At 38.8% G+C, this 72,089-nt stretch overlaps 1 protein-coding gene across 1 annotated transcript; it reads right to left on the minus strand.

The window, feature by feature from the left end:
- Nucleotides 1–2,499: 2,499 nt before the first annotated feature.
- Nucleotides 2,500–33,978, minus strand: TOMM70 (translocase of outer mitochondrial membrane 70; the record flags this gene model as incomplete). The annotated part of the gene is made up of 12 exons (XM_080696785.1): nucleotides 2,500–2,653; nucleotides 6,020–6,142; nucleotides 6,776–6,873; nucleotides 10,322–10,438; nucleotides 11,256–11,363; nucleotides 13,763–13,897; nucleotides 16,501–16,708; nucleotides 18,028–18,176; nucleotides 18,889–18,998; nucleotides 20,236–20,362; nucleotides 22,285–22,458; nucleotides 33,658–33,978. The coding sequence occupies 12 exons, from the start codon at nucleotides 33,976–33,978 to the stop codon at nucleotides 2,500–2,502; spliced, it is 1,824 nt and encodes a 607-aa protein (XP_080552911.1).
- Between the last annotated feature and the right edge of the window lie 38,111 nt (nucleotides 33,979–72,089).

Genomic DNA, 72,089 nt, shown 5'->3' on the forward strand with positions numbered 1-72,089 from the left:
AGCCGGGCGTGGTGGTACGTGCTTATAATCCCCACGCTTAGGAGGTGGAGACAGGAGGATCACGCAGGCTCGAAGCCACCCGTGCTGGCTTAAGAGACCCTGTTTCCAAATTTAAAAAAGTATAAAAATGGGTCTGGGAGTGTAGCCCGGAGGTAGAACCCCAGTACCACCAAAAAAAAAAAAAAAAAAGAAAAAAGAAAAAGAAAAAAGAACAGTAGAGATTATTTCAGGTATTCTTTCCAAAGGCCACCTGGTTGAACACTATGATCACATTTACTGGTGGGACCAGTTTGAAAACTGATTTAGCTACAAGGCCCAAATCTGACTGGTAAATTTCTAGGCTGTTATGCAAGTATGGGTGAGCTACTGGCAAGGAATGAAGGCTGCTCTCCTCACTCTAAGGAGACTTATTTCAGAGGAAGGATGCATGCTTCCAGGAAACTCCACCATTCACACCAATAAGCTTGTATGTGCCTATTTTCAAAGTTTGAGCCCACAAGAGAATAATTATCCAAAACTATAATAAATGAATAAGCTACCTTTCTATTCAAAGAACAGATAAAAAAGCTTGAATGTAATATTTATTTGGTGAATTTACATGTGAGGTCATTTACAAAAGAAAAAATACAGACAGATGCAGCTTTCAGTGCAGTTTCAAATAGTTTCACAACAGGCAATAGTCTGCGAGAATTTGGAATGATAGTATTGAATGGCACATGCTTCAGTTTCCTTTGTTTTTTCCTGCCCAACCCCAAGGGGTAAGAAGGGAGAAGAGAGAGTAGAAGAAAATGTCAGTGCTAATGTAAACACAGCCATGCAAAACAAAAAACAAACAAACAAAAAAAAACAAAAAAACTTTTTTTTTTTTAAAGCCAGAGGTCATCAGAGATGTAGAATATTCCTGTATTTAGGGGTTATCATACGAGGTACATAATTTAAGAACAAAATGCAGAGCTCTCCAGCTTTCCACATTGTCCCAGTCATCTTAAATTATGTTAATTGCCCTTACTAATGTCAGTCAGAGACTGCCTCAATGTTTTCCAAATCTGACTCTGGAAGGGGAGCCGTTTCTAATAGTTTCTTGAGCATCTGTAGACAAAATCTTTTTGGTTTCTACAGGATAAAGCACCCTTTTAAAGAGGGTAAAATGCTCCTTTACTTCCAACAATGTAAACTATAATTAGATTCATTTGTACAAAAGTTTAACAGAAGGCTTGTGTTTTTATTATATTCAGACTTAAATAAACCTCTCCCTGCCCTGGATATCTTAAAACAAGAGACCCTTTAAGAACACATGGCCCTTTCCCACCAGAAAACTCCAGCATCTAAGCAAAAGGAGAGTCTACCAGTGACAACTGGAAATACACTTTAAAGTGATTAAGAGGAGGAACACTGATAACAGAACAAACAAAAAACCTGTCAGTATCCCTAGTGAAGACCTGAACATGGGCCATTAGTCCTCAGTCAAGGTCAGCTTAATACAAAAAGCATTCGCATGTACTTAATATCTTTGAAAATACTGGCTCCATTCCTTAAGCACATATAGCGAAAGCACTTGCCATTTCAAAAAATACTATGTTCTGAAACAAACAAACAAACAAACAAACTATGTTTTGGCTCAAAGAACATCCATTTTGAACTTTTAGCCACATTTTCTTCCCTAGAAAATTTAGGCTAATTAAACACTCCCAGATCACCTTATTCCATCTTTATTTGGGTTATATACACAACCCATACCTTCTTTAAAAAGCACACTATTGTACAGTAGTACTTACTCCAGAAAATAGCCACAGGCAAATTACGAGCAATTTCTATTTCAGCTTACCTCTCTTTCCAGGTCCATTCCCCCATTACAGTCTTCCAGCACATACATCAATCAGAATATTTGCTTTTGAAAAATTTACTGAATGAAAGCCAGCTGCTGTGGACATTATGTTCCTAAAGTTCTGTAGAATCAGAGGCATTGTGCATGGTGACAATGGCTTAAAAGGTCTCTTAGTTACTTGTAACCCCCATTTAGGTTTGCATCCTTAAAAAAAATCAACTAAAAAGGATTAATTGAATATAAAAATTATTTTATAGCACTTACTGTTAATTTAAAAACCAATATACTGTAAAATACCCACATATTATACATACATATATAGACAAAAATCACCCAGAACATAGTCAATCCCAACCCCCCATCAAAATAAAATCAACAAATCGTTTTTATTTGCATGGCCAATTATCTTTTGTACTCTGCAACTTTATTTTAATATCCCTTTAACAAATTCTAAGTTTTTGTTGCACAGGGAATAAAAGCTGCAAGACTGCAAACATCCTTCAACAGCCACGCCCACAACACCTAAACATGAAACAGATGTAAAGAATGACAATACCACAGAGGGGGAGTACTAAGTTCCACCATTCAACACAGTTCATGACAGTGTCCTTAAGGTTCAATTGAAGAGGGGGTAAACTTCTTTAAAAAGAGGGTCAGTCTCCTTTCCCCTGGTTTTACAATGTTGGTGGTTTTAAGCCATATTTCTTTGCAACTTCTGTCTGGGCATAGGCAGCATCGCAAAGTGAATACAGATGAGCCATTTCCATTTCTGATTTGGCCAGGTTAATAGCTTTGTTGAACATGTCAATGGCTTTCTCCATGTTTCCTCTAAAAGAAAAACATTTTAAAAGTTCTCAGATTAAATAAGCACTTCATAATATCAAAGAATTTTTAAGTGTTGCTATATAGATCACTTTCAACCATGATTCTAATAAAATGCTTCTTTCAGAATAAATAGTTCTAAGTACACTGAAATCATTCAACGAATGTTAACTACTCTTACAAATACTATGTGCTTTACATTATACCTTGTATTCTTTGTCTATAGGAAGAAAAATGAGACCAGCGAATTAAATGGGTTATTAAAAATCATAATTCTTGTCAGGCATGATGATGCGTGCTTGTAATCCCAGCATTTGGGAGGCTGAGACCTCAAGATCGTAGTTCAAGGACAGTCTCAGCTACTTAGTAAGGCCCTTTGCAACTCAGTGAGACCGGGCTTCAAAATTTAGAATAATATAAAAAATAGGGCTGAGGGTGTACTCAGAGGTAGAATGCCCTTGGGTTCCATCCCCAGTACCACAGGGAAAAAAATAAAAAATAAAAAATAGGGCTGGGGGTGGAGCTCAGAGTTAGAATGCCCCTGAGTTCCATCCCCAGTACTTTAGGGGGAAAAAAAAAATCTTAATTTTTCTTGGTTCCTCAAGCTTGCTTGCTTGCTTCTGCTAAAATATGAGCCTCTTGCCGAGCACGGTGGTGCACACTTGTAATCCCAGCACTTAGAGGAGGCTGAGACAGAAGGATTACGCAGGTTCGAAGCCAGCCTCAGCCAATCAGTGAGGCTCTCAGTAACTTAGTGAGACCCTGTTTCCAAATAAAATATAAAATAGGCCTGGGAGTGTAGCCCAGAGGTAGAAAGCCCCTGGGTTCCACCCCAGAACCACCAAAAAAAAAAAAAAAAAAAAAAAAAAAAAGGAGGCTCTTTCAGAAGTCTTGACAGCCCAGCCCTGAATAATACTAATGGTCTTCCTTCCCAGGTTTGTGTAAGCCCACCCTCTTTCCTCCCCATCTTTTACTGCCACTGCCCAACCCTGTGTACTTGTACAGCTGTCAAACAGGAGAATCTCAGTCCCGTGAGTGTGCCACACACTCATAATTGTTTTATTATGTTCAAGTCCTCACTTAAGACCCAGTAAAAATACCATATCCTCATGAAAACCATTTTCCCCTTCACTTCCTGGAGGAATTCGCGGCTTTATCCCCAGTATTCTCATAGTTCTAATTTTATGCATAGTCAGAGGAATATGTATTTGTTTACATCACAATCTTAACTAGCTCCTTGATGAACATCTTTCAATTCTCAGAATATAGTACAACAGCTGACAATTACTTTTGGAGTAAACAGATGAATATGCAAGGGCAAAAACATTTACTCCTACAGTCTAAATGTGACTCAGTTATTGTTACTGAGAACCAACTGTTTTAGGTAACTACTGTTAGCTATGTGTATATGCAGATATGTATGTAATCTTTGCTTTTATTTTTTTGGTGGTACTGGGGATGGAACCCAGAGGGGCATTCTACCTCCGAGCTGCATCCCAGCCCTGTTTCTTTTATGTATTTTGAAACAGGGTCTGAGTTGCAAAGGGCCGTACTAGGTAGCTGAGGCTGGCCGTGAACTGTGATCCTCCTGCCTCAGCCTCCCTAATGCTGGGATTCCAAGCATGCACCACCTTGCCTGGATGTTGTATGTTTGTTTTGGTAATGATGGAAAGTGAACTCAGGGGCATTCTACCTCTGAGCTGGACCTCTGAGCTACAGCCCTAGCCCTATTTTATATTCTTTATTTTGAAACAGGGCCTCACTAAGTAGCTGAGGGTGTTTTCGAGCCACGATCGATCCTCCTGTCTCAGCCTCCTGAATGCTGGGATTACAAGCATGCGCCACCACGCTCCCTAGTCTTTTTTAAATTCTTTTATGGTACTGGGGATTGAACCTGGAGGGGCATTCTACTTTGGAGTTTTATCCCCAGCCCTATTTTTGTTTCTTATTTGGAAACAGGGTCTTGCTAAATTGTTGAAAGCCTCATTAAATTGCTGAGGCCATCTGTCAATCTGGAATCTTCCTGTCTCAGCCTCCTACATACTGAGATTACAGGCATATGCCACCACGCCCAGTTGTATGTAATCTTAAAACAAGTACTTATTACGTCCCTACTATATATATGCCAGTTTATAAGAAGAAAGACACCTTTAGGGTGACTATGTTTACCCTCCTACTAAAATACATCTGATAAGACTTATCTTAAAACTTTTTAAAGCATTTATATTCATATAGTAGGTCAACAGCTAGCAGATGGACTAAATACTAGTCAGGAATTTCATTCATTCACTCACATTAACTTAATTGTTATGTAAGACTTATAGCAGACTTCTTAAAGTACAACTAAAAAACAAAATTCCATCAAAACCTTTGATTCAATCATGGGTCTTTAACCCATGATCTATGAACTCCTTAAATCAAATGCAAAGTGTTTTTCATAAGCGTGCTATTCTAAAAAGAATCCATAGTTTTACTCAAGATTAAGAACCACTACTGTATCCTATTCTAATGCAACTATCATTACAGAATGGTTCAAAAGAACCAAGTTTTCATCGGCCTAAGTATATTATGTCTGCTCTAGAACAGGGAGATGGTCACAGGAAGAGCAGATGATAGGGAATTAAGAGAACTCGTGCTGGTTCCTGACAAGTGATAGTGGCAGGAGCAGTGATTTTGAAATTACTGAAAATCAATTACAAAAAATCATTTTATCCAACCCCAATTTTAAAGAAAACTCAGGGACTCAGAGAAGATATTGCAACTTGCCCAATCACCTGTCTGGCTGCTCCTTTGGCCACCAATCTTTGTTACTTTGAACCGCTTACTAAGTACACTGCAGGTGTTTTTTTCCCTTTCACTAAAAATAATGTAAGTGAACAAGAGAAAGGACCATACAACAGAGATTAGAAAAAGATCTAGTTTCACTGGGCGTCGTGGCGCAGGCTTATAATCCCCGCGCTTGGGAGGTGGAGACGGGAGGATCATGCAGGTTTGAAGCCAGCCACACGCGCTGGCTTAGGAGACCCTGTTTCCGAATTAAAAAAAATGTAAAAACAGGTCTGGGAGTGTAGCCCGGAGGTAGAAGGGCTTCCAGGAACCCCAGTACCACCCCCCCCAAAAAAAAAGAAAGAAAAAGAAAAGAAAAAGATCTAGTTTTAGTTTCACTTTCTAATGCATATAAGCTTAACAATTTTTTACCAGTGTGACATTAAATGTGGAAGAATAATTAAACGAGGCTAACCAAAGATGTATAGTTTTGAAGAGAATTTACATTAAAAGGCATGACAACTGAGACATATGTAATGAGGAGAACAGCAACAACAAATCTGCAGAGTTTCTATACACTTCCTAAGCATAGACTCCAGAAGTTACCTTTGCACTTCAATAGTTCCCATGGTTTCATACGCAAAATCACATTTATTGTCAATTTCAATAGCTTTGCTGATAAGTTCCAAGCCTCTATCCAAATCTTGCTTCCACTGAAGTTGAAGTAAACTGCAAATGAAAAAAGGTAGTCAGCTGTGTGACCATGGCCTAGTAGCAACAGAATATAAATATATTACTCAATTTTTACCCTCAGTAAATTTATAATTTAACTTGCTAGGAAAAACAAAAACTAAAAAAATACATAATTGGCATTGTGCTTTGTTTTTTCTCAACCTCTATTATTTTCATAGTCTTAATTATTATTAAAAGAAATCTGGGCTGGAATGTAGCTCAGGACTAGAGCATGTTTTTATTATGCCAAATACCCTGGGTTCATTGTGGTCTAGGTTGTTATTAATTTATCTTGCATCCCTTTGTATTGAGTTAAATTTCTTATATTCAAGTATACAAGGACAGGAAAAACATTTTATGTACATATTTTCTATTTTGATAAAAGTAACATTTGACAGGATGTTCAAAATTGAAATTAAAACCCTAAGCCTGGAGTGAAAGTAGTATATTTACTAATTTCTAGAAACATAAGAATGAAATAGTACCCACAAGTATTAAGAAACTGGTCAATTAACCAACTGTCTCTTTCTACCATAGTCTTGTTCCTAAAAGGCCAAAAGGAATCCATTCTGTAACTATAAAGGAACTTTAGTATCTTATTGGAACAAACAGAACAACAAAAATACATACCCTTTATGAACATATGTTGTGGCATTATCTGGTTCCAAATCAATACATTTATCATACATTTCATCAGCTTTACCAAACTGTTGTTGATCTGTTAATGCCTATATGAGGGAGATACTTCAATTATGTTAAGGTAACTGATAACCTAAAAAGTTAAAAGTATATGGCTGAGCTGAGCATGATGGCACATACGTAATCCTGGTACTTGTGAGGCTGACAGGAGGACTGCAGGTTCAAGGGCAGTCTCAGCAATGAGACTTTTGGCAACCTAGTGAGACCTTGTTTCAAAATTAACAATTAAATAGGGCTGAAGGTGTTGAGAGGTAGAACACCCCTGGGTTCAGTCCCCCCAAAATACATAAAAAACATATTGTTGATATTTATACTGATTTAAAATTTATAAAATTATTGGGACTTTTTTTTGTGTGTGTGTTACTGGGGTTCCTGGAAACCCTTATACCTCCGGGTTACACTCCCAGACTTATTTCTTTTATTATATACTTTTTATTTGGAAACAGGGCCTCTTAAACCAGCACGGCTGGCTTCGAACCTACGTCATCCTCCTGTCTCTGCCTGCCTCCAAAGCACAGGGATTACAAGCATGCACCACCACGCCTGGCAAATTATTGGGACTTTTAGGTGGCATTGTTATATATATGAATTACATACATATGAAATCTCAACTGTCCTTTTTACAAGTAGTTATAAACAACCAGACAATCTGGTAAACTGTAGAACACAGAAAATCCTGCTCGGACTGAGTTATAATATTATGTTCTCACAAGTATATATGCATGTCATTACTTATAAGATATATATCGCAAGGGAATTTAAGGGCAGGACTCATTTAGAAGGATACTTAAGACAAATGGGCTTACTGTCATCAGAGTAATTAAAAAATGACTGATAAAAAAATAAGGAGCTACGGCTGGGCTTGGTGGCGCACGCTTGTTATCCCTGCACTTGGGAGGCTGAGACAGGAGGATCACGCAGGTTCAAAGCCAGCCTCAGCTGGCTTAAGAGACCCTGTTTCCAAATAAAATATAAAATATGTCTGGGGAGCATAGCCCAGAGGTAGAAGGCCCCTGTGTTCCAACCCCAGTACCACCACCACCAAAAAAAAAAAAAAAAAAAAAAAGCTACAATCAGTTATTTTAAAGATAAATTTCATGGCTGAAACAGAAGGCTTGGTTTTGTGGATACAAGATCACGTTCAAGCTACAATATTGAGAGCTGTTAGCATATAAACCCAAGCTTTAAGAGTTAAAAGAAAAATATATACACATGTATAACATCATATGTGAAAGCTATGGAAAGAACTTAAATTTAAACATATATATGTTATATAGTTATAAATAACTAGAGTAAAGCAAAAATTAGAAATTGTAGTGCAGAGAGACTGTAAAAAATCTAGTGCTGATGGGAAGACAGTTTGTATTAAGTCCATCTAATTTTGAAAGAAGAACAGTGAAAGGAAAATGTGCAATTAAAAAAGCTATTCTTAGTACTGGTTTTCTTTAAAACTGTTCAGTGGACTGGTTGTCGTGGTATATAGTTGTTAATTGCAGTGATTGGGAGGTTGAGATAGGAGGAAAGTAGGTTTGAGGCTAGCCTCAGCAACTTAGCAAAACCCTGCTTCAAAATAAAAACAATATAAAGGGCTGGGGGTGTAGCCCACAGGTAGAGTGCCCCTGGGTCCAATCCCTATTACCAATAAATAAACAAACAAACAAATAAACAAACAAATAGCTATTCAGTGGCCTTTGCTCTCTTAGCTCCTCATGAAAACCTATACCAAAAAAAAGCCCTTCTGAGCTGGACGTATGATATCACTATAATCCCAGTACTTGGGAGGCTGAGTCAAGAAGACTGCAGGTTTGAGGACAGCCTCTCAGCAACCTAGCACATTCTCAGCAACTTAGGAAGACGCTGTTTCCAAACACACAGCAACAACAAAAGGGGGCTGGGGATGTAGCTTGGAGGTAGAATGCCCCTGGGTTCAATCCCCAGTACAAACAAAACAAAAGCAAAAAGCCTTCTGAATTCCATGAGGATAGTAGTGTCACTTTCTTTTTTTTTGGTGGTACTGGGGTTCCTGGAAGCCCTTCTACCTCGGGGCTACACTCCCAGACCTATTTTTACATTTTCATTTTGGAAACAGGGTCTCCTAAGCCAGCGCGCGGCTGGCTTCGAACCTGCGCGATCCTCCTGTCTCCGCCTCCCAAGCGTGGGGATTACAAGCATGCGCCCGCCCGGCAGTAGTGTCACTTTCTGAATTGTTATTTGGGCATAACCTAAAGTGTACCTACCTATTCAATACATATGTCATCCGATGAAACTGTGCATGTAATTAATTTTAAGTTAGACACATTCTTCAAAATTATATGTAATATATAATTGTATACTTAGTGGAAGAGCATTTGGTCAGCAACCAATGATTTATATTTTATTCCAGGAATTGTAAAGAACCAAGAATTGAGGTGAAAAATGTTACATTTCACACCTCAGAATTTCAATCCTAATAACATTGTGATGTGCAGGACCTATTTTAAAGAGTAGATCCACAGCCCGGCGTGGTGGCGCATGCTTGTAATCCCAGCACTTGGGAGGCTGAGACAGGAGGGTCACACAGGTTCAAAGCCAGCCTCAGGTACTTAGTGAGGCTCTCAGCAACTTAGTGAGACCCTGTTTCCAAATAAAGTATAAAATAGATCTGGGAGCTGGGCGTGGTGGCACACGCTTGTAATCCCCGTGCTTGGGAGGTTGAGACAGGAGGATCGTGCAGGTTCGAAGCCAGCCTCAGCTAGTTAGTGAGGCTCTCAGCAACTTAGTGAGACCCTGTTTCAAAAATAAAATAAGGCCTGGGAGTATAGCCCAGAGGTAGAAAGACTCTGGGTTCCACCCCCAGTACCACACACACACACAAAAAAATAGATTATAGCCCAGAGGTAGAAAAGCCCCTGGGTTCCACCCCCAGTACTCCCACACACACACATAAAATAAAAAATAAAGAGTAGATCCAATACAAATCAATCTTTTCACAGTCCCTCCTTCGATAAACCCTCAAAGTCCTTGAATAATTTTTCTTATAATATACCTAAGGATAGCATGAATAAAATTAAATACAACAAGTACAATTAAATATTAAATAGAATGGTTTAGGGAGAAGAGTCTACACCAGGGAGTCATTTTGAAATATTTTCTACTTATGTGATGTTTGTGGGGGGAAAAAACTCCAACACCTCCTGGTGAGTCTAAGTTGAAACAAAGTCACCTGCTTCCCAAGAAGGTTCAACCAAGTTAGCCCTGTTTTCTGATTTCCAAGATGGGATTCAGTGTATGAATACAGCTCTTAAAAAAAATTTTTTTTGGCTGGGTGTGGTAGTGCATGTCTGTAATCTCAGTACTTTTACTTACAAAGAGGCTTACAAAGAAGGATTGATTACAGGTTCAAGGACAGCCTCAGCAAGTAGCGAGGCTCTAAGGTAGAATTCCCCTGGGTTCACTCCCCAGTACTAAATTTAAAAAAAAAAAAAAGATCACATTTACCTGGGCATATAGTGCATATCCTTCAGCACACCTTGGAAATTTTTTTATGACCTCTTCGAAGCCTTTCATAGCTGCCTGGATTTGTGAAGAATTGTTTCCTGTATATGCCTGGCGATACTGTTAAAAAAAAAAAAAATCAAAAGAGGCCTGTCAAATCAAGAACTCAAAAACTTCTGGAATATTAACATAAAACACACAAGATTATATGTAAAGTTTTCTAGAAAAGCAGGTAATTTGCCATCAAAATTTGCTGAATCAAAAGAGTTCTAAGGAAGTATCTGAGCAGCAGGTATCCAAAGACTATGTAAAGTAGGGCTTCATGGTCAGTATACAATTTCAAGATATTCAATAATTCAGAAGAAGGCATACTAATTCTTAAGAAGTTAACCTGACACATAAACAGGAGAATTTTTAATCTAATGAATTTTATCATTCTTTTTAACCCAAGTATATTTATGACTGTGGATGCTATTTCTTTCTTTTAAAGAAAAAATATTTTAGTACTCTGGCTATAGAATAACTAGAACTATTTTTTTTTTTTTTTACTAGAAATGAACTTTTTTCACCTTTGTGTTTCTGAAAGAAACAGCTTTATAAAGGCGAGATGAGAGAGGCTACTCGCTATCATGATTACAAACTATTTCCTCAAAATGCTTTTGTTTTTTGTACTGGTTTGTTGTAGAGAAGCAGAAAGAACAGTTCCACTTAAAGAAGCATAAACTTGGAGACATGTATTTATGAAGATGAATTCAAATAAATGTCCAAAGAAATGCAGAAGCTCTATGTCACTTAACATATATGCTAATATCTTTTCCCCTTATAGTCATCCTTTGGGGGGGAAAAAATGGAAGATTCTGTAAGAGAATGAGATACTCATTTTTGTTGACTTTGGAAATAAATAGGCTTAGGAATTATAAAACAAAGTGATACCTACCAATGCAAAACATTTCTGAGCTTGTGCCAAAGCAGACTCTGGCCTTAATCTAATACATTCATCAAAATCTGCCACTGCTTCTTCAACTTGATCAAGCAATATTTTTAGCTAAGGAAAAAAAAACAAGTAAATGCATTTTACTAGTCAATATGCACTATCTCTTTTCTCTGTTATTCATGTTTAGCATGTAGTAATTATTTACTACAGAATTACTTTGTAGAAACAGGGAACTAAAAAATCTAGTTTTAAAGGACATATTATTTTTTTGATCCTGGGAATTGAACCCAGAGGCCATTCTACTTCCAAACTACACCCCCAGCCGGGCTTGGTGGCGCCCATTTGTAATCCCAGCATTTGGGAGGCTGAAACAGGAGGACTGCGCAGGTTTGAAGCCAACCTCAGATATTTAGTGAGGCCCTCTGCAACTCAGTGAGACCCTGTTTTACAATAAAGAATAAAAACTAGGACTGGGGATGTCGCTCGGAGGTAGAATGCCCTTGGGTTCCACCTCCAGTACTGCAAAAATAAATAAATAATATAAAAAATAAAAACAATAAAATAAAAAAAAAAACCCAACTACACTCCCAGCCTGATTTTACTTATTTGGAAACAGGGTCTCACTAGGTTGCTGAAAGACTCTCTAGGTTGCCAAGGCTGACTTTCAACCTGTGAACCTGTCTCAGCCTCCTAAGGACTTGGATTTTAAGCATGTGTCACCATGTCTGGCTTAAAGGAAATATCCTTAAAATTAGTGTCCAAAAAAAAAATTTTTTTAAACAGAACTAGGGATTGAATCTGGGGGTGGAGCATTTACCTCAGAGCTCTACCTTCAGCCCTATTTTTTATTCTTTCTTTTGAAACAGGGTCTCACTAAGTGGCGGAGGGCCTCACTAAGCCAAAAAAATTTTTTTAAAGGATGATAGGCCGGTTGTGGTGGCACACACCTGTACTTTCTGTACTTGGAAGGCTGAGGCAGGAGGATTGCAGGTTTGAAAGTAGCCTCAGCAACTCAGCAAGACCCTGTTCCCAAACAAAAAAATACAACAGAGTCAAGGATGTAGCTCAGTTAGAAGGCTCCTGGGTTCAATCCCCAGCACCAAAATAAGAAAGAAAGAAAAACAAAAGGGACAATAAACTCACCTTTTTAGCACTGCAATTATGATCAATATTTTTTTTCTTCAGTACACAGGCCCTCGTACTTGATAGGCAAGTGCTCTGCCACTGAACTACATCTCTATCCCTTTTTATTTTGAGACAAGTTGTCAAGGCTGGCCTTGAACTTGTGATCCTTCTGCCTCAGCCCCCTTGAGTAGCTGAGATAATAAGCATGCCCCACCCTGCCCAGCTTTGATCACTGTTAGACAGGAAACACCTTCGTGAAAAAAATGAGATAAAATTAACATCTCTGTACTTCTTACCTTCAAAGCAGGTTAGACCTTACCTTCAAAGCAGGTTAGACATCAGATACTTTTTAGATTAATTTTAAGATATGACCAATAAAGTTTAAAATGTCAAAAACCTTAAGAAATTAAGTTACCCAGGGTCATTCTACCTCTGAGCGACACCCCCAGCCCTTTTATTTATTATTTTGAAACAAAGTCTTATTGAGTTGCAAAGGGCCTCACTAAGTAGTAAGTGAGGCTGTCCCCAAACCTGTTTCCTCCTGTCTCAGCCTCCCAAATGCTGGGATCACAAGCGTTTGCCACCATGCCCAGCAGAAATGAACTCTTAATACCCTTCAGACAGAAACATGAGGTTAAAACGTGTTTCTAGCCATTATCTCAGTTAAGCAGGTTAAGTCATGTCTTTCCTATATGATGCTGTAATTGAGAACTGTTTTTTTCATTGTGTATTTTTACTGAAAAGCTAATATGGCTGTTATAAAACTCTATTCAGGAGATTTTGGGCAGATACTATTTTAAGTCCAGGCTAATATTTCCTTAGAGTTAGAAGTCCACAAACATGATCCCCTTAATTCTAGCATTAACTCAACATGCTTAACTCAGTGTTAATATTTACTCATTGAAAACCTATGAACCAGGAACATCTGTAAAACTAACCGAACCGGCAAACCAACATTTCTTTTCTCTTACACTGGAGATTGGACCCAAGGGTGCTCTCCCTCTGAGCTACACCCCCAACACCATTTTATTTTTGGTTTTGAAACAAGGTCTCGCTAGGTTACTGAGAGTTTCACTGGGTTGCTGAGGCTGTCCTTGAACTTATGATTCTCCTATTCCAGCCCTCCTAAGTACTGCAATTACAGATGTGTACCATCATGCATAGCTAACAAGTAGTTTTTGCCTTCCTTTTCTCAATTTTCATAAGTAAATACCTAAAATTCTGAAGATACATGGCAAACTGGAACTAAATAAAGGCTAATCCAAATCACAAACTATTAGAATACTTTGTTCACAGTGGTCGTAAGGATGTAAGAAAACAACTCAAACATGACTACCAAATGGTTCAATGCACGGGCGGCAGCTCTGGGTGGGAAAGCAGCCCACCTGTCCACGGTGATGGTAGACGTCGGCGTTCTGCGGGTCAATGTCAGCTGCAGTGTTGAAGTCCTGGGTCGACAGTAAAGGCTGCTGCTGCTGCATGTACATGCTGCCTCTTTTGATGAGAGCATTTGCTTGAAGCTGCATATCGAGACATGGTTCGTCAGTACTTGTTTCTCAGTTTATTAAGCTCTCCCTTTAAAATTGTACACACCAACAGTTTTTAGTACATTCACTAAATTGTGCATTTATCACTACCAGCTCCAGGACATTTTCATCACACCAAGATAATTAATACATATTAATTATCACTCTCCATTCTAACTTCCTATCCCCTGGAAACTACCCAATTCCTTTCCTTTTGTATGGATCTGTATATTCTGGATGCTTCGTATATTAATATAAGCCTTTTTGTCTAGCTTTTTCCATTTAGCAAATGCTTTCAAGGTTCATCTATGTTGTAACAATATATTACTTCATTCTTTATGGTAGAATAGTACTCCACTGCACAGATATCCCACATTTTATTTATTCATTTATGGTTACCTGATGGACATTTGGGTTGCTTCTACATTTTGGCTACCATGAATAACACTGTATGTATAGTCATGTGTAAATTTTTGTGTTAAAATAGTTGTCAATTCTCTTGGGTATATAACAAGTAGTGCAATTGTTCAGTTATATGGTAACTATACATTTAACTTTTTGAAGTATGTCAAACTAATTTCCAAAGAGGATTTATTATTTATTTTCTATTCCTACCAGCAATGCAGAAGGGTTCCAATTTCTCCACACCTTATCTTTTTTAATGCATCCTACTGCGTTTTTATTATTATACAGCCATCCAAGTAGGTATAAAGTGATACTTCATTTTGGGTTTTTCTTTGCACATTTGGCACTGGGGATTGAACTCAGAGCCTCACACATACTAGCACATGCTCTACTGATGAGTGACATTCCAAGCCCTTTTTGTATTTTCAGTCAGGGTTTTGCTGAGTTGCCCAAACTGGCCTCAAACTTGTGTGCTTCCTGCCTCGGCCAGAAATTACAGGTGTGTAACACTGTACCCAGCTCTCACTGTGGTTTTGATTAAATTTCCCCAATGGCTTATTATGCTGAACATCTTTTCATGTCATGACTGATCTGTTATCTATTTTGGAGAAATGTCTATGCAGATCTTTTGCCTTTACTCATTTTTAAAATAGGTTGCCTCTTTACTATTGAGTTCTGATAGTCCTTTATAATGGGTTACAAGTCCCTTATCAGATAAATTATTTGTGATTATTCCCCTTATTTTACTTAAATTTTTTTTATTGGTGCATTGTAGTCATACATCTTAATGGAGTACAAGACGGTAGAGGCACACATGCACTCATCACCCAATTAGCATTTACCCAAATCCCGCCCCATCCCATTTAAAAAAATTTTTTTTTTTTTTATTTTGGTGGTACCTGGGGTTCCTGGAAACCTTTCTACCTCCGGGCTACACTCCCAGACCTATTTTTATACGTTTTTATTTGGAAACAGGGTCTCTTAAGCCAGCACAGCAGGCTTCGAACCTGCGCTATCCTCCTGTCTCTGCCTCCCAAGCGCGAGGATTACAAGCATGCGCTACCACGCCTGGCCTATTTTCTTTCTTGATGGTGTCCTTTCAAGGACAAAAGTTTTTTATTTTACCTGATAAAATCCAATCTATCTTGCTAATAAACATTTACTCTTCTGTTTTCATGTAGGAGTTTTATATGTTTAGCTCTTATATTTTTAGGGTTCTAATTCTTTTGGGGTTAATTCTATATGTGGCATCCAGTATAGATCATCACTACCTTGCTGTTACCTAAAAGTTATGACCATGGAAACAGGTTTCATCTTCAAAACTTAGTTCAAAGCAATAATACATACACATGTCAATACTATACAAATATATAAAACAAGAACAGCCCTCACATTATACAAAAACACACGACAATATAAATATTTGTAGTCCCCAGGAAAATCAGCAAGAAAAAAAGATTAAAAGTAATATTATGAGGTTATCTTCAATTTGAGAATCTAATTTTGAAAGAAACTTTTAAGACATATTTAGACCTTAAAAATAACTTTCATATTCCCCCAAACATATGAATAGTTCACTTGAAAGTAAAAAAGCTAAAGAGTTAACTCCACTCAATTAGAATAGGATACAGACTTAGTTATAAATGAACAAGGAATAGAGTTAATTGGTAGCTAAGTTCTGCTTGCTGCACTGAATAGAAGAATCACATAATTTGATAGAAGCCCCCTTAAATCTTAATTATGAAAATTACAAACCAGTATGTAATTAGAGCAACTGGAAAATAAAAAGCTGTTCAAACTACACAACTGCAAAAACTTTCAGTATGTTCATATAATTTTAGAACCTGCCCTTTTCATATAACAAAATCTTCTCAAATATATTAGTAATTTTCTTTTTTAATATGTGGTGCTAGAGATCAAACCCAGGGGTATTCTACCCCTGAGCTAGACCTCTAGCCTTTTTTTATTTCGCCTTTTTATTTCTTATTTGGAAACAAACTGCTAAGTTACTGACAGCCCCACTAAGTTGCTGAGACTGGCTTTGAACCTGCAATTCTCCTGTCTGTCTCCCAAAGCATCAGGATTACAAGTGCACCATTCTCACCTTAAGTGTGTTTATTCTTATTAAATATTTATAAAAGCATCATTTCTATTTACTAAGTTTAAAACATGCACAAAATTTCAAAATGTACCTTCACATTGGCTTCTTTCAAACTGATGACCTTATCTAAATCAGGTTTGGCCGCATTGGCATTGCCAATAAGCAGGTAAAAAGTAGCTCGCAATAATAATGCTTCTGCCATGTATTTGCCTTGAGCATCTATTTCTTTAGAGCATTCACTTATGATTTTATCATAGTTTTCTTCTTCCATGTACTGTTTGGCTTTTAAATACCCAGAACTGAAGATGAAAACAAACATAGGACATTATTTACTAGAAGGACCAAATACTAGAACCTGCCACATTTGTCACACCTGAGTTAAATGATCATCCCATTTTCCCCTTAGCACATTAATCAGCCAACAATGGTATAAAAAGTGGGAGATAGAGCAAAAGCAACCATTTCCAAACCCTCCAATAGGCTTCAGATGCAGAACCCAGCTATTCTTACAACTAGAAGAAACCCAACACACTAAAAAATGTCATGTTGGTAATTATACTGTACTTGCTCTTAGAGAGGAGAGCTAGCTTTGACTGCCAAACACAAGCACTGATAAATATGAATAGTAAGCATACCAGATAGCATATATTAAATTATATGGCTGGATATCCAGCTATAAGAGGAACATCCTGTGTTTTGGTTTCACTGCTCTATAGATCAAACATAAAAAGTCCAAATAAGGCTGGGCATGATGGCACACACTTATAATCCCAGCATTCGGGTGGCTGAGACAAAGGGCCTCATGAAGAGAGGCCCTTTGCAACTCAGTGAGACCCCATTTCAAACAGGGCTGGGGATATAGGTCTGAGGTAGAATGCCCCTGGATTACATCGCCAGTATTGCAAAAAAAAAAAAAAAAAAAAAAAAAGTCCAGAAATGTAGCAAAAAACAACAACAAAAAACAACCTTGATGAAATTTACTTTATAGGCACTCCTAAGCATCTTGCAGCTTAAAAATTTTAAAATTTCCTGCACGAACACTGGGATGTTGAACTAAATAATTTTCAAGTTAGTGCCTCTATTTAAATATAATGAAAAGCTGGGCATGATGGCACATGCCTGTAATTCCAGTACTTGAGAAGCTGAGACAGGAATATTGCAGGTTCAGGACCAGCCTCAACACCTTTCTGAAATGCACAACAATCCAGACCTTATTACAAAATAAAAAATAGAAAAGGGTTGATGGTATAGCTCAGAGGCAGAATAGGCCCCTGGGTTCAATCCCCAGTATTATCAGGAAAAAAATAATTTAAAAAGGTATCAACAATTTGACTCAATGGGAATCCTTTTGAGAATGTAACAAAGGACTCTAAAGGCAGAATAGACTCTTGGCAATAAAAACTTGAGTCATCAGAGAAGTAACAGACACATGCTTTAAAATATTATTATAATAATGCTAACATCATATAATTTGTACTATATTTGTAGATAAACATTTTTCTTCTCTCTCTCTCTCTCTCTTTTTTTTTTTGAAGTGACTTTGCACCCACTTGGGCTCCAGGGAAAATTCATGGTACTATAAACACCATTTAGCAAATAGCATGCTTGACATACTTACTTTTCTTTTACTTCTAAAGCTTCCCCTTCCTTGTCTTTATCTTCATCAGATTTCTCTCCTTTAAGCATGGGCTGAGAAATGATATCATCCGTAAAAGAACTAAAGTAAGATTTGATAAACTGTGGAGATGGCATCAGAGGTTCACGATTCTGAAATTTAACCGTGTTTAAATTTATCAAAATAAGAAAACACTAGTCACAGAAACAGATACATTCTAGAACGGTAAGAATAAACTTGTAAAACTGAATTCCCATTTTCAAATAAGTGAAGAATATTAAGCTCTAAGCCATAGGACAAAAGGCAGTGAACAGGAATGGTAAAGCTGCCAGCCTCAGCTGTTGAAGCAGGTTTTAATTTGTTCAGTTTTGCAGTGCTATGGATAAAACCCAGGGCCTTATGCATGCTCGGCAAGTGCTGTACCACTTACCACTTTCAGATGAAAGCCCATGTGTGAACAGGTAGTAAATGGTAGAGGCTCCGCAGGACATAGTTTCTGTATGCCACACCACCACCTAACTCTGTTGTATAGCTCCAAAGCAGCCAAAACAATATATGAATGGCTGAGTATCATTTACAAAAATGGAAAGCAGACTGGATTTGGCTCATAGGCTATAATGTGGCAACCCCTAACACTGATGAATTCCAGTATTTACTACGTATGGTACCAGACATAGCCTACATTCTTCTTGAAAAAGGATATGCCACAAAGTCCAGGATTACAGGAAAAAGAAGTATAATCCAGTTTTAATTTCAGTTGTTACTACAACCACTATATTTAAGTTCAAATAGAATATATTAGAGATTATCCTCCACAATATATATATTTATGTTCCCTTTGTTACCCAACTCAGATTAATTTACCTTGTATTTTTCTTTGGCTTTCTCTTTTCCAAGAAGTTTAAGAACTTTATCAGCTAATAGCATGCTTTGCTGGTTTTGGAACCCTTCTAATATACACACAGCAGTGACATCTAGAAGTGATGGAAAAATAAGAATAAGTATGAAATTATTCCAATTTAAAAGATCAGTGGTTCCTTAGCCTCTCAACTTTTCATTCAAAGTACTCAAACAATGGCTGTCACCTCTCTCTAGCCTCAGTTCTCTCACAATTCCATATCCTTGCTTCTCCAAACAAGCCAACCTAGTATACTCCCTTGATAACTGTGTGCTAGTGCCAATGTCAAGTCTTTTTCTCATCTTATTTCTTGTATCTAAAACTTCAATCAATTTCCCTCTGCCAATTACTATTTGTTAGTATCTTGAAGGTCTGGTTCAAAATTTAGGATTCCCTTTTCTAAAGCAACATTCCTTCCATCCACTACCAAATCTCACAAAACTTTAAATTTTCTGAAATATTCTCCAAATCATTCTCATTTGATAATCCAGGTTGAAAACAAAACAACAACAAAAACTATAGACATTTTCCTTTTAAAAACGTTTGGGCTAGAGGAGTAGCTTAGTGGTAGAGGGCATGCTTATTATTTGTGAGACCCTGGGTTCAATCCCTAGCACAGGGGGAAAGTTATTTTAAAAGCTATAATTATAGCTAGATCTTATTGACGCTTTAAAAGCAGATTAAATATGCAGTGGAAAGCACTTTTAGACTGTAGAAATCACACTGTGGTTTAGCTTCATGCCACCTAGAAAAATGCACTTTAAAAGGCCAGTGTTCTCTATGCTATTATTTCAGTTTTAGAAGCAGACATAACCAATTCAAGGATGCAAAGCATTCACAGGACTTACTGAGTATAATAAATTCATGTTTTGTACCACTTATATAATTTGCAAGTCAGAGTAAAATATTTGAAAATTTGAAGAGCAAAATGTTTTCTTTAATGATTTACCTCAAGGTTATTTCATATTTTCATAGGACATTAACTAAAATATGTAGACTTTTATGAACATTATCACTTGCTAAAACCTCTTTTCTAATTTCCTTATTCATGGAATTATACTAATACTTAAGCTTAAAATATGTGGTACATAAATCCCAAATGTTATTATCATATAATTCTATAGTTGGGAACAAAGACAATACTTAATTACCAGCAACTTCAATTTAAATAAGAAAACAAAACCTCATTTGTAAAGAGTGGAACTTTTAAAGACACCTGATTTCTGTACTCATAAGGTAGAGTTTCACATAAATTTACCAATGACTACAAAGTCTTTACTAATTTTCATATTCAAATGCAAATATACCCTCACCTTCTAAACATTCCTTCTTATTGTCTAGCTTCTCATGGGCTTTTGCACGTCTAAAGAGAGCTTTCACATATTTGGGGTTAAGTTCAACAGCCTTTGTACAATCTTGTGCCACCTCTTTCCATTTTTGCTGTAATTGAAAGTATTGAAAAAATCATACTGATAAAGCAATATTCAACATATATCAATTTCCCAAACTTAACAGAATATTAGAGTTCCACAACAGGAAATGTATTACCAATATAAAGTTAATATCAATAACATACTACTAAAGTTCATATAATGTCTGTAATAAAAACAAGCAATTTTTAAAACAGGCAAAGGACATACTTGGGCCATCTTTCTATCTCTAAGTCTACAAACCTACCTGTAAGCTTTGTGCTCATACCACTCTCTTCTTGCTCCTGTTAAAACTGAGGAAGCACCCATCTTCATCAAGGGCAAACCCTCCACTGGTGATGTGGATCAAGGACATCACTTTCAGCTATCCCTTCTCTGCAGCAATCTGCTTCTCTTCTCAACCATTCCCATGAATATAAAAACACTTGCTCTAGTATATTTTATCTTTTAAAGCCCTCTTTTGAGTCTATAACTTCCTACAGCTACCACACCAATTCTTGGTTCCTTTTTATTACCAATCCTCCAAAATTGTCACTTAACTAATTTCCACCTACCTTATGGGCTATTCCTTCTCAATTTCCTTTGTTTCCTCTACCTGATCTCTACAAGTTGGAATCCTCAAGGTCTCATCTTTTCTCTCTCCCCAGGTGATTATATCTATATCTGACTATACCACCCAAAAGTAGAAGATTCTCAAATTTATGTCTAGCCCAGACCACTCTCCTAAAACAGCTATTTCTTAATTATCTACTTAGCTGTCTCATTCCTCTCTACCCACTAGTATTAAAAATCTTTGGTTTTCTTCACCTTCATATTCATTGCAATAGCAAGTTCTGTTGGTCTTCAACTCTATTTCATGTCTTACCTAGCTTACTTACTAAAATATCCTGACTTGCTCTCCCTGTCTCCACTCTAATATATTCTCTCTAATATATTCTCAATATATTCTAATAATAATATATTCTCTCTAATATATTCTGCCTCTAATATATTCTCAACAGACTACTGAGACCAATCTTAGATGATGCCCCTGCCCTGCTTACAACCCTTAAATGTTTCCACTGTACTCCAAATCAAAACCAAACTCTTTATTATTATTGCCTATAAGGCTTTTCCTAACCTGATCTCTATCTTTCCAATTTTCTCTATGTATACTGTAGGAACTTTTATACCTCTTTAAGCATAAAATCTCTTGCCTCAGGAATTACATAAACTTGCCTTTTTTAATAAAACCCTCTTCACTGCTTAGTGTATCAATTCACTATATAAACACACAATGATTCTAATACATAGCATTTAAAAAATAATTAAACAGGCCTGGCATAGTGGTGCACCCTTGTAATCCCAGTACTTGGGAGGCTGAGACAGAAGTATCCCAGGTTCAAAGCCAGCCTCAGCAGCTTAGTGAGACCTCATTTCCAAATAAAATATAGAAAATAGGTCTGGAGGTATAGCTTAGAGGTAGAAGGCCCTTGGATTCTATCCCCAGTACCACCAAAAACAAAACAAAACAAAAAAAACCCCACAAAACCCCAAAACAAACAAACAACAAAAACAGACATGCAGATGCTGATAAGCTGTATAAGACACAGAAGCAACTGAAAACATATAACACAAATAGTATGTTTTGGCCCCCCTGAACATAAATATTTCAGCTACAGAAACAAAAATTTAAATAGTGTCAAACTATTGAGATGGACAGCATGTCTAGAAAACGTCAATTTTCTATACTAACATTATAAAATGTGTATGTATAGCCAGCAAAACTAAAGTGTGTTCTTAAAGTTTTAAAATTAAAGAAAATAAAAACAAAACAAAAATCCTGTTTCAAAACTTCAAAAACTGTATTAGCTTTGAGCAGCACTAACTAAAACCTTAAGCAAATAAAGAGAAACAAAAGGAACAGAGAAAACCTCATAGGAGAGTACATACCAATTGTTCAAAGGCAGCAGCTCTGTTTTGATAAAATGTGGAAAGGTCGACATTCTTCTCTGTAGGGCACAAACTAATAGCCTCTGTATAGCACTGAATAGCTTGTTCATATTTTCCTGCTTTAAAATATTTATTGCCTTTGTTCTTGGCTGCTTGGGCTCTGTCAAGAGAATTCTGAAATGAGAAAAAACAATTGCCTCACATTAATCAACATTAGTAAATAGACTTAGACCGTTGATTAGATAACTGATAATGGGAGGAAAGAATAGCTGTTAAGTGCAATTTGCTTTCTACAAATATTTCCATGTAATTGAGTCTTAATAGTGGGGTGTTGAGTCAAAAAATTTATACATTTTTCATATCAAAAGCATTCAGACTTTCTTTCCTGCTTCCCCTTCTTCCTCCATTTATTTTTTGTTTTCCTTCTTCAGTATTAAGTATCTAGATTCAGAGTATTACAGTTTAAGCCAGCTTTTGTCAACAAGAAATGTCTATTTTATTTTTTTGCGGGTCTGGGGATGGAACCCAGAGGCATTTGACCTTCGAGCTACACCCCCTGCCCTATTTTAAATTCTTTATTTTGAAACAGGGTCTCACTGAGTTGCAAAGGGCCTCGCTAAGTAGCTGAGGCTGTCCACGAACCGCAATCCTCCCGCCTCAGCCTCCTAAATGCTGGGATTACAAGCGTGCGCCACCATGCCCGGCCCAAAAAGTCTATTTTAAAACTGAGTTGAGAATGAAAGAAATAAGAAATGCACAAATTAACAGATGAATGTGAAATATTCCATTTATAATACTTAATCATCTTCCAAAGCTTTGGAACGTAAGTTAAATAGCAGTCTTGAAACATATTTCAAAGTTATGTATGCTTTAGGGCTAAGAAAATAAGCTAAAACTGACAGAGAAACACCCACAGTTGAGAATCCCTTATATAGCTATAGGCCTTGGGGGCAAAAATCAGGGTTATTTTATTTGGGTACTAAGGATTGGAGCCAGGGGCATTCTGCCGCTGAGCTAAACTCCCTAGTTCTATTTTATTTTTTATTTTGAAACAGGGTTTCCCTAAATTCTGGGACTATAGGCATATTAACAATCAGAGTTGCTGTGGAAAACACCTTTAAGACTACCTCCATACTCTACTTCTCCATTGGAATAAGGCTGTGTCATCCAGGAATGAGGATCCTCTACCCAAGACTAATGTAACTTTCCTATGTTTCAAGAGACCACACACCATGAATTAGTAACACTCAAGGAAAGTGAACACTTAAAAGCACCCAACTTGAGTAGAAAACTCTTATCTGAGAAAGCAGGATAAATGAAGCAAACCGAAAAAAGAAAAAAAAAAAAAAGGTGGTGGTGGGGGAGTGTTGCTGGGGACTGAACCCAGGACCTTGTGCATGCAAAGCACAAGCTATGCTCCTGTACTACATCCCCAGGCCTGATTAGAAATCTTGAAAAGGAGAAGCCAGGTGTGGTGGCACATGCCTGTAATTGGGAAGCTAAGTCAGGAGGATCACTGGTTTGAGGCTAGCCTCAGCAACTTAGGCCCTGTTTCTATTTCAAAATAAATAAGTATAAAAATTTTAGAAAGGGCTGAGGGTGTCAAAGCTGTGTATAATGCTCCTTGATTCAACCCCTCCGCAAAAAAGAGCTGGCCATGGTTGGCACACACCTATAATTTCTAGCTACTGCGGAGGCTGAGGCAGGAGGATCACAAGTTAAAGACCATCACTGAAAACTTAACAAGACCCTATCTCAAAATAAAAACATTTTAAATTTTAAAATTTAAATTTTAAAAATGGAATGGGGAGGTTGCTCATTGGTAGAGAGATCCTAGGTCCAACTTCCAGTATTGCCAACAAACAAACAAAAATAAGGCCGAAAAAGAATGGCAATTAATCAGGAACAATTCAGAAAAGATACTAAGCACAATACTGGTGTAACAATCAATACCAGCCTCCTACTATGCCAGTTACTAACTAGACCCTATTTTCATAATATCGAAACCCAAATCAGACAGAATTACAATGCACTGAAAGAAAAGGTCTGAATAAAAAATATACCAATACCTATTTTTTCTAATAGAAGAGATCTTAATTCCATACTACAGAAATCCTTTGTATTGCTTTTCAAGTAACTTTTTTCACTATTTTCTCAAGCTACACTAAGAATTTTTAGAATTAAGGCTGACGCTGAAAAATAAAACCAAAGGCAATTTTCAAAATAGATATTTACAAATGAGAAACGAAGACTGAGAGATGCTAAAACATAATAGGCACATTCTGAATCTCTAGGATCTTTTCATGTGGTCTTTTTGCCTATTCAGAAGCTACTAAGAGCTGGGCATGGTGCCACATGCCTGTAATCCCAGTACTTAGGAGGCTGAGACAGGAGGATCACAGGTTTTTGAGGCTAGCCTCAGAAACTTGGCAAAACTCTCAGCAACTTAATGAGACCCAATTTCAAAGTAAAAAAAAAAAAAAAAAAAGATAAAATAGGGCTGATGATATAGCTCTGGGGTAGAATGTCTTTGGGTTCAACCCCCAGTACCAAAAAAATAATAAAAGCTACTAGAAGATTTAAAACACCATAATGCTATTTAATGTTATTGAGGGGAAAAAACCCTTTATTTTGGTAGTCTTTTCAATGTGCTTCATATTTTACACTAAAATTCTGTGAAAATGGATATTTCCTCTGATCTCCTACAAGAAATTAACTTCTAATTGATAGTAAAGATTGTTTTAAGAAGGCTGGATCATGGCATTCTTTCCCTACCTCTTCCAAAACCCTCCAGTAACTTATCACTACATGGTCTACATACAAGACACTAAACTCTACCCCAGTCACCATGGCCTCCTACACTAATTCTGGTGGGTTCAAAGAACATTCATTTTAGCAGGTACAGTGGCAGGAGGACTCCTTGACATCAGGGGTTTGGGGCCATCCTGGACAACACAGTGAGACCTCCTCTCTTGATACTGAAACAATAACAACAACCCTAATCTCTTTGTAAAATAATACAGTTTGAAAAAATTAAGTCCTATGTATTCAATGTCCGGGAAGAAAATAATACATGGGCCTTAGTTAAAGCTCCTGTGAATACTGGTAAAAATATAAGTAAATGATGAAGAAAAAAAATGTTCCCTTCTGCCTACCATGTCACAAAATCAACGTATTACTTAATATAATCTATGAGAAAACTCAGCTTTTTCAATCCAGGATTTGAATAAGTCCCATCTCATAAATTTAACAAATACCTACAGCCAAATATTACAAATAATCCTGAGGTTAATGCATAAAACAAATATCATTAGCTGTCAAAATTCTTCTGAAAAATTCTTTAAAGCACCATACTAATGATAGAAGAGAGATGCCATTTTTATCTTCATGTTACACATAAAGCCCAGATAGACGATGAAATTAGTCGAAGGCAGGATTCAAACTCCAGCAATCTAACCCCAGGTTGACTCAAGTTCACTTTTATATTGCATGGACAACATAGTTGGCTTATATTTTGGTAGTATGTTTTATGAAGAATATGAATATCATCAGAAGAATGTTCAAACCTTCATTCTGGTATAACAAGAGAACCAGATTCAGGTACCATTCACCTGCTTATACTGAGAAGGCATAATGTCATCAGGTAAAAAAGTACACTCATCAGCACAATTAGAATCCTTCTTTCTTTCCACCAAGCAAGTATAACTGAATTCATTCTTGTTGATGGGACTTCACTATACAGTTGGCCCACTGCATTCATGGGCCAACTGTATATTGGTAATATAAAACAGTATACTGGTAATATAAAAAAGTTGCTGAAATATACTGTATAATTAGGGCTAAGTTGCTTATTAAATCTACTATACATGTACTACTATACATGTACAGACTTTACTCCCTTGTCATATATTATAGTACCAACATTATTCACTTAGCCTTTATAACTATACAACAACCAACAAGATACTTTCTATCCTGAAGGACCAGACTAGAGGCCAGTGCAGAAAACAAACAAGTGGCAGCCTCTCAAATGAATTACCACTGAGCAAAACAATGAAATTCCAATCTACAAAGTAGGAGATTAGTAAATTATATCTCTGAAGAGTAGAAAAGGATCCGAAGAATAGCAATTGCACATACAAAAAATTCAAAATTATCTGAGTAAAACACAAGACCAAAAACATATAACTCATGCAATACATTTAAGAAACAATGGAAAACATTAAATATGTTGTGTATCTCTTTAACAAGTGCTTATGTGTGCTGAAACCTGTCAAACAAAGGTAATCTCTTAAAGATGCAAATTTACTCTGGAAAACAAGTTACATTTTGAAATGAAAGTTACAGGAATTAAGGTACAACTTGGGTAAATTTAGTGGAATACAAAGTAAGAACAAAGATTGCTAAATATAGCAAAAGTCACAAGAATCTGCTTTGAAATAAAAATGAAGAGCCAGGAAAGTACTCCAGGATAAAACATTCTAAAATTACTAGAACACATATGAAAGTTCAAGAGATCAGAAAAAGACCAGCCTCTAAAAGACCAAGTCCCCATAACATGACCATGGTACAAAAAACCTTCAATAATATACATTTGGCAATAAGAAACTGATTTAAATTCTTATCAAGTCTTCACAAAACCTACAGTTACTGTGAAAGAAAATGAGCTAGAATTAGGTACACTCATCCATGCATGAGAAAATATAATGGGTATTAACTTGTTACTATAATACATTTTTATCTAATTAAAGTATATATAATGTGGTTTGACAATGTTGCTCTTATTCAATGATGTTGCTCTTAAGTGGTTTTGTTCTATAAATTTACTATATTCATAAAGCATATTATATCTGAATTCCAGCTTTAAAGAAGTAGCAGTCAGTCAATGCTGGGTGTGGTGGTACAACACTTGTAATCCCAGCATTTGGGAGGCTGAAACTGTAGGATCATGGTGCGAGGACAGCCTCAGCTACTTAGTGAGACCCTATTTCAAAATGAATAAAAAAAAGGGCAGGGGGTGTAGCTCAGAGGTCGGATGCCCCTAGGTTCCATCTCCAGACCCACCAAAAAAAAAAAAAAAAAAAAAAAAAAAAAAGGTAGCAGTCAACTCTGGAACACTTACTACGTGAGAAGAATCTTTCTGTACCTACAGACCACTTGTTACTTTTATAGGATCCAAACTTGGTTAATAACATTTAAGGGCATAAGGAATCAAACCTAAGATAGTAAGAAAGTCCTTTTCCATACCATGTTTGGAAGTTTTAAAAATCTACAACCAAGTCTACCTACCATCATAACACAGCACTCTTTACCTGTGAAGAACCTACTTACGAATGCCCACACCTGTAATCCCAGTACTTGGGAGGCGGAGACTACATGATTATAAAATTTTATAAATTCAAGGCCAGCCCCAGCAATTTAGTAAGACTCAGCAACCTAGGTATCTTGGAGGTAAAATGCCTCTGGGTTCAATCCACATTACCCCTTCCCCAAACACATACTTCATATTCTGCAGGATTACAATTTTAAGTTATACAAAAATCAAGTAATTTAGAAAAAGAATTTCTATATGAAGTTTAAGACTGCTGAACTGAATCCAGGATCAACTGGTGAAATGAGAATCAAAAGTTGAAAAATTTGAAAAAATACAGGAAACTTGTTGAAACACAAACAGACCCCCACATAGATGCTTTATTATGATAAAGTTATGTCCCAACAAACCCCTAGTAAATTGAAAATATTGTTAAGTAGAAAATGCATTTATAAGCCAGGCATGGTGGCACACACTTGTAATCCCACTACTTGGGATGCTGAGACAGGAGGATCACAGGTGTGAGGTCAGCCTTGGCAACTTAACAAAACCTTGTTACAAAATAAGAAATAAGCTGGTGTGGTGGCACACGCTTGTAATCCCTGCACCTGGGAGGTGGAGACAGGAAGATCGCAGGTTCGAAGCCAGCCTGTTTCCAAATAAAAATATAAAATAGGTCTGGGAGTGTAGCCCGGAGGTAGAAGAGTTTCCAGGAACCCCAGTACCACCAAAAAAATAAATAAATAAATAAATAAAAAAAAGAAAGAAAAAAAAGAAAGAAAGAAAATAAATAAAATTTGGTTATGGGTGTAAGCTGGAGGTAGAATGCCTCTGGGCTCCATCCTCAGTAACACACACACACACACACACACACACACACACACACACACATTTATATACCTAGGTTATTCACTGTTGATCCATATCATTATTATTATTATTACTTTTTTTTTGGTGTGGTACTGGAGGTAGAACCCAGAGGTTTGGGCTATACTCCCAGACCTATTTTATATTTTATATGGAAAAAGGGTCTCACTAAGTTGCTGAGAGCCTCACTAAGTAGCTGAGACTAGCTTCGAACCTGTGCGATCCTCCTGTCTCAGCCTCCCAAGCACGGGGATTACAAGCATGCGCCACCACACCCGGCTCATATTATTATTTTTTAAAAAATGATAAAACATCATTTGGGGAACAAGAACAATTTCATTTCAAGGAAGATGACTGACAACTGCAAATGACTGTTTTTTGATTCCTTTCCTACTCTAGAGTGCTGGCATAGATTTAGTTTTTTTTTTTTTTTTTTTTTTTGCGGGTCTGGGGATGGAACCCAGGGGCATTTGACCTCTGAGCCACACACCCCGCCCTATTTATTTTATTCTTTATTTTGAAACTGGGTCTCACTAAGTTGCGGAGGGCATAAGTAGCTGAGGCTGTCCACGAACCGCGATGCTCTGGTCTCAGCCTCCCGAATGCTGGGATTATGCACAAGCGTGTGCCACCATGCCCGGCTTGATTAGTGGTTCTTAAGGATTTTATCTAAGATAACATCTATGTAATGGCAAAAACCTAGGACATTAAAATGACTATTTTTAATCATCAGACTAAATAGTAATTGAATAAAAAGTTACCATCAAGCTAACAATGCACTTTAATGAGTCTTTTTTTGGGCAGGTCTGGGGATGGAACCCAGGGGAATTTGACCTCCAAGCTACACCCCCTGCCCTATTTTTATTCTTTATTTTGAAACCGGGTCTCACTGAGTTGCAGAGGGCCTCACTAAGTAGCTGAGGCTGTCCGCGAACCGTGATCCTCTGGTCTCAGCCTCCCGAATGCTGGGATTACAAACGTGCACCACCACGCCCGGCCAATAAGTCTATTTTTAAAATCACAAGTTTGTTGGGGAATAAAGTAATATTTAAGACATCTGTTCATCATGTTTGGTGTACATTTGGTAGTGCCTTGTGATGACTCAAATCGAACTGATAAGATGATCTTAACTCTTCCCATTATGAAAATCTGTAATTCAAGTTTTAAAAAAATTACTGAAGCAAAATAGCACATCATGGCAGATTTCACAATGGTTTAAAATGGAATTATTTAAAACTTTTAAGTACCTCAATCTCGGACACCATCAACTGTGATTACATGCTTTCCTTTAAATGATATCCTAAAATTCCCATTAAATTCAAACAAATATGAAGCCAGGCGTGGTGGTGCACGCTTTTAATCCCCTGCTTGGGAGGCGGAGACAGGAGGATCTCGCAGGTTCGAAGCCAGCTGCACTGGCTTAAGAGACCCTGTTTCCAAATAAAAAGTATAAAATAGGTCTGGGAGTGTAGCCCCGAGGTAGAAGGGCTTCCAGGAACCCCAGTACCACCAAAAAAAAAAAAAAAAAAAATCAAACAAATATGAAGAATCACTCTATTTGCTTTTACAGGTTTTGCTATCTCAGAAAAAGATAATTATGTTGTCTACCCTGCACATGAAACTCTCATATCCAATAAACAAAAGCCCAGAAACTTCATTACTTCATTTTACATTAAGGCAAACATAAGCCATCAGAAAAAACGCAGAGACTTTCTACTCTATTTGCTAATATAAAATACTTAACAATTTCTGTCCTTTTTTCTTTCCCTAAAAATTATAGCTATTGCTCAGGTGGAGAACACATAAGTTTTTATATTACTTAAAACAAATGCTTCTCGCCTTACAAAACCCACAGAGGCTGTCAATTTAAAGGAGATATTCAGGCTGGGTGTGGTGGCACATGCTTGTATTCCCAGCACTTGGGAGATCAAGACAGGAGGAGTATCCAGGTTTTAGGCCAGCTTCATCTACTTAGTGAAGCTTTCTCCAACTTAATGAAACCCTGTTTCAAAATAAAAAATAGGGCTGTGGGTGTAGCTCAGAGGTAGAATATCCCTGGGTTCAATCCCCAGTTCTATTAAGTAAGAAAGTAAGAAAGTAAATAAATGTGCTATTCAAATATCTAGCAATTTCTCCAACCATAGATAATAAAAATTACAATTAGTGGTTAGTTACCTTAAGATAGTATAATAATAACTCTAAAGACTAGACATATTTAATTGTGGTGCTGGAGATTGAACCTAGGGGCATTCTACCTCCAAGCTACAATCCCACCCTGATTATTTATTTGTTTATTTATTTTTGCAGTACTGGAGAATTGAACCCAGGGGCATTCTACCTGCACCACACCCCCAGCCCCATTTTATTCTTTATTTAAACACTGTCACACTAAGTTAAGGAGGGCCTCACTAAGTAGCCGAGGCTAGTGGCAAACCTAGATCTTCCTGTCTCAGCCTCCCAAGTACGGAGACTACAAGCCTGCGCCACCACCCGGTTCAGGCCTAGACTCTTTTTAAAATGATAAGAATAGAGCTGGGCGTGGTGGCTCATGCTTGTAATCCCAGCATTCTGGAGGCTGAGACTGGAGGATCGCGGTTCGTGGACAGCCTTGGCTACTTAGTGAGGCCCTCTGCAACTCCGTGAGACCCGGTTTCAAAATAAAGAATAAAAAATAGGGCAGGGAGTGTAGCTCAGAGGTCAAATGCCCCTGGGTTCCATCCATCCCCAGACCTGCAAATAAATAAGTGAATAAATAAATAAAAATTAAAAATAATGAAATAAGAATAGTCTTACAATACTTATTGGTTACCAATAGTTAAGGTATCCATTTCCATAAAATAAAAAATACATTTTTATTGTTGCATTACAAAAGGGTAATCTAGTCAAAGCAAGATTTCATGTACATACCCACAAATTCCACAAGGTGAACAATAATATATTCAAGTATTTTGCTTAGTTTTATTTGGGGTCAAAATAATTTTAAAGCAGATAAAGTTACAAAGAATTCAATTAAAAAGTCCAAACTTCAAAAGCTATCAGATGAATAAAAACTTTGTAAAAAAAAAAAAAACTTAAAAAATTTAAAAATCAGCCATGCATGCCCATAATTCCAGTAATTGGGAGGCTGAGACAGGAAGATTACAGGTTCCAGGCCATCCTCAGCAACTTAGTGAGATCCAGTTCTAAAATAAAAAAAGGGCTGGAGGTATACCTCAGAGGTAGAGTGCCCCTGGGTTCAATCCCAGTACAACACCAAAAAAAAAAAAAAAAAAAAAGAAAGAAAGAAAGAAAGAAAAAAGAAATAGAGAGAAAAGGAAGGAAGGAAGGAAGGAAGGAAGGAAGGAAGAAGGTAGGTCAGTGCTGACGCAGACAATGCTGAAAAACTGAAAAGGGAGTTTAAAGAAATCTAAATGCTGAAAGGGAATTTGCTAAATTCTATCAAATACCAACAGTGGAGAATCCTTGGGATGACAAAAGGTGGTTGAAACTACAAGGAGATGGGAAAACAGTTTTATGCATAGAACTATATTTTTAATGATTATTATAGTACTGAGAACTTTATTAACTATCATTCATCTACAATGCTTGTTTTTGGGTTTTTTTTTGGTGGGTCTGGGGATAGAACCCAGGGGCATTTGACCTCTGACTTACACCCTCTGCCCTATTTTTTATTCTTTATTTTGAAACAGGGTCTCACTGAGTTGTGGAGGGCCTCACTAAGTAGCTGAGGCTGTCCATGAACTATGATCCTCCGGTCTCAGCCTCCCAAATGCTGGGATTACAAGCCTGAGCCACTGTGCCCGGCTACAATATTTGTATGATTAAAATGAAACAGGAAATAACCAGCAAACTTCATAATATGAAAATGACATGACAAATGATAATTCAAAGAATTCTCACTAGCTGCAATCAGGATCCTCAATTTTTTAGTGCTGGATGAAATATAAGAGATCTAATATTTTAATCCTCTTATTTTACAGGAATGACAGTAAGGTCAGGGAGATAAGATGACTTCCCCAAGTAATAATGCTGGGCAGCTCAATACAAGGTGACATCTGCCCAGTTCTCACAGTCCACAGATTTTTCCCCCTATACTGTAATTCAACTTTTCTAGTTAAAAATAGATCATATTTTACTCTCCTAAAGAAAATATGGTTTTATCATGGCTAGCATAATGCCTCACTCACTGACCTACAGAAGTTCGTTCCTGCATTAAATCTTCCTTTAAACCTGATTTGACCACTTAGCCAAAATATGTCCTCAATCTAAATAGATAACTCCGGTGTGCAACTTGTATAGACTTGCTTATGCGTTAAAAAAAAAACCTTTACATATGTAAATAACTAAGAATTACTTCACCCTAAGTATCTCTGAACTCTGATTAACTCGGGTAATATCATGGTACAACTCCAGACTCATATAAAATCCTCCACCTCATCGAATTCCAGTACTGTTAAGCAGCCAGACTAATTCTCCTCATAGCTGTAGGATACCAAAAGGATTTCATAGTTCAACAAAATAAAAGTTCACTACAAACGCCAATGTTTGGCCTAACATCAGAGAATATTTATCACTTGTGTTAGGCTCAGTCCAGTACATTTACAGGTGGAGTATAAAAACGTAAGATGCTTCAGACAAAAACTTTAAGACCTTACTCCCATAGATTAAAAATATAAATGCTCGCACTATTTTACTCTTTGGCATTTGTTTTCTCCTAAGCAGTTTGTTGTTCAGCTTTTGTCAATGTAGTTGCCCAACTCCTTCACGTGCTTCCTCTAAAACCCATTTCAAAAAAGAGTGATTCGTTATTAAAAGGTTTTTACCGACTAAGTTCTAGGCCTTGAAAGTCACAAAAACAATTCATATCACAATGTACCAATACTTAATGAAACCTGGCTTCCTAGTTAATTAAAGTCACTACATTTGCAAATTGTTCCCTGTACCTACAACACTAGAGATAAATGCTGTGTCACTGGTAAGAAAAGCAAAACACTCTTCTGAAGCCCAAAGGAAACTGTCAAATACCTGTGCCCTCGGGGTTACACCATCCCCTACAAACTCAGCCAGAAACGAGCCTCCCTACACTCCTGTGCTTCGGCTTGAAGCCGCGGGAGGGAAGCCCCTCGGCCGCACGACCCGGCAAGGAAAAGCTGCCTCCCTCGCTCCCACCTCTGAGCCCCGGAGCGGCTTCTCACCATTTCCAGAGGGGAGCCCTCGGGATGCCCGCTGCCCAGCGCCGGGCTAGCCCTGCCCTCCGGCGTCTTCCGTTCGCTGTTGCGCTTCAGGCCGCTGGCGTCGCCCCGGCCTCCTGCCTCCCGGCGCCGCCGCTGCCGGCTCCAGAGGTACATGGCACCCGCGCCCAGCAGTAGAGGCGCCCCTACTGCCAGCGCCAGCTGCCATCGAGGTAAACCACCGGCGCCCGGGCCCGAAGTCCCGCCGCCACCGCCCGCTCCACTCCCGGAGCCCGACGCAGCCGCTGCGACCAATGCCGCCTCCACGGGCTTAGAGGCGGCCATGACGACTGTCCTTTGCCGCCGCCTCCTCGACGGCCGCGGGCGCCACAGTCACTGGACAGCGTGGGAAGGAGGACCCGAGGCAGGACAGGAAAGCACTGAGCCAGCGAGCACGCTAGGCAGCGGGAGCGGACGGCTGAAAAGGGCCAGAGGTCACCGGAAGCGCAGGGCATGCCGGGCCAGACCTAGCGGCCGGTCTCCTCTCCTCCCAACCACGGAGGAGGGGGAGAATCACTTCCGGGTCAGGGGGCGGGGCGGGCGGCGGGCGTTCCTGGGAAGCCCTTTCTCTTTCCTCTCGCGTGGCGTGGCTGCTGTTCGGAAAGATCACTTCTGGGGTCTGGGGTCTCAGGTGGTAGCCGAGGTCGTCCCCTCCGCCTTCGGGATGGATTGGCAGATGTCCTGGAAAAGGGAGCGTACTCTGCGGGTGCAGGCGATCTGGGTAGAGAGGGCTCCGCTAGACAGCGTGAATGGGCGTGAGAGGCAGAAGAATTGTGAAAGTTATTGGTTGGCAGAGCTGGTGGGCGGGGCGTTTAGCCGAGCTCCTCAGCTGATTGGTAGTTTTGGGATTGGGTTCCCAGTTAAGGACACGCCACGTTGGCCCCTCTCGGACCTGGGAGGTAGCTGGGCTTGCAGTTCGCGGGTTAGAGAAACAAACTGGAAGAGCTTTAAAGATGAGTGAGAAAGAGCTGAAAATAGCCTTCTGTATCGCCCATCTTCTTATCTCGACCTTAACCAGCTTTTAGTTTGAAGGATTTTGAAGTTAGAAGGCAGAAAGACTGGGTGGAAACGGGAAGGTCGAGGTGATTCCAGTGGAAATGGGTTGAGCGTGGTTCCTGCGGCTCTCAATCTGCACCAATTACGAGAGCGATGACGTCTGCATTTTTAAGAGATTTTGGAATTGAGTAGGTAGAAATGTGAGACCCAGGGTACCCACCTGCTTCCAGGCTTCCTTTATGTATTTATCTTGAGCTGGATTCCACCTGACACCCCAGCCCACACCACGCTCCTTTAAGTCATGCGCCTGCCCCAGTGCTCAGGTCCTCCCGCCTCATGCTTGTTTTCAGTAGCTATCTTCAGCCCTTTTCTCTCCTCATCCCGGAGATGTATTTTCAGTTCAGTGTTTTTTATCTCAAGTGTTTTTCCAATGCCCTGCACGCGATCACTTAAAATATGAAAATAACCCCTGCAAGCTATTTCGAATTAACAGTATTTTCAAGAAGAAAAAGTAGGAATGGAGACTGAATCAGAACTGCAACTCCCTTTTTTAGGTATATTTCGTTTCCAGACTCTTACATAAGTGACCATTTTGCATTTGAGTACATAGGATTTTCAATATCTCAGAAGTGCTGCATGAAAATGAAGAGATAATTTATTAAGTGACATCAAAATGGGATGATTAAAATAGAATGGCCTGAATTAAAAGAGTTTCAGAATCATTGCTTTTCTCTTGCTTCATTTGGGTTCCTACTAATAAACTGCTTTCAGGCATAGGGTATCTTAGCAACAAACTAAATATGGGTGATGAATAGGGATGAAATTGAGTGACCAAGTAGTGATCATTACAAGCAATCTGTTCTCTCCCTCCTGATATCTGAACCCAAGAAGACAAGTCTGTCCATGTAATTTAGCTTTGCCTTTTCAGGAGAGAAATTAGGGTTTTGCTTTATTGAAATTTCAATTTTTTCCCCCCTTTGGCATCTTGGAGGATTGTAGGATGTAGGATTTTAGGATGTAGGATGTAGTGTAGGATTGTAGGATGCTGGTAGTTATAAACAATGGGCGGGAACGATTACATATTTGAAGAGTTAAGTAGCTTGATTATTTATTGGAATAAGCAATAGTGTTATAGCCAAAATCTAAAAGTTGCAAAGGATTTATTGTGAAAGTTCCCCTTTCCAAAGTCAATGTTAGAGAGTTTCTTGAAACATATTCATATTAACTAATATTTAACTAAAGGTTTGATTTTCTTTAGTTTTAGTTTTGTTATTGGCATTTGTACATTAATTTATTATTGTTGCTTTTCATTTTAAAGTTTGAATTTTTATTTTAAAATGTGTTAAGTTGAACTGGGCATGGGGGCACACACTTGTAATTCCAGTACTTGAGAGGCTGATACAAGAGGATTGCACAGATTCAAAGCCAGCCTCAGCTACTTAGTGAGGCTCTCAGCAACTTAGTGAGACCCTGTTTCCAAATAAAATATAAAATAGGTCGGGAGTGTAGCGCAGAGGTAGAAGGCCACTGGGTTCCATCACTAGTATCACACACACACACACACACACACACACACACACACAAAAGAACAAAATGTGTTAAGTTTATATTTTAATATATATACATATATGTTGTGTGTGTGTGTGTGTGTGTGTGTGTGTATTTAGGTGCCAGGATTTGAACCCAGGGGCATTCTACCTTCAAGCTACACCCCTAGCCCTATTTTTTTTACTCTTTTTACTTTGAAACAGTGTCTCAGTAAATTGTGGGGGGCTTCACTAAGTAGCTGAGGCTGCCCTAGAACCTGCACTCCTCTGTTTCAGCATTCCAGTTTAAGATATAATTTAATATTTATTTTAAACAGTATTTAAGATATATGTTATAAAAGCCAGGCATAGTGGCACACGCTTGTAATCCCAGCATTTGGAAGGCTGAGACAGGAGGATCACATTTTTTTCTTTTTTTTGTCGTACTGGGTGGGGGGAGACCCACAGACTTTCTACCTCCGGGCTATGCTCCCAGACCTATTTTATATTTTATTTGGAAACAGGGTCTCACTCTCACTAACTTGCTGAATGCCTCACTAAGTATTTGAGGCTGGCTTAGATCCTCCTGTCTCAGCCTCCCAAGCGCGGGGATTACAAGCATGTGCCACCACGCCCAGCAGGAGGATCACAGTTTGAGGACAGCCTCAGCTACTACTTAGTGAGGCCCTTTGCAACTCAGTGAGACCCTGTTTCAAAATAAAGAATAAAAAAAAAAAATAGGGCTGGGGATGTAGCTCAGAGGTAGAATGCCCCTGGGTTCCATTCCCTAGTAACACACACACACACACACACACACACACACACACACACACAAATGCAGGTTACATACTACATATTTTTAAATATAACTATTCTAAAATATATTATCATTTGATTTTTATTTGCAATTTTTGTTGGTGCTTTGTAATCATACATCATAATGAAGTTCAAGAGTGATAGAAACATACTTGCATGCAGTACTTGGTTAATGTCCCCTTGGCTCCAACCTCATTTCCTCCCCTTCCCTGTACATGATATTGAGATTGGGGCTAAAGTTTTTTTTATACATACATAGTATCAACTGAAGGGTTTCTTTCATGAAGTCATCCTGGGTTTTCTTCTCCTACTCAGGAGTCCCTTTTGTATCCCAGTTTCTCCCTAGCTTCCACGTGTGTGGGGAAAACATATGACCCTTCATTTTTTTGTGACTGGCTGATCTCAGCATAATAGAGAGACTGCTCAGGAGAAGGAAACTGAAATGGTGATGGCAGGCTTCTTTTAGGAAGATGGGAGAGAAGGCTCATTTTTAAAAGCCATCTCACTTCTACTAGCTAGCTTAATCATCTTTTTTCTCCCATTCTCTCCTCCATTGCCTTATTGATGGTGATGCAGAGCAAAATGAAGAATGTCACCTACTGACATTGTAACCTTACTGGTTGGATGCACATTTTTAATCTGCGAAATAATAAACACACACACCGCTCAGGTTAAAGTACAGATTTAATAAGGCAATATTTAAAGTCCTTTTAAATGTTTAGTTCTCTAGTTTTGTAAGGGGAAAAGTGATTAAAAAAAACTATGTTTCTAAAAAATTTAAGTTTTGCTATCTGAACCTTTGTGTGGTAGAATATTAGAACTCCAAAGAAGCAGCTTGCTCTACCTCTTTCTGATCTGTATCTTAGAAGGTAGAAAGTCTAATGGACTGGGATTTGAAAGATGTAGCTTATTCCAGATTCTGATACCAGTGAACTGTGAATGTCATTGTGGGCCACTCTGCTTTCTATATAATGTAAGAGGTGGTTAGATGGTTTTTAAGGCTCATTATTTTAAAATTGTATAATTCTACCCACTTAAGTGTCATTGCTGCATGAAAGACTTTCAGATTGGTAGAGTGGGTAGATAGCTAGTTGATTGGTGGGTGTGCAGACCTTTCAATGAGTCATGAACATCCTTATATTGAGCACATAGGTATGCAGCTCTATTTTCTTTTAATTTTGTCTTAGGTTTTCATTCTTTCTGTTTCTCTTCACTGAAAAAAATACTGGAAGAAACTGTCTGTATCTTTTACCTCTTGTTATTTATCAACCATTTCCATATAAAATCCATTGTAACTTTATAATTATTCTGAAACTACTTTAGAAGTCACTAAATCCATTGTTGTTTTTTTTAACTTCATACACTCTTTAATTGATACCACAGGTCATTCCCCCCTTTTTTTTGTACTAGGGACCTCCTAGCTTTGCCTTCAGACATTTATTTATTCATTTATTTGTTTATTTATTCATATATACGAGAGATTGAACCTGGGGTCATTCTACCTATGACCGACTACACCCTAGACCTGTTTAATTTTTTTTTTAATAGGGTCTAAGTTTCTGAGGGCCTAACTAAATTTCTGGGACTGGCTTTGAATCTGTGATTGATCATCCTGTCTCAGTCTCCCTGGTACTAGGATTACAGGCATATTCTCTCATGCTCAGTTTTTCTTTTTTATTTTGAAATGGGGTCTTGCTAAATTGCTGAGGCCAATATAGAACCTGAAATCCTCCTGTCTCAACTTCTCAAGTACTGGGAATTACAGTTATGCATTACCATGCTCAGCTTCATTCTCTTTAAAATGTTTTCCTTCTGGTAGTTGTGGTAGTGCATACCTCTAATCCTAGTACTTGGAAGGCCAAGAGGAAGATTGCAGATTTGAGTACAGCTTCAATGTAGCAGGACTTTCATCAACCTAGTGAGACCCTGTTTCCAAATTAAAAAATAAAAATAAAGGAGCTAAGAGTGTTGTTTACAGGTAGAAAATATAGGAAATATACCATCATTATAAATATACCATATTTATAGGAAATATACCATCAGCTTTCCTGGGTCTTAGCGTACTGTCCACAGATCATGAGACTTTTCAGCTTCCAGGATCATGTGGTAAAATTCCTTATAACATTATGTTATAGTACAACATTTATAAGACATAAGTATATGTTACCTATTCCTATAGGTTACTCTTCTATCCATCCATCCATCCATCCATCCATCCATCCATCCATCCATCCATAATTAGTTCTGTTACTCCAAAGAACCATAATATAAATATTGGAACAGCAGTGGGATGCTATTTTAGTAAATACTTAAAAATATGGACAAGGCTTTGGACCTGGGTGATGGATACAGGTTGGGTTAGTTTTGAGGTGCATGCTAGAAAAAGCCAAGATTTCTGTTAAAGGGACTGTTGGTATAAATATGGACTTTAAAGGCAATTTTGGTGAGGGCTAAGAAAGAAATGAGAGCTAGAGATACAACTTTCATCTTCTTAGGTAATACCTAAGTAATTATAAATGGAATGTTAATAAAATATGGATGTTAAAGCCATTCTCATGAGGTCTCAAATGGAAATAAAGAACAGGTTTTTGGAATCTGGAAGAAAGGCAATAAGTATAAAGTGGTAAAGGATATGACTGAATTGTATTCTAGACTTATAGAAGGTAAAAATTCCAAGTAAGAAATCTAGATTTTGGCAAAGGAGATATTTAAATGAGGCAATGAATTTTACTTATAGTAAAATGTGAGAGAGAAATGAATTAAAGAAGGAATTTTTAATCAAAAAGAAGTTAGAGATTTGGAAAACTCTCTTTTTGGAGAACTTGGAGATTTGGAAAATTCTGTCTATTCATATTGCAAAAAATATGAGAACACTTGTTCTTAAGAGAACACTAAGAGTATGGCTGAACAACCACAGATCAGAAGCAATTTAACTGCTTTTCTTATATTCTATACAGTGTCTCCTTTAATCCTGTATGTCAGAGCAAAGTAATTTTTCTCCTTTTGCATTGAACCATGTGCTATGGTGTAAATGTGGCCCCTAAAGGCCCCATGTTGAAAACTTTTTTTTCCTATTTCTACATTTTTTATTTTAATTTTATTTTTTGTTTTGAAAATTTTTTATTAGTACATTGTATTCATACATCACAATGGGGTAAAAAACTTGTGTAGACAAACATGCACACATCACCCAGTTAGACCCTAACTAATACCCACCCTATTCCCTCCCCATCCCTCCTTCCCATGTTTGGCTTAGTGGTTGACTTTGATATGCTTTTTTTTTTTTTGTGTGTGTGTGTGTGTGTGTGTGTGTGTGTGTGTGTGTGTGTGTGTGTGTTTTATACAATTAATAATCCTGCTCACTGGATGTCTATAGAACCCTGAACCCAATATGTTACTTTCAAACACAAGGAACTTTTACAAAAAATTGACCAAACTACTAGGCCTCAAGACAAATCTTGACAGATACCAAATAGTAAATTTCTTTCTTTTCTTTTTTTTTTAGTACTGGGGATGGGAGCCAGGGACATTTTACCTCCAAGCTACACCCCAGTCCTATTTTTATTCTTTTTTTTTTAGTCATACATTTATATATTTATTTATTTTCAGAAAAAAATATATCCTAACATGAAATATGAACTCTAAACACCCAAAACAATCTTGAAAAAGAACACAGCTAGAAAATGTACATTTTCTGATTTCAAACCTTATAAAGATACAATAATTGAAACAGTGTAGTACTGCTATAAAGGCAGATATATAAACCAGTGGAGTAAAATAAAAAGCCTAGAAATAAATTCTTCCATATATGGTCAACTTATTTTGACAAGGTTTGCAGGAACATTGGGTGAAGGAAATAATGATCTTTTCACTAAATATTGTTGAAAAATAATAGTTACATGAAAAAGAATAAAATTGGACCTTTACCTAACACCATATACAAATATTAACTCAAAATAGATAAAAGACCTAAATGTAAATCTTAAGACTATAAACTTTTAGAAGAAAACCTGGGTCATAAAACTTCACAGCATTGAAATTGGCAGTGATTTCTTGGATATGATCCCAAAGGCACAGGCAACAAAAGAATAAACAAACAAACTTCATAAAAAATAAAAAAAATTGTACATCCAAAGACAATATAAACAGAATTAAAAGTTACTCATAGAATGGAATAAAATATTTACAAATGCTATATCTGAAGGTATATTAATATTCCAAATAGAAATCCTAAAAATTAGCAATAATAAAAGCAAACAATACAATTTAGAAAGAGGTAAAAGACTAAACTAGATAATGAATCTCCAAAGATTTTTATATGACCAATAAACACATGAATGTCACTCATCATTATCACAATGTAGCTAATCATTAAGGAAATACAAATAACAACTATAGTGAAATACTACTTCACATTTGTTAGAATGGCTACTTAACATGAATTACCTTGCTCCAGCCTTGACTTTGTTACTAGCCTTACTTGTAAAGTGTGTTTCTTGTAAATAGCAGGTGGATGGATTCTGGTTTTTAATCCATTTTGCTACTATGCTCACAACTACATAATTTACTTTGAGCTTCCAGAACTCTGAGAAAGAAATGTATTTTCTTTATTAACAACTGAGCCTGCAGTCTTTTGTTAAAGAAGCAGAAGTCAGATTGTGACACTAGACATCATTTTATATTTCTTCCCCACAGTTACCGCATTGCCACAATTACTTGTTCTCATGTCTGCTGCCCATGCTCAGTTTTGAGTCCTTGATGTGTGGGAGCCATGTTCTAGTCTTCTTTGTACTCTACATCTGCTATAGGTTTGTGTAACCAGCACTCACTAATTTCTTTGTATGCCCAACACAATACCTGAAACATGGTCATGGTCAAGGCAAAATAAAGAGTTGATGAAGCATTTGTTGAACAAATTCCCGACTGCTGCTGCTTTTCCATTACTCTTGCCAGGATAGGCCTGTTTCCACCGTTGCTGACCAATGCCATTTGATGTCAGCTAGAAAATCAATTCAGTTGCTAATGCTGCACCAGAAATAGTCTGCTTCTATCATAACCACCATTGTAGCTGCTTCCAACAGGACTGGACTGGTTTGGGCTGTGTCTGACATATGGTATAAAGAAGCCCCTGTGTTTGTCCTGAGCCCACATGCTGTTAATTTTTCCTGATCCTGCCACTTATTTCCATAAGAGACTTCACCATAAAGGTGAGTATTTGTGTGTGTGTGTGTGTGTGTGTGTGTGTGTGTGTGTGTGTGTGTATAGTATTATATATCATATATACACGCACATATATATCATTTAACCATATAAAATAGCATCTATATTTCTACCAATACTCTATTCATGACCCCCTAATGTATTCTTTAAGAAGATAGAAACTTTTTCCTTTCTTAGCTCTCACCAGAATCCCTATTTCTACCAGCAGTCCCTTCATCAGTGATCTTAGCTTTCTCAGCCTTATTCAGCTTCCATCAAAGCATCAGTTGAGTGGGTGGTACCCCCTGCTTTTCAGAGGGAATGTCATGATTCAGTCAAGTGGCTGCTCTTTTTGCTGTCAAAAGAAGCCTCTGCATTTATCTTCATGGAACAATCTATAGTAACCCTAGCTCCTTCCCCTTTGCTGTTGCTCATAAATCACATGTATATTTTGTGTACTTATTTGTCACCTTTCTGCCTACTCACACAAATTTATCTTTCCACCTTCAGCAACTTAGTTCATTGTCACCCACAAGAATTTGTGACATTGGCAAATGTAGAAATGTTGCTTTGCATCTAATTTGTAAAGATATTGCACACAGATTATGCTCAGTGCCTTCCACAATGATTTTGACACAGGTAGGGACTAAGGTCTGACCTGCACATTGCTTACCACAGCTCTGGTCTCAGGCTGGATCTGCTGGAGAATGATGTTTCTTTTTTTTGGCTTTCATGAAGATGTTGGTTCATCACTAAGTCATGGTTCTAGAGTGGAGGATCCCTCCAAAAGAATAACATTTATAATTCACTCATATTAGTCTAGTAGCCCTGGCTATGTTGTCATGATTTTTGCATTAGTTAAATCCTGAACCTGATGCCAGGCGTGGTGGCGCACATTTGTAATCCCTACGCTTGGGAGGCGGAGACAGGTTGGAAGCCAGCCATGCTGGCTTAAGAGACCCTGTTTCCAAATAAAAAGTATAAAATAGGTCTGGGAGTGTAGCCCAAAGGTAGAAGGGCTTCCAGAAACCCCAGTACCACCAAAAAATAATAAAATAATAATAATAATAATAATAATAATAATAATAATTAATTAATTAAAAACAATCCTGAACCTGAAAGCATTTAGGCTGTGTTTTCCTACCTTTACATTATACTGTTTTTCCTGACCAGTGAAAAATAGTCTCACTCCACCAATGAGAAGGAGATTTAACTTTTTTAAATTATGGGGGAAAGGCACCCAAAAAATAGTTTCTGTGCCTATGTTTTTATTATCTATTGCTGCCTCATAAACTTCCTCGTGACTTGGAGGCTTAAAATAATTATTTTATTACACCTCACAATTTTGTTGCTGATCAATTTCGGCAGTGTTTGATAGACTCTTATTTGCTAGTATTAACAGAAGAATTCAAGATTTCAAAATGGCATAATTAGGACTAATCAAAAGGGAGATTATGCCAGGTATGGTGGTGCATGCTTATAATCCCAATACTTGGGAAGCTGAGACAGGAGAATCACAGTTTCAAGGACATCCTCAGCTACATAGTGAGACTCTCAGTGTCCTAGTGAGACCCTGCTTCACACACACACAAAAAAAAATGGAAATAAGAAAGATTTGTCCTGCTGATTGTGAAGAAGATTGCATATGGAAGGGAAAAGGAACTATGGGCTGAAAATGTTCCCTGGTCAACACCAAGCAAGGAAAATAACCTACAAGAAATAAATTTTTCCAACTAGTGAACTTTGAAGAAGATTGTGACCTGACCTATCTTGCATTTAAATTTATAAATTAAACTGGACGTGGTGGGCATGCTTGTAATTCCAGTACTCAGGAGGCTGAGATAGGAGGATTGCAGGTTTGTGGCCAGCCTCAATGAGACCCTGTTTCAAAATGAAGAATAAAAAAAATGGGCTAGGGGGTGTAGCTCAGAGGCCAAATGCCCCTGGGTTCAATCCCCAGTACTAAAAAAAAAAAAATCTAAATTAAGATAGGCATGGTGGTACATGCCTATAATCCTAGTACTTGGGAGGCTGAGACTGGAGGATCACAGGTACAAGGCCAGCCTCAGCAACCTAGGCTTTCAGCAACTTTGTGAGACCCTATTTTCAAATAAAAAATAAAATAGAGTTGGGGGTGTAGCTCAGAGGTAGAATACCCCTGGATTCAATCACAAAAAAAAAATAAATAAATAAAGCAAACTGCATCCCATCCCTATCTCTGACCTGAATCTCCTGTGTACAATCTTCTCTGTGCCTGTTTCAATCATGATATTCCCAGTGCACTATGCCTCTTAGTAAGTGCTGGCTGGAACAGTATAGCAGTGTATGTCCTTAATATCTATGATAATGTTATTTAAAGAATGTTATGTAATCTGGGTATGGTGGTGTACACTTGTAATCTCAGTACTTGGGAGGCAGAGAAAGGAGGATCACAGGTTTGTAGCATCCTCAGCAACTTAACAAGGCCCTCCAAAATATAGTGAGACCCTCTTTCAAAATAAAACAGGGCTGGGGTTGTAGATCAGAGGTAGAATGCCGCTGGGTTCAATTCCCATCTATAAGCAACATTCTCAATGATACAATCCAAAAGACCTGACCACACAACTTAGAGAAAGGAAGATTTATTTGCTCACAATTTTTTTGAGATTCTGGGTTCATTCCATATGAGGCTAGGACCTGGAGCTCAGGGTATGGTGGTAGGAAACAAAGAGAGGGAGAGAGAGAGGCTCTGCTCTCATGTGGAGGCTGGAAGCAAGAAAGTAAGCAAGGGGATCAGAGAACATGATATAATCTCCAAGGCCACACCTCCAGGGACCCCTTCTTAGCAACCAAACCTGCTTCCAACATTGCCAGCTTGTTTCTATGAGGGGTGGGCAGTATTCCAAATCCAAACTCTTATAGCCCAGCCCCCCCCAAATCTTATGTAAAATTATATTTATATAGTTAACAAATTACTTGCATTTATATAGTTATAAAATTCCTTTTGAGATAGAATCTTTTCCCTTAGCATAATTCTCTTGAGGTAAATCCAAGTTCTTGTATATATCAAGCCTATATATTTGTATGCAGATTTTTTTATTTTCATTTTTATTTTTTTTTGTGGGTCGGGATGGAACCCAGGGGCATTCGACCTCTGAGCCACACCCCCTGCCCTATCTCTGATTCTTTATTTTGATACTGGGTCTCACTGAATTGCAGAGGGCCTCACTAAATAGCTGAGGCTGTCCTCGAACTGCGATCCTCTTGTCTCAGCCTTCCAAATGCTAGGATTACAAGCGTGCACCACCACTCCTGGCTTGCAGGTTTTTAAAAATGAATATAGGTTTGCATTCCTCTAGGATAAACACCTAAGAGTATAATTGTCGAATCATATGGTAGATGTATTTTTAATTTTAGAAGAAACTGACAAACTATTTTCCAAAGTGGCTCTAACATTTTTCATTTCCACCAAAGTGTATGATCGATCCAGCTTCTCTCTTTTCTCTTTAGAGTTTGGCATTAACACTCTTTTTTTAAAAAACTTAATCATTCCTATAGTTTTGTAAGTGATATCACATTGTTGTATTAATATGCTTTTACTGAATGGCTAATGATGTTGAGCATCTGTTCATGTACCTACCTGGTGTGTGTGTGTGTGTGTGTGTGTGTGTGTGTGTGTGTGTGTGTGTGACTAGGAATGGAACACAGAGGCTTTTTACCTCCAAGTTACACTCTCTACTGATTTTATTTCTTATTTGGAAACAGAGTCTCACTAATTTGCAGAGAGCCTCACTAAGTTGTGGAGGCTGTCTTCAAACCTGTGATCATCCTGTCTCAGCCTCCTAAAGCACCGAGATTACAAGCCTGTGCCACCTTGCCCGGCTCTTACCTGCTATTTTTATTTGTTTCTCAGGGAAATATCTTTCATATCTTTTGCCCACTTTGAATTTGAGATCTCATTATGTATGTTCTAGATATTTGTCTTGTGTTGAATATATGGCTTACAAATATTTTCCCTAGTCTTTGCCTTGTATTTTCATCCCCTTAAGAGAATCTTTTACAGAGCAAACATTTTTAATTTGATGAAGTCTAACCTATCACTTTTTTCTGTTATACATTACCTTTTGGTGTCCAGCCTAAGACATCATTTCCTAGTTTTTTAAAAATATTTTTCCTTTCTTTCCCCTAAACATTTTATAGTTTTACAATTTACTTTCAAGTCTGTGATCCACTTTGAGTTACTTTTTAAGTATAAAGTGTGAGGCACAAGTCAAAATTCGTATTTTAAACTGTGGGTATCCAATTGCTCCAGCACCATCTGTTGAAAGGGTTATGTTTCCTCCATTGATTATTTTTGCACTCTTTTCAAAATTCAGTTGTGTGCATATATATAGCTCTATTTGTGGATTCTCTTTTCTGTTTCATTGGCCTGTATGTCTATCTCTCCACCAATTAAAGAGTCAAAAGAGAAATTCCCATTGTTCCTGTGCCACTGGCAGCCTCACCTCTAGGCAGGTTTTCAGAGTTCCTGATAGGGAAGGGAGGGGGCTGAGGTCCCAGGATAGGATGGGGCCTCCTTTAATGTCAAGGTTTCTAAGACAGGCTACAGGAGCCCCTCTCCCAGTGTTTAGCTCTGGGAGACCTGGTGGTGTTGACCTTTCATTTTATAAACAACCTTAGTACAGGGAAAGGAGGTGGAGGTGTCTTAGTTCCCATTTTTTTTTTTTTAAGAAATGGGCTTAACTAGGAAACAAATGGAGTTGGAAGTGTAACTTTCTTTTAGATCTCTCATTTTCTAGGGTATGTTTATATCCTGTTGCTCTGGAAGAATAGTTGGTCAAAGCTTTAGAGTTCCCTTTCCTTATTGTATTTGAGGTCTTCATTACAACCCTAGGATTGGTGACTTACCAAAATGACACAGGACTCATCCTATATTTGTATTTGTGGCTATATCATACGTTTGTATTAGTGGCTAAGATTTACTACAGTCAAAGGATACAAAGCGATATCAGCAAATAGAACTAGCATACAGGTATCCGGTAGAGTTACTACAAAAGTTACGGTAACACGTTGTGATAATGAGCAAGGGAAGTGTTTGCAGGAAGGCTCATTAGAAACTTGGTAGGTAAGATTTTCATTTGGTACTGGTCATGGAGGCACGCTCTATCTGCCAATTACCAAAATTCTGGACTCTCAGAATAAAATAAAATTTTCAGTGAATTAGGATTTGTATTTTTTTTTTTTTTGGTGGTACTGTGGATGGAACCCAGGGGCATTATACCGCCGAGCTACACTCCAGCCCTATTTTTTCTTTAATTCTTTATTTTGAAACAGGGTTTCACTGAGTTGCAGAAGGCCTCACTAAGAAGCTGAGGCTGTCCATGAACTGCAGTCCTCCAGTCTCCACCTCCTGAATGCTGGGATTGCAACCGTGTGCCACCATTTATATCTCAAATGTACCCCAAATCGATGTGTCGAAGGCTTGGTAACCAGCCTGTGGTGATACTGGCAGATGGTCGAACTTTTTTTAGGAGGTGGAGCCTAAAGGAAGGAAGTTAGGTCATCGGGAATGTGCCTTTTTTTTTTTATGGTGGTGGTACTGGGATTCCTGGAAGCCCTCCTACCTCCGGGCTACACTCCCAGACCTATTTTACATTTTATTTGGAAGCAGAGTCTCTTAAGCCAGGGCAGCTGGCTTCGAACCTGCGCGATCCTCCTGTCTCTGCCTCCCAAGCGCGGGGATTACAAGCGTGTGCCACCACGCCCGGCAAGGGGTTGTGCCTTTTAAGGAGGTATGGAGACTCTGGCCCCTTCTTTACCCTCCTCTTGCTTTGTTTCCTGGCCACTCAAAGTTACAAGCTGTAGTGAGCAGCTTTGCTCCACCAAGTGGTCTCCACCATGGTGCTCACTTTACTATAGAAGTAGCCATCGATGAAGCCAAGGAGCCAGAACTGAAGCCTCTGAAACTGCAAGCCAACATAAATTTTTCCTCCAAGATGTTTATCTTAGGTATTTTGTCACTGCAATGGAAATTTGACTTAACACACAGGATAAACCACATCAGACGTGTGTGTGTGTGTGTGTGTGTGTGTGTGTGTGTGTGTGTGTGTTTTGCAGTACTTGGGATGGAACCCAGGGACATTCTACCTCTGAGTTACACCCCCAGCCCTATTTTCTTTCTTTCTTTTTTTTTTTTTTTGCAGGTCTGTGGATGGAACTCAGAGGCATTTGACCTCTGAGCTACATCCCCTGCCCTATTTTTTATTCTTTATTTTAAAACAGGGTCTCACTAAGTTGCAGAAGGCCTCACTAAGTAGCTGAGGCTGTCTGTGAACCACAATCCTCCTGTCTCATCCTCCCTAATGCTGGGATTACAAGCGTGCGCCACCACGCCTGGCTTCCTATTTTCATTCTTTATTTTGAAACAGAGTCTCATTCAGTTGTGGAAAGCCTCATTAGTTAGATGTTGCTGGCCATGAACCTATAATCCTCCTGTCTCAGCCTCCCAAGTACTGGGATTATAAGCATGCACCACCATGCCTGGCTCCAGACACATACTTTATGCCACTCTTTTAATTTAGGGAAAGTGTTTTATCACTCCAGGAACTTTTTCTATCTGAGTTCCTAGATGCCAGTTAGAGGCTGACTTTGCAAGCAGTCCTATGTAAAGATAGGCAGTTTCCGGCCTTTTATGGCAATCTTTTCTGTTCAGTTCACCTCCATGGCCAAAGGGCAAAATTATTATCAGCAGGACCTCATGTGGCAGGATGAAAGCTACTTGCAATATTAACTTCATTTAAAATCCAGGGGTTATGGATTTAGCCAATTAAAATAAATCCCATTAACTGGAAAAGTCAGTCTTAGAAAGCCAGATGGGTTTCTCCCTAAGTTTTTGTATTAATATATTTTTAATCTGCGAGGCACAATTCAAACCTAACATAACTCTGGCTTCTAAGTTGCAGCTGACCTGCATACTTTTCAGGTGACATAATTTGATAACTTCACACTCCAATGCCTCCTAGGTTATTATAATAAAATAGCATTTGTAAAATACGTGGCTCCATGCTAAACACAAAGTAGAAGCTCCATAAATGTAATATCCTCTGTACCTTGAAAAATGTTGAAAGACAGTCATGACAGGTTTACAGAAGTTTATAAAAAATAATAACCCCAACTTGAAGCAACCATAGAACAGCCTAGATGACAATGAACTGAGTTAAAAATAATTGTAGGAGCTGGGCATGGTGGCACACGCTTGTAATCCCAGCATTTGGGAGGCTGAGACAAGAGGATCACGGTTCGAGGACAGCCTCAGCTTCTACTTAGTGATGCCCTTTGCAACTTAGACCGTTTCAAAATAAAGAATAAAAAATAGACCTGGAATGTGGCTTGGAGGTAGAATGCCCCTGGGTTCCATCTCCAGTACCAAAAAAAAATAAATAAATAAAGTGGAAAATAATTGGATATTCATGAGCTGCAGTACTACACAGCATGAATTTTAGCACAAGCATAGAAAAATCTCTCAGATATCATGTGGTATGGAACACAACAACACTGTACAAGGCCACTGTAAGAAAGTTCAAGTACACACACACTGGAAGAAAGTTCAAGTACAAACACATCGAAGGCACTCAGTTCAGAAGTTGTAGCCTTTTGCCTGTAATCCCAGTTACAGGCAAGACAGGAGGATGGGCAGATTTGGGAGGCTGAGACAAGATGATTCTGCTTCAAAATTAAAAAAATAATAATTATAAAGAGTTGGGGTGTAGTTCCAAATAGAATGCTCCTGGATTCAATCCTCAGTACCAAAACAAAAAACAAAAAAACAAAGCCTTTGAAAGGAAGTGTAAATTAGAAAACACATTAACCATTCTGTGCACTTCATATTTTTATACATTTTACATGTACGTGTGTATGACATAGTTTTTCTGTGAAGAGGTAATACTTCAATCTAAACCGCTTGCTTTCACCCAGAAGCTGGGTTCTGTCAATATCGATTTGATTATTAGGAGAGTATCTCACTCTAGATATAACAGGCTGACAGCTGCTACCTCGCAAGCTGGCCCCATTTCAGAGCCAGCCTGGAGCTGACAGGCATATGATGAGGGTCATGCTCCATCATCATTGACAGCTGGAGAGGCCAACACATGCCATTGGCAGCAAAGCCCAGGGAAAGCCAGGCAGTGGACTGTACTTCTGACCCTTAGGCTGCCAGGCACAAGCTTCAGCAGTGGGAGGATTAAAAAGCCTCTCAGTTTAAAAAGACAAGGGGGAGGGGCATGTGGGCTGCACAGTTTATAAATAGACCTTGCCCAAGGCTGCCTGGTGATGAAGTGGTTGTTAGTAAACCTTCCTTTAAGGATGCCATCATCAGAGACCATCTAAAATCACCAGTGTGGTTTTGTCTTTGGGGAAGATCCTGGGTTTCATCAGTCAACCCTGTTAGGTGACATTTCTCTGTCAGATTAGGAACACATTGTCAATATTTTAAGTCACCTTTAAATGGACCACAAAAATGATCATGATGAGTCTTTTATGAAATGGATGAGCAGCTTCTGGGGTCACAGCTGGAGAGAAGAGGATGAGAGAAGATTCCGGGAGCGCCACAGATCACAAGAGGCCAGCCACAGGAAAACCTCCGTGCCCTGCTCAGTGAGTTACTCTCAGAGAACCAGGGTCATGCTGGAATGGGGAGCAAGATTCTCCTAGAGAATTTTTCGAATCTTTTCCATACTCCCCAAATCCCTTTTATAATTTTCTCATCTTGTTCTTTAAGGAACCTGATTGTTATCTATTAGATAATCATTTCTACATTTTTAGTCATCTGAGGTATCTTTCAGTCCTCTTCAGAGTTCCTGATAAGCCGGATATAATTCCGCTGAATGAAAGAATTCAAGGTAAAGGAAAGAAATTTGATGTTATAGTTAGTTTGTTGTAGCACTGTGAGTCAATGTGCGATTTTCATTAGTCTCTTTGAAATATCAAAAATAGCTCCCCCATTTGGTGGGTGTCTAAGGAACAAGGGATTCCTATAACAAGTAACTACCTTTGGTCAAGGTGGTGTAGATTTTCCTCTGGTCCCCACTTGGTTCTGATGAGAGCAGGGGCTCAGATCCTCCTGCACTCAGCACTGTTTTCCCAGGGCTGGCCAGAGCACCAGGTGTCTGGGGAGCAAGACGCCAGCAGGGAAGCTCCGAGGGAACTGGATGGCCTGGCCAGATGCAGCTTGAGCAGCAGGTACGGGGGTCTCTGTCTGCTCTGTGTGGTGCAGGAAGATGCGCCATGGACACGCATGTACCTGCATCACTGCTATCCAGCAGCAATGTGGCTTTTATTTTTCTCAAGTCACTTCAGATTCCACCTTCCCAGTCCCCTGCTCCTGCCAACCCCAGAATCAAGTAAGTTTAGGAGTACCTTTATTTGGTTGTATTTTTGTCTTCCCAGTTGCTAGCTACAGAAGGTCTGTGAGGTATATTAAAATATGCAAGGAAGCATCTTTTATTGCCAGTGGTCAGCAAGCTTGTGGAATGAGACTTCTCTGACACTCAAATGTCAGCACTTCTAGTTTTTAAAAATTAAAAAAAATTCACAGTTTTATTGGTGCATGGCATTATACAGCGTAGTGAAATTCGAAGTGATGGGAACATATATGCACACATCATTTGGTATATTTTCCTCTGTTTCCACTTTTTTGGAGGTGGTAGAGAGGATTGAATCCAGGGGCATTCTATGTCTAAACTATACCCCCAAACCATTTTTAAAATTTTTATTTTGAAACAGCTAAGTTGCTGAGGCTGTCTTGGAACCTGTGATCCTCCGGTCTCAGCTTCCCAAACACTAGGATTACAGGCATGCAACAGTAGACACTATTTATTTCCACTTAAAAAAAAAAAGAAACAGGAGGATTGGATAGAATGCTCCCTGAGAAACTTCCTAGCTCTAACTTTCCCTGATTTTTTCTTATAAGCATTTAATTTAATCTCTCTCATTTAATCTTTTTTCCCCCTTTTTTGGTACTGGGGATTGAACCCAGGGGCATTTTACTTCAGGGTTAAACTCTCAGCCCTACTTTGTCTCTTATTTTAAAACAAGGTCTCTCTAAATTGCTGAGGGCCTCACTAAGTTGCTGAGGTGGTTTTGATCCTGTGAATCTCCTTTCTCAGCCTCGCAAGTACTCGGATTATAGACCTGTACCATCATGGTTGCCAGTCATTTAATCTTAACATAATCAGGACACCTAGTCAAGAATCCACAACATGTGAACCAGGAGTATGATAAGTTTCCAGTTGTAATAACCAGGCACAAGCAAAAAGAAAACCTATGATTTAATCTTTATCACAAGGGTGCCTTGAAGCCACAGGAAATATGAAAACAAAGGAAGAAGCACGGTTTATAAAGTATGATTTCTCTTTCTTTCTTTCTTTCCTTCTTTCTTTCTTTCCTTCCTTTCTTTCTTCCTTCCTTCCTTCCTTCCTTCCTTCCTTTCTTTCTTTCTTTCTTTCTTTCTTTCTTTCTTTCTTTCTTTCTTTCTTTCTTCCTTCTTTCTTTCTTTCTGGTGGTACTGGGGTTCCTGGAAGCTCTTCGACCTCCGGGCTACACTCCCAGACCTATTTTATATTTTTTTATTTGGAAACAGGGTCTCTTAAGCTAGCATGGCTGGCTTCGAACCTGCGTAATCCTCCTGTCTCCGCCTCCCAAGCGTGGGGATTACAAGCGTGCGCCACCATGCCTGGCAAGTATGATTTCTTTTATATCAGCACATTTTATTTATGCTGAATAATAGGTTTCATTGTGGGGTATTTACAAATGGAAATAACTTACTTTGGTAATAGCTTCCTGCCCCCCTTACTTTTCTCTTCCCGCTCTTCTCCCCTGACCCTGATGTTCTTCCTCTTCTCTGTCTTCTTGCTACTTTCACGGTTCTCTCCTAGATTCTACATATGAAGGAAAGCGTGCAATCATTATGATCTCCAGTTCCTTTCATCTTCCCACAAATAATATATTTTGTTTTCCTTTATGGAGGAATATACTCCATGTGTGTATGTACCACATTTGGTTTTCCCATTCATCAGATGATAGATAACCTAGGCTGATTTCATAACTTGGTTATTATGGATTTGCTGCAATAACTCTGAATAGTCAGATATCTCTCTAGTATGCTCATTTTATTTTAGTTTTTGGCCTATCTTGTCTTTGATGTTTTATTCTTTGTGCTTTTATTGGTGCATTATAGTCTCACATCATAGTAGTATTGATTTTAATTCCTTCAGTAGTGTCAAGGAGTATTATAGCTGGATCATATGATAGTTCTATCTTTAGTTTTCAGAGGAACCTCCACACTGATTTCCATAGTGATTATGCCAATTTACATTCTCCTCAACAATGTAGACAAGCTCTCATTCCCACATCCTCACCAGCATTTATTGTTACCTGTGTTTCTGGTGATCACTATTCTGACAGGGGTTAGATAGAATTTCAATGTACTTTTCATTTGCATTTCCCTGATGGCTGAAGATGTTCAACATTTTTCATATAATTATTGGCCATTTGTACTTATTTGAGAAGTACAAATGTTCAATTCATTTGCCCAATTTTTTTATTGCATTGTTTGTGTTTTTTTGGTGTTAATTTTTTTGGGGGGGTGGTACTGGGGGTAGAACCCAGAGGCTTTCTACCTCTGGGCTATACTCCCAGACCCATTTTATATTTTATTTGGAAACAGGGTCTCACTAAGTTGCTGAGAGCCTCACTAAGTAGCTGAGGATGGCTTCGAACCTGTGCGATCCTCCTGTCTCAGATTCCCAAGCGCGGGGATTACAAGCATTCGCCACCACGCCCGGTTTAATTTTTTTTTTAATTATTTATACATTCTGGATAGTAATCCTCAGAAGCATAGGTGCCAAAGATTTCTCTCCCATTCTGTAGGCTGTCTCTTCTCTCTGTTAATTGTTTACTTTGTTGTGAAGAGGTTTATTTATTTATTTATCTATTGCAGTACTGGGAATGAAACCCAGGAGATTTCTACCTCTGAGCTACACTCCCAACCTATTTTATATTTTATTTTGAAACAGGGTCTCACTAAGTTGCTGAGAACCTCACTAAGTAGCTGAGGCTGGATTTGAACCTGTGTGATCCTCCTGTCTCAGCCTCCCAAGTGCTGGGATTACAAGTGTGCACCACCACGTCCGGCTGAGGTTTATTAATCTGATACTATCCCATTTGTCATTTCTTGCTATTATTTCCTAAGCCATTGAAGTGAGTGCTGTTCAGGAAATCTTTGCCTGTGCCTATGTTTTCAAGTGTTTCCCTTTCTAGTGGGTCATGCAGTTGTAGTGTGGACAGTAGAGTCTATGGGGTACATCCTCTGTGGCTCTTCCTCCAGTCTTGTCAACACTGAAAGGCTATGGGAGTGACCTATGATGAAGTCCCTTGTAGGTGTGTTAGCCACTGTCTTTGTATTGTTTCTCTCTGCTGTTGCAGACTATGTGGGAGCATGTGTTCAGGAATGCTTCTTTAGACCTCCCCCTCCTCCTGCCCCAGCCTGCTTGGGACTTGGGGATTGGTCATTGGCTGGGAGTTTTATCTCCCCTATTATTTGTGATAAAGTATTCACCAAAGTTTGACTAGAGTTGGGTTGTGTGTGGAACAAAGTGTGCCATCTCTTAGCTGAGCTGAGTGTGTCGCACAGTGGCAGAGCATCTGCCCCATGAACTTGAAATGTCACAACTGATCCCCAGCATCTTGCAGAAAGGGGAGAAGTGAACAACAGCAACGGCAATTAACAGCAGGGAAGCGGAGATGGCACCAGGCACCAGGTGCCTGCTAAGACACCCACAACACTAGCAACCACAAGAACAGGAGTGGTAGAGGGGGGAATTATATGAACTAAACAGTTTTAAAAGACGGTAAAAATACGATTAATTAAGAGAAAAGAATGTGGGAATAGGAAAGTAAAAGAAAATTAGAATATTCAAAAGTGAAAACAGAAGCCGGGCGTGGTGGTGCACGTTTGTAATCCCCGCGCTTGGGAGGCTGAGACAGGAGGATAGCACAGGTTCAAAGCCAGCCCCAGCTACTTAATGAGACTCTGTTTCCAAATAAAATATAAAATAGGGCTGGGAGAATAGCCCGGAGGTAGGAAGCCTCTGGGTTCCACCCCCAGTACCACCAAAAACCAAACCAACCAAACAAAAAACAAACAAAAAAACAAAACAAAAAAAAACCCAAAAAGTGTAAACAGAAAGCAGAAGAAAGGTAGTAAAGGCCATAAACAAAGAAAAATAATAGAATAAAAAGCTTAATGAGAAAGAGAAAGCTTGACATTTGAAGAAAAGAAGAAAGAATAACCAAAAAAGGAAGAAGAAAATAGTAAAAAGAGAAAGAAGTATTTTTTTTTTTTTTTGGTACTGGGATTGAACTCAGGGGCATTCTGCCTCCAAGCTACACCCCAGCCCAATTTTTTATTCTTTCTTTTGAAACGGTCTCTCTAAGTTGCGGAGGACCTCACTAAGTAGCTGAGGCCGGCTGCAAACCTACAATCCTCATGCCTCAGCCTCCCAAGCACTGGGATTAAAACTGTGAGATTAGTCAAGCACAGAAAGAGAAGGGACATATGTTTTCTCTAGTATGTGCAAGCTAGGGAGCAGTGGTAATACAAGAGGGATTCCAGATGATGGAGGGGAAATCTCAGCAAAGCTTGAATGGAAGGATAGGAGAGGAAGAAAGCTGAGGTTGTTCAATGGAGGAGCTACATACAAATATGTGTAATAACAAAAATACAACATGATTAACCTGGTTACTCTCTATTGTGGGAGGGAGGGAAATGAAGGAGGAAGGGCATGAGCACAATGTAAATGTACACCACTTTCAATATGTTCCACTTATAAAAAATAAAAATTAAAAAAAGCTTTATCTAAAAAAATTAAATAAAATTAAAAAATAAAAACAAAAACAAATAAACTATGTGCCACCACGCCAGCCTGAGAAAAAAAGATTTTTAAAAGTATGTGTATTCAAATAAATTGAAACTTATTCTGTGTTCATGTTCATGGATGGTAAGACTTAATGTCCGTACTACCCAGACCAATACATATATATGTATATATACATATATGTATATATACTGAATGAGTATATATGTGTGTATATAGGTGTATATATATATACTAAATGAGTATATATATATATATACATATATATATATATATATATTCAATGAAATTCCCACAAAAGCTCTAAAAGCATTCTTCAAAGATATAGAAAAAAACAATTCTAAAATTTATGTGAAAAATCCACAGAGAACCTGGCTAGCCAAAGCAATTCTAAATAAAAGAAAAACCAAGAGGCACTCAGTTCTCAACTTTATAATTATAGATAGGACTCTGCCCAACTGTGACTTGTCCTCCTGTTACTTTGTTTTGGCTCTCATAGTTTATGCCTGTGTCTGTGCTAGTTGCCTTAAACGTCCCAAGTTTCTCTGCTTTCACCCTAAGCATTTGTATGACTTTTTCCTCACCTCCATCAGGTATTTTCAAATGCCAAGTGCGCAATAAACCCTTGTTTAAATGTAAAAAAAAAGCATGTGTATAAATTTATATGAGCTAATCCATAAATATAAAAAGAAATATTAATGAAAAGGAAAGAATGATCCCTGCTGAGGTGACTGAAACTGGACAAGAGTGGATATTCGCCACATATGCCGATCCGCACTTTTTTCCGTGTCTCAAGGGCTGGGGCTATTAATCCATTCCTCCTTTGTGTTGCTCAGCAAGTTGCTGGCTGAAGTGGTTGAAATAGATCTCGGCCTCCCTGTTCACCAATGCAAGGTGGCATAGAATAGGGCATGCCACCTATTGTGGTCTACTCTGGACAGATTAGACCTATGCACCGCAGGGCAGAGCCTATCCCATTTTAAGAGGGGAACAACCAACTTTCACGGGTAGGGGGTACTATATTCATCCATGACTATCGTCTTCTAAGGCCCAGTCCCCCAGGCAATTGTACGCACCCATTGAGCCTCCAGACCCTCTTCAGCCGATCATTCAAACCATTCATCTCATTCTCTTCTGTGTCTCCAACCTGAATCTCACTGTTTGTAAACTCTGTGCCTGCTTCAGGGCCGCACTGGGCCACAAAGTGGATGCTGGCCAGGACAGAGTGGCAGTATTAGCTTCAGTCCTTAGGGTTCCCAAAGCAACAAGTCATGTGTGACCGCCACAAGATGGCTCCATGCCACACCGCTCTCTGCTTCTGAGAAGCACGGAGCACATCTCAAACACCAGCCTGCAGTGCCGCACCAGATCAGCTGAGCCCAGACTGACGGCTCTGCAGGTATTTCCGTGCCAAATGTGTCCACTGTGTCTCTCCCTCTTTCCCTTTGTTACCACTCCCATCGGCTGAACTCTATTGACACCACTGCAGGCTCTGCTGATGTGCTCTGTTTCAAAGACCAAAATGTCTGGGTCAATTGTGCGCACTCTATCCCTCTCTCTCTCTTTTGTCTTGTTTTATTTTTTAGTATACTTTTGTTGGTGCATTGTAGTCTCACATCATAATGTAGTTCAGAGCAACAGGGACACACCAATATTGAACTTGAGTGAATTCCTGAGGCACCCGCCTCACTGAGCAGCTGTTTTCCAGTTGTGTTCGTGCCAAGCCAAGAAGATGCAGAAACGTGCTGCTTGCCTCTATCAGCCTGCCTGGCTCCACCACCAAATAAAATTTCTTGAGTAAACTTTAGCATCTTTCAGGTTTCAAAACTCAGGTAGTCCACCCTATTTAGAGAATTCACTTTTAGGTTGTAGCATTGTTTTACCTTATGCTCTCAGGGCATAATAGATTTTATAGTGCATAACATTTGCAAATGGTGTCTATATAACAGCTTTTCCTGTTCATCCTTGTTTTGTGCCTTTGCCTGAATTAACCTCTTCAGATTCTCTTGAGTCGACGATGAATTTTACACTTATCAGATCAACACGCATGTGTTTATTTGGGGAACAAAACATGGAATAAAAATTATAATCTGACTAAATAAGGGACAGAAAGTAAGATCATAGAACACAAATCAGAGGACCTAGAAGCAATGTGGGCAAAATTCTGGCAATCAGGGAACCTCATTTTTCTTTCTCTCTTTTCCTAATGCTATATATTTATAAACTGAACCTGTATTTGGATACTTCTATCTCTAAAATGTGCTCAAATTTTTCTTACTTTAGAGAACTGAGAACAATTTGGCTTTAAATTTTTGTGTTTTGCTTTGACCTCAATTAAAATGGCTTTAAAAAACACTCATGATTTTTTTTTCTCCTAACCACTCCAATCTTAGGCCCCTTGCTCTATCAACCGACTCATGATCTATATATGTATTAACATAACACGCGTAGGATGTGTTGCCTATTTTGAGTGTGGTTTCTAGTAGGCCTTTATCACTCTTAAGATTCATGCAAAACCACAGTGACAGGGCATTAATTCCTTTAACATACTTTTCAAGCCCCTCCTATGTGCCAGCCATTGTGACAGACACAGTAGGGTTACAGGGTGAAAGAGACCTGGCTGGTTCTCGTGCTTGTGGAACTTTTGTCTAGTGGAAAATACAAATTGGCAGGAGGAATGAGTATACAGAAGTGAAGTGAGTTCTGACAGAGTACTGTGTTTTCTCCATACTCATTATAATCTGTGACTGATGATTTATGTGACTAAAGACATCAGGTTTTTATTGTCCTGGGTGGAAAAAAATTAGTATGATGTGGGGAATAATTTTGAACCTAGAAATTACTGGGTTACCAATCTCTAGCTTTCTGCTTGTTCCGATGGAAGGTCCTTATAAAGGCCACTGAAGGCAGCGGCTCCTGCTCTTGCTCTTTCTGCTACATTTCTTTCTAACATAAAAAAAAAATAATAATTTCCTAGGCTTCCTGTTGTGGTAGCCTAGAGTTAAACCTATATAACTGTTGTAATGTTTGATATCAAAACATGGGTAACTTCTTCGTTTCTTTTTGAAGAAAAATAACTTAAATTCTGTATGACCTTTATTAATAAAAGGGAATCTTGAGATCTGTTTGAGAAGGTTGGCTCTCTTGCCGTCTCCCCTTTCACCTCTCAACTCAAAACCTTTGTCTTGAGAGAATTGAATTGTGTCCACCAGGGACTCTGCTGGTCCGGAGCCCAGAAGAACAACTATAACAAATAGTACCCTGTGTGAGGGACCACATCAAAACTGAGGAATAAAAGAATGTGTCCAGGCCAGTTGGTGAGTGCTGCTCCTTCAGGAGGAAAAAAGAACTAATTTGGTAATGACGCAGCAGTCTAGTAAGGACCAGTGACACCTGCTTGGGATAGTCACCAACGAGCAGGACTTTAGTGAGAGGTTTTCCTATAATGAGTAATAGTCTGGATAGAAAGCAGCAGGTCTTTATTAAAATCTTACAACAGCTGTTAAAGGTGGTTCAATGTCATATAAAAGAGGGACAACTTACTCAGCTTTTTCTTTGTGTGTGTGTGTGTGTGTGTGTGTGTGTGTGTGTGTGTTACTGGGGATGGGACCCTTCTATATCTGGACTACACTCCCAGACCTATTTTTATATTTTTTACTTGGAAACAGTGTCTCTTAAGCCAGCGGGGCTGGCTTTGAACTTGTGCAATCCTCCTGTCTCCACCTCCTATGCACAGGGATAACAAGCGTGCGCCACCACTCCTGGCCTTACTCAACTTTTAATGACAATAATTTGGTTTTGCCCATCGTTCCTAACTAGAGGAACCTTAGCTTTAGGAGAATGGGAGCAAATTAAAAGAACTTTAAAGAGCTGCCTAAGCTTGGTGTGGTGGCGCATGCTTGTAATCCCAGCATTTGGGAGCTGAGACCTGAGGAGGATTGCAGTTTGTGTCAGCTACTTAGTGAGGCACTCCATAACTTAGTGAGACCCTGTTTCAAAAAATAAAAATAGGGCAGGGGCTGTAGCTTGGAAGTCAAATACCCCTGGGTTCCATCCCAAGACCCTCAAACAAACAAACAAATAAACAAACACCAAAACTGTCTAAGCAAGGGGAAGATATCCCTATTTTCCTTAATAACTGGGAAGGGGGCTAGTCAGAGCTTCTCCATACTCTCTCCATACTTCTTCTTAGCCCCACTAGAGGGCAAGTTGCATATTCACACTTCTCCCAAGAGTGTTGACCCCTCAGCTCCATTGCAGGGTGGATTGCTGCCACTGCTGCCTCCTCCTCCTCCTCTTCCTCCTTCTCCTCATGCTCCTCCTCTTCCTATTTGCCCACAGAAGAAAAGTTTCCTTAGCCACCTTCACCAGCTTTGCCATCTGAAATATCAGTGCCTGTGATAGCTGCCTGCTTTTGGGAGGCTGCTGTTGCTGGAGAAATACAGACATCCTATCATCAGAGCTCAAGGGCAGAATTCAAGACATAAATCTTTGTCTTTTCAGGTATTTAGGGAATTAAAGCAAAGTAGAGCAGAAAATATTTTACATAGCTTTTACCAAAGGAGTTCTTGAAGCTCTGCCATCTAACTATGAGCTAACTTCTTATGAAAGCTCTTGCTCCCTCTTTGCTGACCCCTGGGCAAAATAAGTTTGGCTTGTTGCTAGGTGACCCACAGAGACCTGCCAGACTCCAAAGTGCCAAAGAGGTCACCACAGGAAGCAGTATATACTATACTGCCACCTTTTATACTGGGCGGCTGGGGCAAGCAGGACTCACTATACTGCCATGCTGACCATTAGTTTCAGTTGCCTTTTATACTCCTTGGTTACAGAGTTGGGAGGTATGGAAAAGTCAGGTTTTTATGGTTATAAAATTATTACATCATTTGATGAACACCAGGTATTTATTCAGAACAGACAACCCTGAGGAGTCCATGATTGACTCCATGATAAGAACCGGTGGGAATGAGGCAGTGTGTCCCTTTTAGGCAGAAGCCTTAGACAAGCACATCCTATAATTAAACCAGGGTACAAAAAGGAATTTTGATGGCTATTATCTGCTTCTATAATCTGCTTTGCTGCTGCATGATATGAGGAAGCTGTCTTGGCCACAAGATAGAATCTGAGTAAAATATGTTGTTTGTTCTGAATGAACACCTGGCATTCATCAAATGATGTAATGATTTTTTTTTTTTTTTTTTTGCAGGTTTGGGGATGGAACTCAGGGGCATCCGACCTCCGAGCTATAAACCCTGCCTTAATTTTTATTCTTTATTTTGAAACAGGGTCTCACTAAGTTGTGGAGAGACTCACTAAGTAGCTGAGGCTGTCCGTGAACCGCGATCCTTTTGTCTCAGCCTCCCGAATGCTGGAGTTACAAGCGTGCACCACCACGCCTGGCTGATGTAATGATTTTATAACCATAAAACCCTGACTTTTCCATACCCCCAATTCTGTAACCAAAGAGTATAAAAGGCAGCTGAAACTAATGGTTGGAGTGGCAGTATAGTGGATACTGCTTGCCCTGGCCAGCTGGTATAAAAGGTAGCAGTATAGTGGGTACCGTTTCCTCCAGCTGGCTGGTAAATAAAGTGACCTCTTTGACACTTTGGAGTCCGGTGTCTTTGTGGGCTGGCATGTCTCTGTGGGTCACCTTGCAACAGACTCTTAAAATATAGTGAGGGATCTTGCTTAGTACCCATAAGTGAAAGACAAAAATTCACCTCATCTAAAAATGAAGGTAAAACAAATGAGGAAAAAATAAATATTGCTAGTTTCTAGGATGGCTGGGTATTTTCTAAACCAGAAGTGGTTAGAAAGTTACTTTATTGCACCCAGTCTATCATAAGCAAGTTTTCAGCTCATGGGCATATTAATTTAACCTTGACTCACAAGGAAGCAACACACTGCAAGAATAAAACTTGCATCAAATCAGCTGTTTCAGCATTACAGCTTGAGAAAACCTCCTGTCGATGGAAGCAGGGTCTGAGCTTAGGTCTGTCATGGGAACAAACTTGTGGGTTACCAGACACATGAGGACTACATAGCTGCCAGCATCCTGCTGCCAAGGAGCATGTGGGACAAAAATTTAAGATGTATTTGCGACTAAATAAGTTTGAAGGAGAGAGATACACATAATACTAAAAGGAAAAGGGGCTGGTCTCAAACAAAAGTACCTACCTAAAAACCCAACAGGTGAGCTTTGGTCCATTAGTGTAGCTGAAGAGAATGCATATTTAGCTACACTATTTCTGTTTAGTGTATTTTGTTCCCTATTTTATGTCTAAATACTTTATTTTAAAATCTTAATAATGACTAATTTTAAGTATGCCAGTTTCAAACAACTAAGGCCATTTACTGTCTCACTAATTGGGATTTTTTTTAAAAAAAGAGATCTCCCCCATATATAACTTTTAGAAAATCCTGTAAGAGGAGTGGGTGCATGTCTTAATTTTGGAAAGCAATGACTTTGGGGTTGAACTTACTTGAATGGATTGAAAATTGCATTGTTACAGAGCTAGAAAATTTTAAGTATGAAAATTGATAATAGCCTTACATTGAGTATAATCATACTTATAAGCATGTGAAGATGTGATCATTTGTTATGTTACTTGTACAAAAAGTATATATACATATCTTTTGAAGTGTTGAAAGAAAAATAGTACTTTATATTCTTTATCATATCATTTTTTGTAAGTGTTGAATATATTCCTGTTTATTTTTCTATGTTCTTTTTTGTAGCCTTAAGAAGTGTTTAAAACATATCTAAATGTGTAAAATAAGAGTAAATGTCCTACATTGTGTAATGATGCATTACATATAAAACTGTGTGCATATATTAAATTTCATCGCTTGAAAAAATATAGTATAGTTTAAAGTCAGATATTGTGATTCCTCCTGCATGTTTTTTGTTGCTGAGAACTACTTTGGCTATTCTGGTGTTTTTTTTTTGTTGTTGTTGTTGTTCCAAATGAATTTAAGGACTGAGTTTTCTATGTCTGTGAGGAATGATCTTGGTAATTTAATGGGTATTGCGTTGAATCTGTAGATCACTTTTGCAAGTATGGCCATTTTGCTGGTATTTATTTTGCCTATCCATGAACATGGAAGATCTTTCCATCTTCTAGGGTCTTCTTCAATTTCTTTTTTTCCACTGTTTTATCATTTTCTTTGTAGAGGTCTTTTGCTTGCGTGGTTAGGTTTATTCCCTAAGTATTTTACTTTTTTGTGGGACTTTCTCAACAAGATCCCAAAGGCACAAGAAACTAAAAGGTGAATCAATACGTGGGATTGCATTAAATAGAAGAGCTTCTGTATAGCAAAGGAAACTAGACAGAACCTCAACAGAAAGCAGACAGAATGGGAGAAATTTTTTGCCAACTATTCCTCCCGTAGAGGATTAATATCTAAAGTATAAAGAGAGCTCAAGAAACTCACAACTAAGAAAACAACCCAATTAAAAAATGGGCAAATGAACTAAATAGATACTTCACAAAAGAATAAATTCAAATGGCCAATAAATGTATGAAGAAATGGTCAACATCATTAGCAATCAGAGAGATAAAGATCAAAACTACCCTGAGATTTCACCTAACACCAACTAGAATGGCAATCATTTAAAACACAAACAACAGCAAATGCTGGCAAGGATGTGGAGAAGTGGGAACTCTAAAGCATTGTTGCTGGGATTGAAAATTAGTGTAACCACTTTGGAAAACAGCATGGAGGATGCTCAGAAGAATGGAAATGAATTTACCATTTGATCCAGCAATACCACTTCTGGGTATCTACCCAAAAGCATGGAGATCAAACTACCAAACTAATGCATGTATATCTATGTTTATAGCTGCACAATTTACAATTGCCAAACTATAGAACCAGCCAAGATGTTCATCAATAGATAAATGGATTACAAAACTATGGGATATGTACACAATGGAATTTTACTCCTCAACAATCACAAAACAATTACACAATTACATCATTTACAATACAATTACAATCACTTACAGGGAAATGGATGAGACTGAAGAACATTATGCTAAGTAAGATTAGTCAGTCACAAATAGTAAGAAATTAGATGCTTTCCCTAATAGGTGGAAGCTAGGGAAAAAATGGGTCATAGGAAGAATTCTAGAATAAGAAGGAGAAACTATAGATGAGCAAATAAGGCGACCTCACTGGGGGGTATGGGAGAAGAAGAGGGAAATCCCCTAATCCACATGATGTACATTCACAAACATATCAAAGTCAATCACTAAGCAAACATGAGGAGGGAAGGGAGTGGGAATTGAGGAAGGGCTAAATGAGTATTGTGTACATGTATGCCTCTACCATCTTGTACCCTGTTAAGATGTATGACTACAATGCACAAATAACAAATTTTAAAAATTTAAAATTAAAAAATAAGTTTAATCTTAGTTTTCTGGTAAAATAAAAGATGTCATTACAATGAACAATTTTGCTGGGTGTGGTGGCACATGCTTGTAATCCCAGTACTTGGGAGGCTGAGACAGGAGGATCACACAGGTTCGAAGCCAGCCTCAGCTACTTAGTGAGGTTTTCAGCAACTAGTGAGACCATTTTTCAAAATAAAATATGAAACAGGTCAGGGGTGTAGGCCAGAGGTAGAGGACCTTGGTTTCCATCCCCAGGACCAGAAAAAAAAATTAGCAAAAATTTTTCCAGGTTTGCCAATTAAAGTTGTATTTTTTGCTTCTATTTTTTTTTTTTACTGGTGTATTACATTCATACATCATAGTGGGGTAATAAAAAAGACTTGTGTAGACATACATGCACACATCACCCAGTCATCCCCCATTCAATCCCCACACCCTTCCCTTCCTAACCCTCCCTCCCATGCTTGGCTTAGTGATTGATATCAATACATTTGTCTAAATACATCATGTACCTCAGAATGCTTTTTCCCCACCTCCCCTCCCCTCAGTCAGACTGCCTTATTTGCTCCTCTATAGGCTCTCCTTTTCACCCGAGGTTCCTCCTATGACCCATTTCACTTTAGCTTTCACATATTAGTGAAAGCATCCAGTTTCTTACTTTTTGCGGCTGACTAATCTTGCTTAGCATAATGTCCTCCAGTTCCATCCATTTTCCTGAAAATTCTGTAATTGTATTTTTTATGGCTGATTAAAACTCCATTGTGTACACATCCCACAGTTTTGTAATCCATTCATCCATCTATGGACATCTTGGTTGGTTCCATAGTTTGGCAATGGTGAATTGCACAGCTATGAACATAGATACACATGGATTACTTTGATAGTTTGGTTTGCTTTCGTTTGGATAGATATGGAGAAGTGGTATTGCTGAGTCAAATGGTATATTTGTTTCCATTATTCTGAGGATCCTCTCTACTGTTTTCCAAAGTGGTTGCACTAGTTTGCAATCCCACCAACAATGTTTTAGAGTTCCCACTTCTCCACATCCTCACTAGCATTTGTTGTTGTCTGTGTTTTGAATGATTGCCATTCTAGTTGGAGTTAGGTGGAATCTCAGAGTAGTTTTGATTTGCATCTCTCTAATTGCCAATGATGTTGAACATTTTTTCATGCATTTATTGGCCATTTGAATTTCTTCCTTTGTGAAGTGTCTATTTAGTTCAGTTGCCCATTTTTTGATTGGGTTATTTGTTTTCTTAGTGCTGAGTTTCCTGAGTTCTCTGTATATTCTAGATATTTGTCCTTTATCAGAGGAGTAGGTGGCAAAAATCTTCTCCCATTTTATTGGCTCTCAGTTGAGGTTCTTGATAGTTTCCTTTGCTGTACAGAAGCTGTTCAGCTCAATGCAATCCCATATATTGATTCACCTTTTAGTTTCTTGTGCCTTTGGGGTCTTGTTGAAAAAGTTTTTATCTGTGCCTATGTGTTGCAGTGTTGGACCTATGCCCTTTTCAAGGATCCTCACAGTCTCTGATCTAATTCTCAAGTCTTTGATCCATCTTGAATTGATTCTTGTGCAAGGTGAGAAAGTGGGGTTTATTTTCATTTTTATACATATGGTTAACCAGTTTTGCCAACACTATTTGTTGAACAGGCTGTCTTTTTTCCAGTGTATGTTTTTGGACACTTTTTCAAAAATCAATTGGCTGTAAGTGTGTGGATTTGTTTCCAAGTCTTCTATTCTGTTCTATTGGTCTATGTATCTATTTTTGTGCCAGTAGCGTGCTGTTTTATTACTATGGCTTTGTGGTATAGTTTAAAGTCAGGTATTGTGATTCCTCCTGCATGGTTTTTGTTGCTGAGAATTACTTTAGCTATTCTGTTTTTTTGTTTTTGTTGTTGTTGTTCCAAATAAATTTAAGGAATGATTTTTCTATGGCTGTGAGGAATGACCTTGGTAATTTAATGGGTACTGCATTGAATCTGTAGATCACTTTTGAAAGTATGGCAATTTTGATGATATTTATTTTGCCTATCCATGAACATGGAAGATCTTTTCATCGTCTAGGGTCTTCTTCAATTTTCTTTCAGTGTTTTATAATTTTCTTTGTAGAAGTCTATTACCTCCTTGATTAAGCTTATTCCCTAAGTTTGACTTCTCTCCATTCACCACAATTGGGAGGTCTGTGGTGATCCCAGAGATCCTACTAGTTGGGTCTAGTGTTAAGTGTAGGTCTCCCCCCACACTTTCCACTGATCAGGGACTGAGTCTGTCTGAGCCTCTGCTATATCCAACAGCAGAACCCACTCCCACCTTCTCCTGGTTGAACCACAAAGCCTCAAACTCAGGGAGTTTATCAGGGCTGCATGAGTCCCTGGGAGCACCGGGCTGGACATTTTCCTGAAAGAACTGTGACTTCACTTATGGTGTTATTGAGTGCCACTCTGGATCTCTGGAGGGTGTGGTAATCTCAGCCACCACTACTCCTTTGCTGGGTTGAGCCACAAGGGAGTTATTCACAGCTATGTGAGGCCCTGGGGTACAGCACTGGGAGTTCTCCTGTGGGGACTGCAGTTTCACTTATGATTTTGGTTTGCACTTGTCTGGATCTCTGGAGGGAGTGGTGAGCTCAGCTGCCTCTGGCAAATTGGTGCCACGGCAGTGCCCTTGGCTGCGAGGGGTGCGAGTTCCTTTTCTGGTGTTGAGCTCTGTTCTGGATCCCTCAAGGCATGGTGAGCTTGGCTGCTGAAAGTTGTAGCCAGTGTTTGCACAGAAAGAACTGATGGCTTTTAACCCCACTCATCTGCAGCTGTTCCCTTCAGGTCCTTGTTTTCCTTTTTGTCTCTGTAGTCCAGAGCTGTCAGGCAAGATGGAGCCACCACAGCTCCAGCTGCAGCAAGGTGGGCAGGTTTCCTTTCTGCTCTCTGGTCAGTCTTCTAATCTTCTTTTTCCCTGTCCCTTGTATTTATCATTTTTATTCCTCTACTGATAGTATTTTCTGGCTTTGTAGGACACTGTTTCTGAGGCAATGGATATCAGATGTCAGCAGGACTGGTAAGTGCTGCTTCCCTTGGTTGCCATCTTCCTGAAAGCCCCTAATTAATTGTTTTCATCCATAGTTACCCTTCTGTGCTATAGACTAGTATGTTATGCCTCCTATCCAAATGTATCCTGTTTACTGTCTTTAATGTTTCTTTTGTATTATAGTGGGAAGATATTTGGTAATTTAATATTGAAGACTGGCATTTGGTACTTGTTCTCTTGTAGAATATTTGTGTCTTTCCCAGACATACATGTTGAAGTCCTAATCCTCAATATATTTGGAAATGGGGCCTTTGGGAGGTAATTAAGGTTAATGAGGTCATGGGCATAGGCTCCTGGACTGATGGGATTAATTACTTTAATAAGAAATTGTAGCAGAGCTCTTTCTCTCTCTCTTTCTTTTCCCACATTACAACAGGAAGAGGTTATGTGAAGACACAGTAGGAAGGCAGCTGCCTACAAGCCAGGAAGGGAGCCCACACCAGGAACCCAGTCGCCAGACCCTTGATCTTGATCTTCCCCTCCTTCAGAATGGAGAGAAATTCATTTCTGTTGGTTAAGCCGTCCAGTGCTTGGTATTGTGTTATAATATTACTGCTTGTTAATATCAGGAATGATTATCACTGGATAATGGAGGATTAGAGAGGAAGGCATTTGTATAGAAGGTTGAATTGAATATAATGTCATTTGAGTTATGCTTCCAGTAGCATGAGGGCTAAGCTTGGTTACTTTAACTTTTAGGTGAGTCCTTGAATTACCCTCTAGGAGAAGATTCCAAGTGAAGAATGGAGCATCATAAGCTCCAAGAATTTTCTTCTTATAGCTCTCTTTTGTCTAGCTAGTCTTTTATTTATGATAGGATCTTTGTAACAGTTTTGCATTAATTCATTATGTAATATTATGTTTAAGCAGGGTCTATTCATTTCCCAAGTAAGAAAAATTATTTTACTGATTAGTTTAAAACATATTTTAGTTTCCCAGAAGTATGTATACTGCATGGTGTTGAGCTTTTATTAATTTCTAAAAAAGTTGCTGTTTAACATTGGACACTTGAATTCCTGATACCATTTCTATAGATAGTTAATAGACACATTTATATCCCCTTTCAATCTGATGATATGATTTAATTATTTTATAAAATATTCCTCAAATATTTTTAGACTAAATATATGCATTATGATTACATTTTTTGTAATGAAATTCTGTTAAAATTGGCACCTTATTAAAAGTCACATTTATAAGCAATTTCACATAAAAATAGAACAAAATTGTTTTTGCTCTTGAAGATAAAAGATTTAGGATTGCTGTTCTAGGAACAAGATGTCATATGCTTAGGCATGTCATTTTATTTCTCCGATTAAATCATTAGTCACATAATCTTGGGCAATTTTCTTTTTTGGTAAGAGATGAAACCCACGGGTGTTCTATCTCTGAGCCAAACCTTCAGCTCTGTTTTATTTTTTATTTTGAAACAGGGTCTCACTAAGTTGCTGAGAGCCTAAGTTGCTGAGACTGACCTGGAACCTGGGATCCATCTGTCTCAGCCTCCCAAATACTGGGATTACAGGTGTATGCCATCATGCCCAGCTCTTGGACAATTTACTAAGTCTCCATAAGATTCATTTTCCTCATTTTTAAATGTGAAGAATGAGTACCTTGTTGAATGTGTTCTGAATTACAGACCAAAGATACAGTCCCCAGAATGCCTGGCACACACTACACACCAAGATTCAATATGGTTCTTAATTAGCTGGGTATGGTGGTGCATACCTGTAATCCCAGCACTTGGGAGGCTGAGACAGGAGGACTGCAGGTTTGAAGTCAGCTTTGGCAATTTATTGAGGCTCTCTGCAATGTGGACACACACACACACACACACACACACACACACACACACACTATAGCAGCACCTAGGTTTTTGCCCTCATTATGCTTTATCTTGCTCTTAACCATTTACTCAAGAACAGAGGGGATATAACCGAAGGGTGATTGTTATAATTAAAGCCAGAGCTAGAATAAAGCACATAAAGAAATTAAGATATGGAGGTGAAGGTATTCTATAACCAAAGTTTCTACATTCATTTTAAGTTTATTGAAATACTCTCTTTTTTTTGTGGTACTGGGGTTTCTGGAAGCCCTTCTACCTCCGGGGTACACTCCCAGACCTGTTTTATATTTTTATTTGGAAACAGGGTCTCTTAATCCAGCGTGGCTGGCTTCAAACCTGCGCGATCCTCCTGTCTTTGCCTCCCATGTGCGGGGATTACAAGTGTGAGTCACCATGCCTGGCTTATTGACATACTTTAAAAAATTTTTAGAGCAGTTTTAGGTTCACAACAATATTGAGCAGAAGGTACAGAGATTTCCCATTTACTCTCTAACCCCACACATGCCTATCTTCTCCCATTATCAACATCCTTCTCCAGAGTAGGGCATTCTACACCTGGAGCCTATAGTCGCTTGTGGTTTTGTACATTCTGTGTGTTTTGGACAAATGTATAATGACATGTATTCACCATTATATAGCATACAGAATGGTTTCTCTGTCCTGGAATTTCTGGCCAAATGAGAAGATGTGAGTTGGGGCCAGTGAGTGCATGGATGTTCTTTTAGACAGAGATTGTTGTTCTGAGAACACGGTGGAAACAGCTGTCTGTGCTGAGGGTCTGTGTGCTGGGAAGTCATTACACCCACAGACAGGAGCCACTGTACACTGTAGCCTTGGAGCCAGGAGCCTAGGCAAGATGCATGTGAGAGGGTCCCCCCATCAGTGTCTGAGCCTCTTTCACAGTGGGGGAGAGAGTTGGTTAAGGCAATAAGCTGTTTGGAGCATTGTTTTGTCTTTTTTTAAAATAAATTTTTATTGGTGCATTGTAGTCATACATCTCAATGGGTTAAAAAACTTGTGGAGATATACATGCACACATCACCCAATCAGCCCCTACCCAATCCTTAACCCCTTTCTTCCCCCTCCCTCCTACCCACTTGGCTTCCTGATTGACTTTGATATGTTTAAGTACATCATGTGCTTTAAAGAATTTCCCTTATCCTCCCTCTTGTCCCCTCAGATATGTCACCTTCATTGCTCCTCTATAGGGTCCCTTCTTCATCTAGAGTTCCTCCTGTTACCCATTTCTCCCTAATATTTTGCACATTAAGAAAAGCATCTGATTTCTTATTTTTTGTGACATTTCACTGTAAGTGCTATAATTTTGTTCTCCCTTATGGATGGAAAAATTCCATTGTGTACATATCCCATAGTTTTGAAATCCACTCATCTGTGGAAGGACATCTTGGCTGGTTCCACAGTTTGGCAATGATGAACTGTGCAGCTATGAACATGGTTGTTCCTGCATTAGTTTGGTATTTTGGTTTTCATTCTTTTTGGTAGATACGCAAAGGTGGTATTGCTGGATCATATGGTAAGTTCATTTTCCTTCTTCTGAGGATCGTCTATACTGTTCTCCAAAGTGGTTTCACCAACTTGCAATCCCACCAACAATGTTTTAGAGCATCTATTTCTCCACACTTATTCCCACTTACTGAAAACCTGAAAGCTAGAAGGTGAGTAAATTTGACAGGATGATCTACTTACAACCAGTTTTTTAAAAATAGAGGTCACTTGGATCTGGAAATCTGCTGAGAGATTTGATGAGGCAACGTCAGCTTCTAGTGTTTCCTGGCCACACAGCTGAAGAAACCCGCTGGCCCTTTGCTGTGGAGCAGGCCCCAGTTCAAGGCCTGCCATGCAATAGGCTCTGGGCCTGGCCTTGCTAACTCCAGATCTGGCCTCACAGCCTGGCAGGCTCTGGTTCTTGTCACTGTGGGCAGGACATTTACACACACACACACACACACACACACACACACACACACACAGCATATGTCATTTGCAGAATGGATTTTATCTCCCCACTGAAAAGTGGAGGCTCACAGCCTCACCATGGAGAGTGGGTTCCGCTGCTCCAAGCACACCCTGGCTCCCAGCGCAGCACAGAGGAGCACTGAAGGCATGAGCTGAGGTTTTCTGGGACCCCCATTGCAGTGAATTAGCCCAGAAAAACAGGTGGGGCTCCTTCTGACTTGCCCTGGACATTTTCCTCACATAATACGTTGTTCAGAATTCCTGCACATGTACAGAAAGAGCAGTCTAATTTTGGGGAGATATTTTCAAAAATTCAAGGTGATTTGGATTGGATTTGTCTGCCTCTCCTGAATACTGGCTGCTGCTAGTACCACCATAGTCTTACATAGTATGTTGTTCAGAGTTCCTGAGCATGTGAGGCAGGAACAGTCTACTTTTGGAGAGATTTCTTAAAAAATTCAAGGTGGAATTGGTTGGATCTGTCTGCCTCTCCTGAATACTGGCTGCTGCCACCGCCTTCTTGGTCTCTCCTAGAGTGTGTTGTTGTTGAGTATTCCTGTGCATGTGTTGCAGGAGCAGACTGCTTTCTGATCTCTTTTAGGATATCCCTTCCAAAATCACTTTTCTTGCAGTGGCTGGCAC

This window comes from Muscardinus avellanarius (assembly GCF_963383645.1).
Source record: "Muscardinus avellanarius genome assembly, chromosome: 5".
Lineage (NCBI taxonomy): Eukaryota > Metazoa > Chordata > Mammalia > Rodentia > Gliridae > Muscardinus > Muscardinus avellanarius.